The sequence below is a fragment of the Borostomias antarcticus genome, assembly GCF_949987555.1.
Source record: "Borostomias antarcticus genome assembly, chromosome: 18".
Classification (NCBI taxonomy): domain Eukaryota; kingdom Metazoa; phylum Chordata; class Actinopteri; order Stomiiformes; family Stomiidae; genus Borostomias; species Borostomias antarcticus.
The window spans coordinates 15,278,382-15,349,185 of record NC_140251.1 but is presented as its reverse complement, the minus strand read 5'-3'; the positions used below and the strand labels follow the sequence as shown (position 1 = coordinate 15,349,185).

At 44.9% G+C, this 70,804-nt stretch overlaps 6 protein-coding genes across 6 annotated transcripts in view; 2 read left to right on the top strand and 4 right to left on the bottom strand.

The window, feature by feature from the left end:
- The window catches only part of spire2 (spire-type actin nucleation factor 2), a gene marked incomplete at its 5' end in the record, with an annotated part of 16,077 nt that extends 9,021 nt beyond the window's left edge, over window positions 1–7,056 (bottom strand). The window contains 7 exons of the mRNA XM_084453186.1: window positions 1–40; window positions 668–754; window positions 1,111–1,275; window positions 2,209–2,292; window positions 3,105–3,485; window positions 3,896–3,936; window positions 6,756–7,056. The exon at window positions 1–40 is cut by the window's left edge and continues 81 nt beyond it. Of these exons, the coding sequence (XP_084309312.1) occupies window positions 1–40; window positions 668–754; window positions 1,111–1,275; window positions 2,209–2,292; window positions 3,105–3,485; window positions 3,896–3,936; window positions 6,756–7,056 (1,099 nt within the window). The remainder of the gene's footprint in view (window positions 41–667; window positions 755–1,110; window positions 1,276–2,208; window positions 2,293–3,104; window positions 3,486–3,895; window positions 3,937–6,755) is intronic.
- Window positions 7,057–11,133: 4,077 nt separating this feature from the next.
- Window positions 11,134–15,222, bottom strand: hprt1l (hypoxanthine phosphoribosyltransferase 1, like; the record flags this gene model as incomplete). The annotated part of the gene is made up of 9 exons (XM_084452414.1): window positions 11,134–11,271; window positions 12,160–12,236; window positions 13,239–13,285; window positions 13,701–13,783; window positions 13,904–13,921; window positions 14,023–14,088; window positions 14,218–14,401; window positions 14,763–14,869; window positions 15,205–15,222. The coding sequence occupies 9 exons, from the start codon at window positions 15,220–15,222 to the stop codon at window positions 11,224–11,226; spliced, it is 648 nt and encodes a 215-aa protein (XP_084308540.1). The 3' UTR covers window positions 11,134–11,223.
- Window positions 15,223–15,797: 575 nt separating this feature from the next.
- LOC311321027 (26S proteasome non-ATPase regulatory subunit 7-like) lies at window positions 15,798–20,899 on the bottom strand. Its single transcript, XM_084452895.1, has 8 exons — window positions 20,789–20,899; window positions 20,351–20,442; window positions 20,165–20,257; window positions 19,964–20,061; window positions 19,756–19,836; window positions 19,100–19,191; window positions 16,555–16,753; window positions 15,798–16,382 (listed from the first exon to the last, which is right to left on the bottom strand). Exons 1-8 carry the CDS (start codon window positions 20,860–20,862, stop codon window positions 16,122–16,124), a joined length of 990 nt encoding a protein of 329 aa, XP_084309021.1. The 5' UTR covers window positions 20,863–20,899; the 3' UTR covers window positions 15,798–16,121.
- A 1,732-nt stretch (window positions 20,900–22,631) lies between these two features.
- Window positions 22,632–24,594, top strand: LOC311320808 (dynein light chain roadblock-type 2). Its single transcript, XM_084452646.1, has 4 exons — window positions 22,632–22,694; window positions 23,504–23,579; window positions 23,952–24,119; window positions 24,255–24,594. Exons 1-4 carry the CDS (start codon window positions 22,692–22,694, stop codon window positions 24,296–24,298), a joined length of 291 nt encoding a protein of 96 aa, XP_084308772.1. The 5' UTR covers window positions 22,632–22,691; the 3' UTR covers window positions 24,299–24,594.
- A 7,996-nt stretch (window positions 24,595–32,590) lies between these two features.
- twf1a (twinfilin actin-binding protein 1a) lies at window positions 32,591–42,064 on the top strand. The gene is made up of 9 exons (XM_084452669.1): window positions 32,591–32,665; window positions 34,614–34,694; window positions 35,007–35,185; window positions 36,449–36,544; window positions 36,716–36,820; window positions 39,512–39,637; window positions 40,053–40,203; window positions 40,312–40,433; window positions 40,924–42,064. The coding sequence occupies exons 1-9, from the start codon at window positions 32,641–32,643 to the stop codon at window positions 41,089–41,091; spliced, it is 1,053 nt and encodes a 350-aa protein (XP_084308795.1). The 5' UTR covers window positions 32,591–32,640; the 3' UTR covers window positions 41,092–42,064.
- Window positions 42,065–42,282: 218 nt separating this feature from the next.
- irak4 (interleukin-1 receptor-associated kinase 4) lies at window positions 42,283–46,719 on the bottom strand. Its single transcript, XM_084452604.1, has 12 exons — window positions 46,635–46,719; window positions 46,373–46,540; window positions 46,052–46,197; window positions 45,690–45,863; window positions 45,200–45,360; window positions 45,036–45,100; window positions 44,464–44,578; window positions 44,261–44,370; window positions 43,846–44,029; window positions 43,257–43,319; window positions 42,882–43,040; window positions 42,283–42,491 (listed from the first exon to the last, which is right to left on the bottom strand). Exons 2-12 carry the CDS (start codon window positions 46,537–46,539, stop codon window positions 42,420–42,422), a joined length of 1,416 nt encoding a protein of 471 aa, XP_084308730.1. The 5' UTR covers window position 46,540; window positions 46,635–46,719; the 3' UTR covers window positions 42,283–42,419.
- Between the last annotated feature and the right edge of the window lie 24,085 nt (window positions 46,720–70,804).

Below are 70,804 nucleotides of genomic sequence, written 5' to 3'. Positions count from 1 at the left end.
TCGGCTGCTGAGGGGGAGGGGGCAGACAGCGCTCCGAGGCCTGGGGATGGGTGGGGCAGATAGGGGTGGGGTAGATACGGGTGGGGCAGATAGGGGTGGGGTAGATACGGGTGGGGCAGATAGGGGTGGGGTAGATACAGGTGGGGCAGATAGGCGTGGGGTAGATACGGGTGGGGCAGATAGGCGTGGGGTAGATACGGGTGGGGCAGATAGGGGTGGGGTAGATACGGGTGGGGAAGATAGGGGTGGGGTAGATAGGGGTGGGGTAGATACGGGTGGGGCAGATAGGCGTGGGGTAGATACGGGTGGGGCAGATAGGGGTGGGGTAGATACGGGTGGGGTAGATCGGGGTGGGGTAGATATGGGTGGGGTAGATACGGGTGGGGTAGATGGGGGTGGGGTAGATATGGGTGGGGTAGATGAGGGGCGGCAAAGAGAAGACGTTGAGAAAAATGCTGACATATTGCTCAGGACATTTTAGTCAAACTTTTTCCAAACAACAGAAGTTAATTGCCAACATCGATTGCTAACTGATTGCTGATTGACTGATACAGAACCAAGATAAGAGCTAAGAACAGAGCCTTGTTGACTGAGTGAGGAGGAGGAGGAGGAGGAGGAGGAGGAGGAGGAGGAGGAGGAGGAGGAGGAGGAGGAGGAGGATGCTCACCGGCTTGAGAGGCGGTCGGGACCTGATGAAGTCCAGAATCAGCTCGTGGGCGTTTCTCTTCACGCGTGTGGGAATGTCTCCGTCCACCTGGCCATGAGAGAGGGACGGCTCAGGACATACACCCAAACATGCTGCCTGGTCTTCAGGGGGAATAATCATGCTTTATCAAGTTTAAACATTGCAAATTGTTCTGCGCTTGCCAAGATTTAAAATTTCAGATTTGGAAATATGAGATTAATAATTATCTTATTTTAAAAGTTATTTACTCGTTTCTATTTCTAGACTCGAATGAGTTTATTTTAAGATTATTTATCAAGTAAAATGATCTTCCTGCAAGGACAGATAATTTCACTAGTATTAAGTAATATCTCCTCAAATTCAGTAATTATTTCTTGTGTTTTAACGGATGTTGTTTGCAGTGTTAGTCCGTCCAGTGACCTCACCATGACCTTGCGTAGCTGGAACTTGCGCGTGCGAATGTCCTGCATCAGCATCTCGAAGGGCGTGAGGCTGAACTCGGAGGGCAGGGGGTCGAACGGCTGCTCCTGAACCTTCTTCAGCTTCACGCCCGTTCTCAGCTCCTTCATCAGCTGCACCCACAGACGGGCCTGAGGGACGCACACACACACACACACACACACACACACACACACACACACACACACACACACACACACAGAAACACATTACACACACACACACACACACACACACACACACACACAGAGAAACACATTACACACACACACACAGACACACACACAGAGAAACACATTACACACACACTCACACATACACACACACATAACACATACACACACACACATAACACACACACAGAAACACATAACACACACACACACACACAGAAACACATAACACACACACATACACAAACACATTACACACACACATACACACACATAAACACATAACACACACACACACACAGACACATTACACACACACACAGAAACACATTACACACACACACACAAACACACAACACACACACACACAAACACATAACACACACACAGAAACACATAACACACACGAATCAGACACAGACAAGCATGCACACACACACATCCAGAAATATAAGCACACACCCATTCATGCATGCAAACACACATGCATGCACGAACACACACATGAGCATTCAAAGGCACTCACATACTGCACAATATAAACCCTTATCAAACATCACATTCATAAACATACATCGTCACCACCTTAAATAAATGATGAACACAAGCATACGCATCTCCTCCAAAACAGACACACACACAAGCATGCACACGTATGAACACACACACACACACACACACACACACACACACACAGGTGGCCAGTGGCACACACATACAGTACAAGCCCTTATCAAACATCATTTTCATAAACAAACATTGCCACCACCTTCCTCAAACACATGATGAACACAAACATAGGCTCCAACAGACACACACATGCACGCGCACACACACACACACACACACACACACACACACACACACACACACACACACACTGCATCTCACCCAGTCTGTGTGTTTGAGTGCGCCCAGTTCAGCCGTGGACCTGTCTTCTTCCTGAGGTTCCTCTGTTTTGATCTTCTTCAGCATCTGGAGGGAAAAAAACAGTCAGTCAGTCATTCAGGCATTCAGCTGGTCAGTCAGTCAGTCAGTCAGTCAGCTGGTCGGTCAGTCAGTCAGTCAGTCAGTCAGTCAGTCAGTCAGCTGGTCAGTCAGTCAGTCAGTCAGTCAGTCAGTCAGTCAGTCAGTCAGCTGGTCAGTCAGTCAGTCAGTCAGTCAGTCAGTCAGTCAGTCAGTCAGTCAGTCAGTCAGTTAGCCAGCTGGTCAGTCAGTCAGTCAGTCAGTCAGTCAGTCAGTCAGTCAGTCAGTCAGTCAGTCAGTCAGTCAGTCAGTCAGTCAGTCAGCTGGTCAGTCAGTCAGTCATTCAGTCAGTCAGCTGGTCAGTCAGTCAGTCAGTCAGTCAGTCAGTCAGCTGGTCAGTCATTCAGTCAGTCAGTCAGCTGGTCAGTCATTCAGTCAGCCAGTCAGCTGGTCAGTCAGTCAGTCAGTCAGTCAGTCAGTCAGTCAGTCAGTCAGTCAGCTGGTCAGTCATTCAGTCAGCCAGTCAGCTGGTCAGTCAGTCAGTCAGTCAGTCAGTCAGTCAGTCAGTCAGTCAGTCAGCTGGTCAGTCATTCAGTCAGCCAGTCAGCTGGTCAGTCAGTCAGTCAGTCAGTCAGTCAGTCAGCTGGTCAGTCAGTTAGTGAGCTGATCAGCCAGCCAGTCAGCCTGTAACAAGGAAGACCCTAACATCGAGTGAACACTCGCCCAACAACTTTGCCTCACATCACAGGTGGGCAGCATTCAGCCTCCCATCTGATCTATAAGCACACAGTACCAGGAGGGGAGGAGGGCAAGGCTGGTACCTCCTTGGCATCTCTGATCTTGGTGAGGAAGGTCTGCAGCTCCAGGGTCTCCAGGAAGAGCGCCCGGCACACCCCCTGGTAATGTTCTGGCGCCTGGGCCCGGCTGGACAGTCTAGACGTGCACAGCGCCATCACCTGGCGGAACGTACGCACGGGCCTGGTCACCACTCCCTCCGTCTCCTCATCCTCCTCTTCCTCCTGGTCGCTGTAACCCTCGTCCATGGCGGCGTTGGCAGCGGCGGCGCCGGCCGCGGCGCCCTGGTCTCCGGCCGCCATGCGCTCGATGAGGTGCTCGAGCTGGGAGCTCAGCTCGCGCTCCTCGCTCTCGTCCAGCCCCCAGTCCAGCGCCCGGTAGATGGCCACGCCCAGGGACTGGACCAGCTGAAGGAGGGAGAGAGGGAGGGAAGGAGAGAGAGAGAGAGGGGGGGGTGGAAGGAGGGAGGGAGAGGGATAGAAGGAGGGATAGAGGGAAGGCGGGAGAAAAGGATGGAGAGAGGGAAAGAGAGGGAGGGAAGGAGAGAGGGAGTGAGAGAGGGAAAGAATTAGAGAGGGAAGGAGGGAGGGCGAGGTGTGGAGGGAGGGAGGGTGAGGGGGAAAGAGGGAGCAACCCTGGGTTAGTTTTAGATATCGTTTTTCTTTTCTCTCGGGTACTTTAGGTATGTTTGATTATGCTTCCAAGCCTCAGCATGATTCTTGATTTGCATGTTGGCCAGCTGTTGGCAGCGGGCTGCATGGTGCAGGTTTGTTATTTGATATGCAGTTGAGATAAATCAAACGGTCTGTGAGCTCACCTGGCACTCTGCGATGGGAGGACGAGGTCCATTCCTATCATCTACACGAATGAGAAGGAGAAAGTCAGCAGGCATACATGAACAAACTATAACTACAAAACAGCTCAGTCTACAGTATGCATATCTACTGTTTGTCACGTCTAAATAAGATCGAGTGTGTGTGTGTGTCCATGTGTGGTCAAGAACCTAGAACATCATAACTAGAACCGCCAAATAGACATGGCAGCAACATACATTATGGAGGGTCCAAAATGTCTGATTCATTTTCTGTGGTGTTTTTGGTTGAATGTGGTGACGGGAGCTCTTGACCGGTGGTGCTATAGTGTCCAGTCTGTCCACCCCAGCTGGCTGCCTGTGTGCTGAGGCACAGACTTCCGTCTCCGTCCGTTCAATACGATAGCCCATGTCCCGTAGTCACAACTCAGCAAACCTATCATTCCTCAGTTTTGCGTGTGTGTGTGTTTGTGAGTGTGTGTCTGTTTGTGTGTGTGATGTGTGTATGTGCAGGTACAGAGAGAGCAGCGCAGGGCTCAGATGTCAGTAACGACACCCAGGGGGGCAGAAACTCCTCATTCAGCAGCTCAGGAACCGGAGACAGAGAGAGAGAGAGAGAGAGAGAGAGAGAGAGAGAGAGGGAGAGAGAGAGAGAGAGAGAGAGACGGGATGGGGGGGGTCACATCAGCTCTCCTGTCCACAACAAAGCCGTGAGAACAGGGCTGGGTCCATGTCTCTAGGTCAGGGACAAAGAGATGACTCAAGGGATTCTCTGTAGGTCTCTCTCTCTCTCTCTCTCTCTCTCTCTCTCTTTATCTGTTACTCTTTTGCTTTCACTCTCATTTTGCCGCTGCTTTTTATTAAATCAAATAATTGTTCATGCATACACTGCACTGTAACTTTTATTCCTGTATTTTTTTTTTTGTGCATTTCGTTTTATATGACGTTTTGTGTTGCACTTGCTCATTTGCTGAAATGTGCTATACAAATAAACTTGCCTTGCCTTTGCAGGGAGTGGGGGTGTCTATTCAAGCCTGCAGCTCCAGAACAGAGGCAGGATAATAATACAAGTCCTTGTGAACCAGTTGGACAGCTATATTTACCGCCCAGCAGGGTCAGGTGACCGGGTCACAGGTCTCCCACAGAACAGGCTCAACAGACACACTGCCCTCCATCTTTGATGGGATCTGAGTTATAGCTTCAAGGTGATGAATCCTATATTTCATTTGCCTCTCAGTATAGTTTCATCCATCCTGGAATGGCGACCCCCCCCCCCCCCACACACACACACACACACACACAACGCACTTCCACCCCCTCATACGATGGACCTTGTCCTCTGTTGCCACGGAAACAGGGGGGGGGGGCGAGAGGGGACACTCAACACTCACATATTCAAGGAGAGATTCAAGGAGGAAGAGTCCAGAAAACAAACTAAGACGAGAGAGAGAGAGAAGAGGAACATGAGGAATAGAGGGCATGAGAGAAAGAGAGAAGAAAGACAGAAGACGGAGGGATTTCTCCGGTCAGTTTGAGGGTGTCCTCTGTGCTGTCAGGGTCAGGAGTGACCTCACCGAATGTGAACTCACAGGGTGGAATCAGGCTGACGTGCATATGTGACCTTAGCCTACATATCTACAGGAAACCAGAAACGCCAGCCATACATGAGTCACACAGTCCTTTTCAATACCAGCAAACAATAAAGCAAACATACACATACTGTACCATATTCAGACACTCCTCTCTCTGGGTAAATAATAACTTTAAACTATTATAATAATAGTTTAAAAGTGTGAGTAGGCTAAGCAGGAAAGTGGAATACTTTGAGAGCCTATTTTATAACTTAGCAGCTACAGTGCAGTGACTTTTCAATGTGACCACACCATGAATATCAAATATGTATTCAGTAATTAGATGAGGTGGGTAGTCATGAGAGACTGAGGAGCAGGTAGACAGGCAGTAACAATGTAAACAGTGGTGTACTGTAAGTACAGTAGGCTACAGCCCAGGCCAGCCCTGTCACCATAAAAACATTAAACTCAGATTAGAACAGGACAAATGCCTGACTCCTAACAGACAGAGTAGGCTACTGCTCTGAGATTGAATTAAACCTGTCTAAAACCCTGTCTCTATAGCAAAGCCTCAGCCAAGCCCTGTGATTATGAACTGGGAGATGGCTCATGCAGACTGTCTTCAATATTGCGCCCTTAACTGTTGAAACACATCCATAATCATGACCCACAATGGTGTGATTAGTGTTAAAAATGCAGCACATACAGGCAGCGAAGACAACTGCAGTGCCCATTAAAGACGCTGTAGTTTGATGTTGGGCCACCGGGGTATAGTATAAACAACAAACAACCCCGTCACCTTTAGCCTAGTTTAGGCTACTGTTATCACAACATTGCCATAGCCTACATCTGCCCGTCCCTCTCCCCTCAATTGCATCTCATCGTGGTTCTCTATCACTCCGGGGCGCCGGCCAGTTAATCACTCTCACTCGCAGGAGCTCATCTCCTCTTCTGGCCCCTGGGCCCTATGCAGGTGTTTGGAGTGTGAAGAACACCATAGAGCTGTAGAAACTCTTACCTGCCTGTTCAGGGCTGTCAGAAATAGCGTCGAGGCCGTTACGACCTGGGAAACTGCGCTGTAGCCTATAAATAATTGATCGTTTACCGGCATATGGTGTCGGGAGAGTGCGACAAATAAGACTGCTCAGAACATCCTTAATGAATACCCACATCTAATAGTCCAGGCTATTTAAATGATTGATACCGGAAGATCCCTGTAAGTTAGAGCTGAATTGTGTTATTATGGTGCATGTGGAGCGCATCAGGAAGTTGCCATAATAAACAGAGGGAACTACCGTTTCTGCTGGTCTCCCGCTGGAGACAGACCGTCCCGTCCCTGAACAGCAGGATAGAGGACGGGTCCTTCAGCCGGTAAACCCCGGTCACCGTGGCCGGGCGCGGCGCCCTCAGCCCTCTGCAGCACTGGTAACACACCGCCCAAGCCTGCTCCTCGTTGATGGGCTGCTCGTAGGACTTCAGCACCTCCTCCAGAGATAGTTCCCGGGGGTCGGTAAGGTCCCGCGCCTCTGCCCGGTCCGTAGGAGCGGACACCCTTGAGTCTCCATCCTTAGCGCTTCTGTGCGTTGATCTGGCCATGGCTGCAGTACCGCTGAGCCCATACTTCACTCGGATGGCGCCGGAGCCATAACTGTGGATTGGACTCCGGTTCCGTTTCCCAGCAGCACGCCGAATAAACTGCCGCAGCTGCGAGTTTCCATAACAGCGAATGAATGCGATCTTTGATCTGCAGGAATGTCAATCAGCGACGAGGGAACGAAGAGGAGGCGGGAGGAGGAAACCTTAGCCTACCCGGAGTGGCGCATAATCCTGGCATCTACCAGCCAAGTCAAGTGCAAGAGAGAATAGGCTACGGACAGCTTGTTGAGAATGTTCAACCAGCACGGGCACGTTAAACAGTGATGAGAGGAGATTTAAAATCCAGAAGAATTGACTTGGAGCCAGATCAAGCGTCTGCCAGCCGCAGGTTGTCAACTCACTGCAGAGCATCTCTATGTCCCGCCCCTATCCACTACCCAGTTAGCATCATCACCACCCACACAGATACAGTGGCCCTTCAAATCAACAGGAGGCTAGCAGTGAGACCTCTACCAATTTAGGAGAAAGTCACACAGCCCTGTAGCCCTATGTCATGTCGTAGGCTAATACTAGGCTTTCATGTGCAATAATGATTCTATAGTCAGCAAGGTAGGCTACAGTAAGCTAGGGTTACCTCATAGGCTAACCAAGATCTTTCCCTTTTGCGAGGACATCTGAGTTCCAAGCTAGGGAGCAGGAGCAGGGGGCGAGCAGGGCGGAAAGGGCCAGGACCATAACCGGACCCCACCTCCAAGGGCCAAATCCCAGACGACGGCACAAAAAACCCCGACCAGGGAGGGAGGAGGGGCTCGGAGGAGGGAAACAGGGGTAGCACAGGGGGTCTTAGGTGGGCAGCCAGAGAACTGGCCAGGGACAGGGAGGAACCGCTCCGGCGGACGATCAGAGGGCTGGCCAGGGACAGCACAGGGGGTCTCAGGCAGATGGCCTGAGGGCAAAGCTGCAGGGAAGGGCAGGTCTGGAGGACGACCAGGAGGCAGGGCCGAAAGGCGGAGCCACTCGGGGAGTTGAGCGGGAGCAGGACCACCCAGGCGGCAGGCGACGCCGACGGAACCCAGGAGAGACGATGTGGGCGAAGCCACTCAGGAGGACAAACACGAGGCAGGAGGGCAGGAAGAGTGGTCCACTGAAGAACATAGCAGCAGGAGGACCGGCGTCCGGCCCTGGGACCAGCTGCTGGGCCATATGGTTCCAACCCGGGATACCAGCGGGTCCACGGCCGGGCTTGGAAGGAACACGTCATGGAAGATCAGAGGTCAGGTCAGTCATCGGATCCCCTACCGGAACAGGGTTAGCTAGACCTAACAGGGCTAATGGAGGCTAACTGGGCTAACGGAGTGGGGACTATCAGGGCTACTAGGACTGGGGCTAGCAGGGCTAACAGGACTAGGGCTAATGGGACCAGGGCTAACATGGCTGGAACTACTGGCAGGGCTAGAGCTAACAGGACTGGAGCCTACAGGACTGGGGTCAACAGGAGTAGCTACAAAGTAAGGGGTGACTATTAAGCTCCAGTGGGGGTGCTGCAGGGTCAGGGGACCCCAGAAGTTCAGGCAGAGGTCTGCTGGGGCACAGCCACAGGGGACTGCGGGGATGCAGCCACAAGTGGGTGACAGCATGAAAATCCAACCATTCTGATAGGCCTAATATGTAGGCTAGGCTACTGTGAAAATTGTAGATGTGGTGGCAATTATGTGTGGATATTTTAAAATCACCAACTGCTGCCACCACCCTTACAACTAAACATTATATCATTTACTTCAATGGAACTAAACTACGAATAAAACTTAGGCCTGCAGCCGCTTCTATACGTGACATGTGTGTCCATTCGTAGCATGAAATTTAGACCAACCAGGAGTAGCCAATACCGTTGCACACCAGCACTAGAGGGCGGCAGAGAGAGAGGTGGCTTCACCACCTTTGGTGTGATTATTATTATTCTCATTATTATTATTATCATTTTTATGTAGAAAAGGGGCATCCTGGAATGCAACAACCGACAGTTGTGCAGTGATACCTTTACAAGCAATTGATTAACCATTCTAAACCGTGCACACGGTTCAGATCTCATCCAATCACAACACGTGGTCGGAACTAGGCTACCTGACTGGATAGTCAAATTATATGTTAATCTGTACTTCCCCATTGGCTATTCAGGAGGAAGCAAAAGTACTTGAAATCCGCGTCAACGGTTCTGCTTGAAACTTGAAGAAAATATTTGAATAAGCGAAGAAATGATTTGTACTCGAATTTGATTTGTAGCTGTAAACTTGAGATTCAACCATAGACGGAAGTGTAGCTGAAAATTATAATTGTAATTGCAATCTGATGTTTGAAACTTTTTGTAGGGCATTGTAGGCCTAGGGTAGCCTAAGATTACTTGAAAAATGTATTTGTACGTGAAGATTCGTAGCTGTAAACTTGGAATTCAAACATAGACTCATGTGTAACTGAAAAGCTGATGTGTAACTGTAGGATTTCGTTGTCTTTCATTATTGTCCTTATTCAGCTCTGCGTTATTTTGATTTCAATAAAAGACGGCCCCCAATCTCACACAGTACCACACAGTCCAGTGTCCCTTTTCCAGGTGTATTCCAAATGAATCTCTCCAACACGGGATTTGAGCGACAATCAAAAGCTGTTTTATTACAGAAGGTTATAGCATACAAAAGACGATGGCATCTAGTCTAGTTTTCAGCACGGTTCTTATGGTTCGGGGGCGTTCCACCCCCCCTCCCTTCCCTGGTCAGACTGGTCTGGTCCCTCATGTGGCTTCTGGCCTTGTGGGGTCAAGATAACCTAGGCGCCCAGGCCTCTATCTCTAACCACAACAATTGCTGTTGTCCACAGAATGTACCAACCACGGAATGTCATCTTTATCTCATAAGTCTATGGAAGGGAGAGTTTCTTACAGAAAACTCGAGCAGACAGCCACACTCAGGGGTCAATCATCATAATTAGAAATAGCTAACAGGATCAGGTTAAACCACATTTCTCTGAAAATACAGCTATTTTCCTCAACTGTATAGATCTCTACTATTAGCCTACTTAATCAAACATTTTCCGCTATTACGTAATTATTATTTTTCCACATGTTGGGAGGGGCTTAGTCAAAATGGGGTCAAAAGTATTCACCATTCAAGATCTGTTTATGTATGAACCATACAGAATGCCTGAGCGGAAGCAGGAAAAGAAAAAATAATAATTCTTGATTCCGATTGAATTGTGCAATGACCAGCACAGCTGCTCTCAACATGGCCAGACAAATAGTGATTTTCACCACTTTTAATAATTTTAAACTCGTTCTGGAATAACTACTTTACAGTATTACGTCAAACTGCAACTTTCTTGACTTACAAATTATTTTAAATTGACAAACATCATATGTGTATGGTCATGGCACAATTCAAATGGGATCATGAAATTATTTGTTTATCGCCATTGACTACCGTACATATTTTTTCCAAAATATGGTCCCATGGGATGGCTCTTCCTGCTTCTTCTTAGGCAATATATACACATGGCTGATAAACAGATCATGAATACTTTTGACATAATTATGGCAAATTCAAATATAGAGATAAAAGTATAAATATAAAATGCTGAATATGTAACAATATATTTATTATTGCTGTAAATTACTCCTTGGAGACAGCATATCTGCCATGCTTCATTAAATAAGCAATACATCTTTTTACAGTACATTCCTGGTCAGTCATTGCATGACATATAAAGAATGGGGGGGGGGGGGGTAATTTTAACAATCAAACCAGTCCAAGACATTATGAGACATACAGCCCATCGTTCTCTGCCGCGTACGCAGGCCCCTGTGGGGGGTTAAGAGCAGCAACAGCAATGTAATGAAACCGATATTCTAGTTAAACATAAAACAATCACTTTCAGAGGCCTCCATTTACATAATCAGGTAAAACTAGGCTAAATTAAAATAAACTATAACATCTACATAACATTTCAGCTCATCCCATTTATTAACAGGGAACGGACAAATAAAGGGAGCGTCTTGCAAAGTGAATTCACATTCTGTAGGTTTTCCATATAGAAAAATAAATAACCCCCAAGCCCCCCAAAACGAAGGGGCATCACAGTGTTGCTAGTCTCGTCCGTCCCTCCCGGCTGGGCAGGTCTCTCTCACACGCGGTACTTCTCTTTGGCTCTCTCATTCAGGAGGCAGATGTGCTGCTCAGAGCAGGGAGACAATCAGGGAGACAGTCAGAGAGACAGAGTGAGACAGTGAGAGAGACACTATTCAGACCTTGTCCTTCTAAACAGGTCCTGTAAGACATGGGTTCCCAAACTCCATTAATGTGGGCCTCCCCTCTGAAAACAGTGACACACCCGCGGTCCCCCAACCCCTCAAATTTGTCTGTTTTGCAAGGCAGCGTTAGCTAGCCCATAACGTTACACAGTTTACACAAGTTAGCTGTGGCACCTGCTGCTATTCAACATTATAAAGTTTTTGTTTCATTCATGAAAAACCATTGTAAAAAAAAAAAAAAAAAAAAATCTCTAACCATCTCTCCGTGCCTCCCCTGAATTTCTTTGGGGTCCCCTAGGGGAGGCGCGCCTCAGTTTGGGAATGCCTGCTCTAAGATATCCTGTGCCTGGTTGCATAAACCACCAAACATAAATTAATCCTGTATGCCAAATATTTCCCTAAATTGAGGGCTTGATTTAGGAGAGTTGAATGAAGCATCTTTGGTTGTCACCTTGCCTAAGTGTTTAGACTAAGGCACTTGTAGGCCTACAGCCTATTGGCTGTTGTTGATCTCCGTTCTCAGAAGGTGTTGCTGGTTATCTCACACAACCAGACCTGTGCAGTCCTAAGATTGAGTCTGTAAATCCTCTCACACTACAAGATCATCTGTGGTCACTTGGTCTAGACCAAGCCTCCGACTGGGATTTTCCCTCCGATTTTGAAAATTTGTGGTGAATGGCAAATCAGATAAAAAAAATCTAGCTAAAAACCCTGTAGGATGTACCTGACATACCAGGTTCTGACTCCTGTTAGAGATCCTCTCATCAGGTTCTAAAACAGAAGTTTATGGATCATGGCCAGCCACTCACACTGAGGTCTCTGAAGTACTCGTTGTAATCCAGAGCATATCCAACCAGGAAGGCCTCAGGAACCTCAAAGCCGATGTCTGAGACACAAACACAGCAACACAAACATCAGCCACGCACACTGGATGCGTTTGGTTCATGAAATGCTAATAATTTAGCGGGAAAAAAGCATAATGCAGCATTTACCAGACAAATGAACTGATAGAGATTCATGGATTAGTAATTAACCTAAAAAATAGGAACAGACTGCAAGGCATCGTCAAGGTGTGCAGCAAAATAGCAGACATGACGATGACTGACATTCCATGACGATGACTGACATTCCTCATTTGTACAAGGTGAGGACCTTGAAGAAAGCCCAGTCAATCCTGGCTGCCCCTAGCCACCCACTGTCCAAGGAGTTCCAGTTGCTTCCATCTGGCCGCAGATACAATGTGTCGAGATGCAGGACCAATAGACTTAAGAACTCACTGATCCCTGCGACCATTAGCCTTTTAAATAACTCAATGTGATGTGGTGGTTGTTTATATTGTGTCTGTTGTGTAGTGTAAACTGATGTTTATGTGTTTTTTCTGCTGGCTGTGAGACAATTTGCCCCTAGGGGATAATAACGTTTCTTGAACTTGAACTTAGTACATTAGGGTTGTGTAATACAACTAAAGATACCGATTGGCCTTTTATCTGTGGTTTCCTGTCTGTGACTGGGCTTGGAGGAAGTCAGTACAAACAACAGCTGTCCTTGAAGGACCATCTTTAAGAGATTATCCAGAACCAACCTAAAAGCATTACGTACAGTAATCACAAGCAGTTTAAGTGTGTGTGTGTGTGTGTGTGTGTGTGTGTGTGTGTGTGTGTGTGTGTGTGAAAAGCATGTGCAGGTCAGTAAATGTGCCCTAGACAGGAGTACCATGTTCAACTACATAAAACAGATCTACAGATTACGTATCTTAATCTCATGCATAAAACACAAGTGTATGAGTACTGTCCTACTGTCACCCTTTCAAAGTCTGGTGTTCATCCAGTGGTGGATGTGGAATAAACACTTATAGTAAACACAGCAGTGTAATTTATGCTGTTCTCACAATCTGGTCTGTATCCACTGCTCCGTGGGGTTCTCTTCACCAGGAGGCTGAAACAACACAGCAAACAAACAAACAAATAAACAACGCTTTAACAAAACTGCAGCATGACATACAAGTGGGCACCGGTCACCTAGCCAACACTCAATGTCGAGGCTATGCCATTTTCAATCTGAGCTCAGAGAATCGCTAGCACAGATCATGGAGATGACCTAGCCCTCCACAGAGCAGCTAACAGTATGGCAGATTAAGAGCAGCTAACAGCAGATACAGCAGATTAACTCAAACTGCTCATTCACACATCTCATACAGCGTGAGTGCTTAGGCTGAGAGTGTACTGTACATTAGGGCAGCCCCATCTGGGTTCTGTGCTCCAAACAGACATTTTCAGAAGAGTTGAACAGCTCTCTACCATGTCCATTAGCAGAGTCCTGCACACTGTGTGAGGTATAGGAAGGTTCTTACCTGACTACTTTAACCATCTTTGGATTGCACTCATTCAGCAGGGACAGCAGAGTCTGCATTGTCCTCCCTGTCTCCACAATGTCCTACAACAGACAGGAAACCCACACAAGATGGCCACTGTAGACTCCCATGGACTAACCCTAACCCCAACAACAGATCATGGCATCTAGAGAATAAACAAAATGTTAGAAGGAAATACATACCTCAACTATCAAAACATTCTGCAAAAACAAAAAGAGAGACTCATGAGGACATGGAGCACTAGTGGCACAGTCACATGATAGGATGTTCAGAACCAGAGCAACGTCCCAGGGGAACTCACCTTGCCCCTCAGAGAGGACAGCTCGTCCCCCCCGATGACTCGGATGCTGTTGGTCGACTGATCATTCTGGGGAGGACAAACACCATGGCATCATGTCACCATGGCAACATGTCAGTGTGGTTACATGAACAGATCTACTCCTACGTTACAGCGTCACACGGGGACACGTCAGGGACACATTGAGGCTCGGCTCACACAGTAGCTCTTCAGCCGGATGAAGTCCACAGTGAGGGGGACGGACGTGCTGCTGTTCTGGTTCAGGGTCTTGATGTAGTCCAGCAGGTCGGCAAAAAACTTGTAGCCTCCTTTGAGAACGCACAGAGCCACTATGTGGTGACCCCCCATGTCCCTGACGATGTCACGGGCCAGGCGCTCAGTCCTGCGGGGGGCAGGGAGAGAGAGAGAGAGTTGGGGGGCGTGAGAGTGTGTGGAGAGTGTGTGTGTGTGTGTGTGTGTGGGGGGGGGCAAGACAGGACCAGGGATAGCAGGAGTTAACAGTAACATGCATTGTACTTAAGAGTAGTGGAACTGCTTAATGGACACATTCCGTGGTCTCAGTAGCCTCTGTTTTAAATGATCCTATAGGCTACTCCAATCTTCTTCATGAATGGATGGATGGATTGGTCTAACAAATGTTGCCATCCCAGCTTGACAACAACAAAATAACAGAGGACAATGGAGACATACAGTAGATGAGACTATTGTGACTGCGTGACGGAGATAGAGACTTTCAGACTTACCTGTCCATGATCAGTCCATGCGGGATGACAACCCTATCTAAATCGTCCTCATAATGTTTAGGAACACAAAAAAGGTCCAATTTATGACCCATGTCATCGTCGGCAATCTGAAACACAAAAAAATAGATGTCTTGCCTGTTTGCAGATTTTCTTGTCACAAAACCGTGGGGGCACTCATCAACGTCGCCAAAGCAAGCTTCTCAACCACCTGTTTCAGTTAACGGTGGTATTGCATCACTTTGTGGATTGGATGAATTTCTTAATTTGTTCTGATCGACTCGGGAGAGCACATTAGATGTGTAGGCCACCCATCCAAATATGCTGTGAAACCCCACCCTGCCAACCAGCCAGGTTTACCACAAGGGATGCATTCTCGAGACGGTTAAGAAACTAAAGTCGCTCCAGAAATGAGACAAGCAGATACAAGTAAACAGGCCCTTACCTGAATATAAGAGGCCATATTCCTGCGTGTCCGCTCGCTCCTCACGCCGGTATATGTGGAGTCATGCTCAAGTGTCTCAGTAAGGGAAGCGGCTCGTCGTGGGAGTGGACTAGCGATGCACGGTCTATGGGGGTTTAAACCCTTACGTCACAATCCATTTTACCCACGCAATAATCTCGTACACACGAGAACAGTCTGCTGCACGTTTTCTGTCAGCTATGATTCCTTCAGTAGTCTATCCGTCTTCTGCTTTAGTTGAGCAATCAACTAACTAACATCTTATCATATCCGATGTATCTGGTGTAGAGCAATCTTTAATAAAGTACCTGGCTCAAGACTTTTTACCAAACAATTCTAATATAATACTATAGGCTACTCTATCAGAAATGTATGCCTTTTCAACTGCATCGCTTCAAGGCTGGCTGACCGTCAGATGACCTCATACTGCGACCTGCTGACTAGCATAATAAACGTTTGGATAAATACAGGGAGGCCCAGCATGACGTCCGCTCCCCGTTTGACCAATCTCATACAATAAACACTTTGTTTTTACAAAAATTACAGATGTATCTAGACAAAAGACAACACAAAACTGGAAACATAAAAAAAATCTGTATTATGATCCTGTCTTAATGAGTAATACAGAAACATGCCACTCCACCGTGTAGAGAATAGCCCCAGCTAAGTAACCATTATGTCCAACCCCAGCAGGCACCACACATGAGAACAGCTCACACACTCCTTCAGCACTACAATAATAGTGCCAGTTAAGACCACCGGGCCACATCCCAAATGACAACATGTTCCCCATATAGAGTACTACTTTTAGCTAGACCCACATACTGTAGACATGTGGCTCTGGCCCAATATAGCACACCACACAGTATGATTTCAGTGGAGACCTTGAAGATGAACACTCATTTCTTCTTCTTCTCATCTTTCTTAGACAAGGCATCGCCTTTCTCCTTCTCCTCCTTCTTTTCCTTCTCCTCCTTCTTGTCTTCCTTTTTCTCCTTCTTGCTCTCCTCCTTCTCCTGTCCCTCCTTCCTCTCTGTGTCCCGGTTGGAGATCTTGTTATTGATGAGGTTGTGCAGAGCCACCACCGAGCGGATCAGAGACGCCAGGTAGACCACCAGCATCTGGTCGTTGGTCTTCAGGTAGAAGGCTTTAGTGAACTCCTGCAGGAACCAGAGAGATCAGCAGGATTGTGATCATGTGGAAATGGGATACTTCAATGATCTGGCAACAAAGTTCCTGATGACATCTTGTGTGACTGACTGCAAGCACACGCACACACATGCGCATGTGGATGCACACGCACGCGCACACACAGCTCCTCCCTCCCCCTACCAGAAGGTTGACATCTGGCAGCAGGTTGAAGACGTCCTGCAGCTGGTAGAGGATGTGGTGGTTGATGGGCATCTCGCCCGCTACCACCCTCTCCAGGTAGGCTCGGATGTCCAGCAGCCTGCAGTGGAGGCCCTGCAGACCGTGCACCTGGTTGGTGATACGCTGGGAAAGGGTCCCCACCGTCGTGTCCTTGATGTCTCTGAGAGCAGGATGACGACAGGATCGACATTTTACAGCGTGTTGTCTTTTTGATATTCTGCCACTAGATTACTATGCAAATCCTGACGTGTCCCAAAGCGTTCAGTAGGGAACCAGTGAACCATTTCACTACTGTGGCTGATAGTTTATGAAATATCGAAACAAGTGCAGGTTTTAAATAATCTTATAACCTTTCTGTCATTGTTCAATGAAATGCACTGCAACAGGGAAAGGAAAGGAAAAATGTAACTATATATGTGCAGGTTGTCCATTCGAACTGCGTTCAGACTATCCATTCAAAGTGTGTAAATGGTAAAAGGACTGCACTTATATAGCGCTTTTCCACCTTAGCGGCACTCAAAGCGCTTTACAATGGCCTCTCATTCACCCATTCACACACACACTCATGCAAGGTGCTAACCTGCTCATTGGGAGCAATTTTGGGGTTAGGTGTCTTGCTCAAGGACACTTCGACATGTGGACAGTTGGAGCTGGGATTCGAACCACTGACCCTTCGATCATTGAACGACCCGCTCTACCAACTGAGCTACAGCCGCCGCAGAGCTACAGCCGCCCCAGCCGCCTGTAGCCCAATCGCACAGTGCTGAGGCCTATATGTTCAACTTAAGTACATTTGTCTAGAGTAAGTGAACGGAGATCTCCAGATCCCAGCCCCATCAGCAAAGCCTTCTATAAGACACAGTAGTCGCAGCACTAGAACATGATGGAAGATTATTATTATTATTATTATTATTTTTACATGATATTGGGGAGTTGAACCTGGATTAGGGTAAGGGATGTGGTTTTCACACATACGCGCGCGCACGCATGCACGCACGCACACACACACACACACACACACAATTAAAGTGAGATAGGGTATCAGTGAGAAACCGTAGGGGATAGTTACACAGTAGAGGTCAGTGGAAGAGGACCCCAGGTGTTTAAGAGAACATGTATAGTCCTGCTAACTGTTTAAAGGAGTAGTAAAGGGAAAAATCATGTTTAGCCCTGTTTTAAGGTTACTTATTATCATATACAATGGTTCAGATCAAAAAGTTTACAAAACTAGTACTTTTGAGAAAGTCTGATAATTGCTCTACCACCGTTTAGGTTATACAATGGATGTGGGTGGGCACCGTGAAAAAAACATGTTAAACTCAATTTCAAAGACAAGAAACTCACCGAGGTGTTAGTTGGCGTTCTGACATATAATTCTCCATAAAGTAAGATTCTAGTTCATCTGGAAAGGCTTTTTTAAATATTTAGCATAGAACTATTAAGTAGCAGCACATACGTGTGTAAACTTCGTGTGAATGATTGTTCACGGTGCCCACCCACTTCCATTGTATGACTTAACGGTGGTAGAGCAATTATCAGACTTTCTCAAAAGTGCTAGTTTTGTCAACGTTTTGATCTGAACCATTGTATATGATCATAAGTAACCTTAAAACAGGGCTAAACATGCATTTTCCCTTTACTACTCATTTAAGAAAGAACATGTATTACATGACAGTCGTTTAGATGACGCTTTTGTCCAAAGCGATGGCCTGATGTATCCGTATCAGGCCTTCTTCCCATGTCCAGGTCCTCCCTGGTGTGTGTAGTGAAGGTTCAGGTCCTCCCTGGTGTGTGTAGTGAAGGTTCAGGTCATCCCTGGTGTGTGTAGTGAAGGTTCAGGTCATCTCTGGTGTGTGTAGTGAAGGTTCAGGTCATCTCTGGTGTGTGTAGTGAAGGTTCAGGTCCTCCCTGGTGTGTGTAGTGAAGGTTCAGGTCCTCCCTGGTGTGTGTAGTGAAGGTTCAGGTCCTCCCTGGTGTGTGTAGTGAAGGTTCAGGTCCTCCCTGGTGTGTGTAGTGAAGGTTCAGGTCATCTCTGGAGTGTGTAGTGAAGGTTCAGGTCATCTCTGGTGTGTGTAGTGAAGGTTCAGGTCCTCCCTGGTGTGTGTAGTGAAGGTTCAGGTCCTCCCTGGTGTGTGTAGTGAAGGTTCAGGTCATCTCTGGTGTGTGTAGTGAAGGTTCAGGTCATCTCTGGTGTGTGTAGTGAAGGTTCAGGTCCTCCCTGGTGTGTGTAGTGAAGGTTCAGGTCCTCCCTGGTGTGTGTAGTGAAGGTTCAGGTCCTCCCTGGTGTGTGTAGTGAAGGTTCAGGTCATCTCTGGTGTGTGTAGTGAAGGTTCAGGTCATCCCTGGTGTGTGTAGTGAAGGTTCAGGTCATCCCTGGTGTGTGAGGTGAAGGTTCAGGTCATCTCTGGTGTGTGTAGTGAAGGTTCAGGTCATCCCTAGTGTGTGTAGTGAAGGTTCAGGTCATCCCTGGTGTGTGTAGTGAAGGTTCAGGTCAGGGGATAAATACCTGAGCAGGTGCTCCACTCCCACTTCCTCTGCCTCCTCTGCCCCGATCTCACTGGTCACATGTTCAAATGTCTTAGAGGTGGGAGTGCCATCCTGAGGGAGGGGAACATCCAAGATCAACTATGAGAAAACTTCACAGCCATAGTCCATATCTACATTTACACCCACATGAAAATATACCGGGTTTCCTCCGCATGTGAGAAACCGGTACCATACTGAACCCTGTCGTATTGTGTTCAAGGTTTTATTTTATTTTATTGTGTGTCCCATTGTGTCTTCAGCTCTTAAAGATCATCTTTGTCATTGTCATTAAATGGTAAATGGACTGCACTTATATAGCGCCTCTCATTCACCCATTCACACACACATTCACACACCAATGGCGGTAGCTGCCATGCAAGGTGCTAACCTGCTCATTGGGAGCAATTTGGGGTTAGGTGTCTTGCTCAAGGACACTTCGACATGTGGACAGTTGGAGCTGGGATGCGAACCACAGACCCTTTGATCATTGAACAACCCGCTCTACCAACTGAGCTACAGCCGCCCCACATTAGCCTTACTTATGACTAGCGACTACAGACAGAGCTCCAGTCCCTAGACACTTCAGGGGCAGAGGGCTGCTGCTGAGAGTAGGGCGTGGGTCAGTGTTCCACCTACATCATGTATCTCCTCCACAGAGATGTATGCCTCTGTAGGCAAGCCCAGGTCCTTGGGCTTCACATCTATGATGACCAACACCTGCCAAGGAGAACAAAAACATCACTTGAGCTTCACAAAAAGCTTCACAGTACCATTTGGAGAACAGAAGATGATGAAACATACTAGTGCTACATGTCATGATCAGGTTAAGGTAGAAATCACTTACTGAGTTTGTGCAGTACTGCTTGACGAGTTCATTGATGGCAATGTCGTTCTTGTGTAGTTTTGGACCTGTGTGGTACCACCCAACTACTCTTTCTCTGGCTGGAGGAGTGGTAAGAGGGTTTGGTATCTTGTACTGTGACAGTGAAAAGGCTTGCAGCTGGAAACTCTGGTGCACGGTCTCCGGATGGAGACATCAACTCACCATTGACTTTCTTGAACATCCCATACATGTTCTCCAGGTAGTCATGGTCCAGGAACCACACAGAGCCGTCCTTGTCATCTTCATCGAAAGGCACTGGAAGGCAAAAAAAGAGACAAATACTGGATATCGTGAGCCCCACAGGTTCCATCATCTTTGCTCCATTTCTGAAAAAGGAGAAGAACTCACCTGCAAAGCTGTTGGAAACATCAAGAACTTTCTTGTGCCAAGAGCCGAGGAGGGCGCCGACTACTCGTTTCTGATTTCCAACTTTCCCTATTCTGTCAAACAATAGCATATCGTCAAAATATTTTGACAAACTTGTTAAAGTTGAGTAACTATCCGTAAGTATCTGTCATGTAGCTAGGCTTGCTGATGCTAGCCAGGTAGGACAAGCTAGTTAGCATAGCTGGGCAAAGTTTATAGCTAGCGCTAGCTAGCTAGCTAGCTAACAAGCTAACTAGAGAAAAGACTGGTTTCTGACTCAGCAGAGTGTTAGCAGCTAGCTAACGTTAGCCCCAGCTATGCATAACTAGCTGGCTAGGCTTGCAATAGAACATCATATTTCACACAAGAGGTGATATACAAGGGAGCAACGACTGGCTAACCATATCAGAAATGTCATACCTATTAAAATGATCCACCACGCTGAGCAACACCAATGGATGGACAACCACATTCTGTACGGCTAGCTCCGGCATGTTGATATGATGTGATGAACACACAGTCCGAACTAGCTCTGCTATATCCTGTCCAAGCTAGCTGTTAGGGTGCGTTCGTTTATAACTGGGAGGTGCAAATTGCGACTTGCTAGGAATGATTAAATAAAACACCTCATGAACTCGCACTTCCTCGTCGCAAATTCGGATGTTTCTCAGCCCCCAGTTGCTCGAATGCACTAGATATAACTAGGTAACTGTGATATAATGGTATATAGATATAACTAGGTAACTGTGATATAATGGTATATAGATATAACTAGTTAACTGTGATATAATGGTATATAGATATAACTAGGTAACTGTGATATAATGGTATATAGATATAACTAGGTAACTGTGATATAATGGTATATAGATATAACTAGGGAACTGTGATATAATGGTATATAGATATAACTAGGTAACTGTGATAGAATGGTATATAGATATAACTAGGTAACTGTGATATAATGGTATATAGATATAACTAGGTAACTGTGATATAATGGTATATAGATATAACTAGGTAACTGTGATATAATGGTATATAGATATAACTAGGTAACTGATATAATGGTATATAGATATAACTAGGTAACTGTGATATAATGGTATATAGATATAACTAGGTAACTGTGATATAATGGTATATAGATATAACTAGGTAACTGTGATATAATGGTATATAGATATAACTAGGTAACTGTGATATAATGGTATATAGATATAACTAGGTAACTGTGATATAATGGTATATAGATATAACTAGGTAACTGATATAATGGTATATAGATATAACTAGGTAACTGTGATATAATGGTATATAGATATAACTAGGTAACTGTGATATAATGGTATATAGATATAACTAGGTAACTGTGATATAATGGTATATAGATATAACTAGGTAACTGTGATATAATGGTATATAGATATAACTAGGTAACTGATATAATGGTATATAGATATAACTAGGTAACTGTGATATAATGGTATATAGATATAACTAGGTAACTGGGATATAATGGTATATAGATATAACTAGGTAACTGTGATATAATGGTATATAGATATAACTAGGTAACTGTGATATAATGGTATATAGATATAACTAGGTAACTGTGATATAATGGTATATAGATATAACTAGGTAACTGTGATATAATGGTATATAGATATAACTAGGTAACTGGGATATAATGGTATATAGCTCGAATGCACTAGATATAACTAGGTAACTGTGATATAATGGTATATAGATATAACTAGGTAACTGTGATATAATGGTATATAGATATAACTAGGTAACTGTGATATAATGGTATATAGATATAACTAGGTAACTGGGATATAATGGTATATAGATATAACTAGGTAACTGGGATATAATGGTATATAGATATAACTAGGTAACTGGGATATAATGGTATATAGCTCGAATGCACTAGATATAACTAGGTAACTGTGATATAATGGAATATAGATATAACTAGGTAACTGTGTGATATAATGGTATATAGATATAACTAGGTAACTGTGATATAATGGTATATAGATATAACTAGGTAACTGATATAATGGTATATAGATATAACTAGGTAACTGTGATATAATGGTATATAGATATAACTAGGTAACTGTGATATAATGGTATATAGATATAACTAGGTAACTGTGATATAATGGTATATATCTGAATGCACACAGGTGGGAGGAAGGTATTTTGCCAGCTCCGACAACAAACGAACGCACCATTACTTCCGTTTCCCCTAGCAACAGAAAACCCCGACAAGACAACAGCAACATTGACCTGGCTGTTTACTTGCAGAATGGTAAAATACTCACCCTTTATTTAATCACATGTAGCTATCTGCACATAGGACTAGCATTACTGTTAGCTAGCTAGGTCGTTTATTGGAATACAGTTGAACACGATCAGTATGAGGAATACAGGACATTTTCTAGCCTTGCTGTCAGAGAAGGGTGGCTAGTGCTAACCATTACCGTAAGGTGGTTTTAACGGTCGTAACGCCCAAACGCAGTGACAAGACTGATTCCTGGGCTTGTGCTAGAGACATTTTAAACTGCAACGGAAAAGTAACCAACTCTCCTACAATAACATATCATAGAGAGTATACCTTCATATTATCAGCTTGTTGTGCATATTTAGTTATATAAAAACGACCACATCATCACTATGAATTACTGTACACAGGAGTGGGTGGGATGGGCGTTAACGCAGCCCCCCTCCAGGATTACAAATTGCAGCACTATCGTCAAAATTAGCAACCCAGTTTAAAACCGACACAACGCAGCTAGATTTGAAAACCGGAACTGTTCAGAGGACACTTTGAGCGACAAAGTAAGCTTAATTATTATCACCAAACGTTGTCTGGTTTTATACATTTACAGTTTTTGTTACGTTGTCGTCTCAGAGTGGGTATTAACTTCCACTAACGTTAGCCAAACTGTAGTGGTACCATAGCAGCTACCATAACCTATCAAGCTGTAAACTGAAACGGGATAGTTATAAATCTAGCTGTGCTACAGGCCATCTATCTGATCTTCGTTTTAAAGACCAATAGCTGTTTTGCTGTTTTGCCATCCTCTTCTATACTTTGCATTCTCTATCCTGTTCCAGGCTGAAGTTGAAGAGACATTGAAGAGGATCCAAACACACAAGGGTGTAATTGGGACAATAGTTGTCAACGCAGAGGGTAAGAATACAAACCAAACTAACCCTTGCACATACACATTAGACTGCATACTCACTGTATATACAATGACTGCACTACCTTTTGTATATTGTTCTTTTTCTTAGCTCATCCTTTTTCGCTCTTTGCACTGTCCTGTCTTTTTCCCTGCACCCTGCCCAATGTGGTCTCCATGTTATACCGATTATAACGATTCAGAAATATTGCAACTCACTAGGTATACATTCTTGACACAAGCAAAAATGATATTGAGGCTAGTGCTAATTTTGTGGAATGCTTCTTTAAATACCCTACTGTTTAGTACACACCATTAGCCTGCAGGCTGCAGAGTATTTGTTGTTTAAATGATGTTGTGTTTATCTTGGTCGTTAACAGGCATCCCTATCAGAACTACTTTAGATAATTCCACCACAGTACAGTATGCAGGGCTGCTGCACCAGCTCACCATGAAAGCTAGGAGCACCGTACGAGACATCGACCCTCAGAACGACCTCACCTTCCTACGCATCCGCTCGAAGAAACATGAGATTATGGTGGCCCCTGGTGAGTAGGGTTCAAATACATGGATTTATCATAGTTTCTACCATATCCATTTATGTATTAGATTGATCTTAGATGACATTAGAATGATTTTTGTTCAGTGAAAGTAATGGTTATAATGGTCTCTCTCCTTTCCAGATAAGGAGTATCTGTTGATAGTCATCCAGAACCCGAGTGAATAGCCTCCAGCCTGCGGCCCTCCCTATGAGCCTTGGACCGTCACACTCGGGTCTCTGTCTGGGGATACAATGTCGGTTCTGTGTAACAGTACCACAGATACTGCTGCGTTCGTGTTTATCTTCTTTTTCTACTAATTTCTACTTATGTTACCTTGTACAGCACACTCCCTCTCCCCCTCCTCTCTCCTTACTCTCCCCTTTCTCCTTCCTCTCCTCTCTCTTCGCCTCAATGTTTGTTGGCCTTAAGAATTCAATTTAGACATTCCAAGTTTACCCATACATATTTAAACAGTATTTAATGTGCCTGGAAATTGATCAGTTTATGAAATTAAAGGAACAGATACTGTATGTCATAACTGTTTGTTGAGTTGTAGGTGTTTTTGTCCCTTGATTATAAGTGTGACGACATTTCTTTCACCACAAAAATGAGTGCTGAGACTAAATATTTTATGGGGGAGAAATCAGGAAACATTATATTAATATCTATTATACCTTTGATGCTAATGCACATATAAAAGTGCTGTCTCTGACCTTAACTACAGTATTATAAGTGAGTCCTGCTTAGATATATTTGAGAAGTATGTAGTAAGTAGTTTTATGTAGCTCCACCGCATCTTCACAGTATCTTCTCTAAAGACCCTAAACCAAGAGCTCCAAACCCAGGCCAGAGGGGCTGAGTGACTGGCTTGAAGCTGAAACTGTATCAGCCTCGTGAGACCATCCTGATTTTGTGAGTTCACATTCTGTTTCACAAATCAGTCTGGATACTCTCCCTAGAGACTCGTTGATGCCTGATCAGAAAATGATCTTGCCAATCAGCGTTGGTTCTGAGGAATTTGAAATACAAACAGCTACACTGGGCGGGTTTATGACAGCGAGGAACAGTTGAAGACAGTTCTCCAATATGGTGATAGACAGATGGTTCATCCAATCACCTGCAATGCAAAAAATGAAGTTTAAGGAAATTAAAAAGCCTTTAACTAGCTGTAAACTCACAGAACACCGTAGCCCTCTCATTTTCCTTCTATTTTTGTACTATAGTGTTAATGTTGAGTCCTGTTAGTGTGAAGTCTTAGCCAAACATTCAAATCTTCCCTCTCCACTGAAGGTCCCACCGGAGTGTAACAAGTTGACATTCTGATATCAGGCTAGTGAAGTCACAGTATAGGTAGCCTGATGTAGCCAGCAGTCTCTCAGTGGACATTACATATTGATAATTCATCATTCTTATATTCACCCTCTTCTTCATCATCCTTCGTCAAATGTCATCAATTTCCCCCTGGGGGAGGAGCTTCTTCATTCCTGGCCCCATGTCTTCTAATGGCAGGGTCCTGATAGAGAACAACATGTCATTGGCTGTGCTCTTACCCCCTCTGCTGGACAAACATGGTGCCTGACATCACCAGAACCAGGAAGTCACTGCTCAGCACAGAAGATTCCAGGAAAACAAAACTGATACTGACACAGCCTGGTGCTGTTCACGTCAAAAATAGGCTACAGCCATGGACTACATGAACCGTTCTATCTGTCTAGCTGTACTGAAGGAGCCAGTGACTGTTCCCTGTAGACACAGCTTTCTACGGGGCTGCATCAAGGCCTGCTGGGGCTAGGATGGCCAGAAAGGTGCCTGCCCTGTGCAGACAGACCTGGCTCTGAACAGAAACACTATGCTGGCAGAGAGAAACAGAAGACGACAGGACTTCAAGCTGCTCACACTGTCATTCTGGGCCTGGAGATGTGGAGTGACATCTGCACTGGGAGGAATCTCAAAGCCCTCAAGACCTGTCTGGTGTGTCTGGCCTCTTACTGACTCACCTCAAACTTGAGAAGAACCTCCACCGCTCTCTTAATACATCCATCCCTCCACCCAGGAAGCCTACACCGGGTAGTGGACGCTACTGGACAACTCCAGGAGGAAATCTGCTCTCATCATGACAAACTGTTAGAGGTTTACTGCCGTACTGGTCAACAGTGTAACTACAACAAGTGCACATGTAAACATGTTGTCCCCCACCTATTATGCATGTTCCCTTGTGGTAACAAGTCCTCTGACTCTGGGCTCAAGTTCAATGTCTCCATCTAGTGGGCAAACAAGTCCATGCACCTACATGCTCTAAACTCTAAAGTCCTACTGAATGTTGAAATACAAACATATCTAGCGCTACTAAATAGCTCAAGCTCTGCTCTCTGCGGATATAGAAACTACATGGTTTCCCGAGTAAACTTGTACTAGACTATTCTGAGACAGGCTGTGTTCCGAATCGCATACTTCCATACTATATAGTATGCCAAAATATGGCAAAAATGTATGTAGCATGTCCCAATACATAGCATGCCACATGCAGTATGGTACAAATACCAGGATGTCCTTCTACATCTGGTTGTATTTTGCAGTATGCAAGCCAGCACACTTTTCTGGCTATTCTGACCCACAATCCTGTGCTCAGCGGAAATTGTCACATGTGTGAGTCGCGCCGGAGGCATTTTGATGAATCCCAGCTGTGGATGAATGTCGCTTCATGGACAGCAATGGATGTGGTAAAATTTCAAGGCGCAATGTTATGACAAGGTAGTATGTCCCAATTGAATTCATACTGCGTACAAACTATATACATTCTGGGGGCAGCTGTAGTATGTCCTGGTAGTAGCTAAAAAGTATAAGTACTGTAGTTTGTTACGCACAACTACTGTGAAGTTCACAAAGAATGGAGGTTAAATTAACCAGGCTGGACCTGGCCTGGTTAATTTAACAATGGCCATACTACTAAATAATATATAGCCTATTGTTGTGGAGAGGTGGTGTGGAGTAGCCTGATATCAGTCAGAATGTCAGCTCATTACACTCCATTGAAATCTTCCAAGAATCAGTCAACTTCGGTGGAGAGGGTGTATTTGAATGTCTGGACCAAGGTTATTATAGTTAACAAAAACTAACAAAAAAAACTCAAACTTGGTGTGAAAAAACATTGTAGTTAACTGAAATAAAAATAAAAACTAGACTTTACAAAAAAACTACAACTAACTAAAACTGTATTGTGTGTTTACAAAACTAACTAAAATAAACTAAAATTATTAAGAACATGTCCTTAGTTTTAGTCTTATTCATTTCATACATAAGCCTAGTATTTTGGGTGGATATGAAATCTATCCTCCATTTTTTTTTTGCTGTGTCCCCGCGCAGAAGTAACCTGACGTGCACCAGATGGCTTGTTTCACACGGAGTGAAACAACGTGAGCTCACAAGATCAGGATGGTCTCACCAGGCTAGCGCAGAAGAAAACAAACTAAAACTAATACTGAAACTAATAAAAACTAAACTAAAACTAAGCATTTTCAAAAAAATTAAAACGAAACTAAACTAGCAAACCTGCTTTAAAACTAATCAAAACTAAACTGAAATTGAAAACAAAAAGTTAAAACGATATAAAAATAAAAACTAATGAAAAAATCTAAACTATTATAACCTTGGTCTGGACCCAGGCTAGGGGTGGGGGGTCCTTCTGGATTTCTCAAAATATGCCAGGGGTCCAGAGCTCAAACCAGGCCAGGTCCAGCCTGGCTTATGTGCGTGGCTTGTTTCTGTTCTGGTAGGACGGAAGCTAGTCATACCACTGAAATATTATGTGGAATGTTCTGGATGTGTTTTATGTCTGTCTTGTTGTGTCCTCCACGTGTATGTAACTCTTGAACAGAGGTGCCATGGATACAAAACAAATTTCAGCTTGCTGACAATAAAGTACTATCGTATCGTATCATAAATAGCTGTGAATTGAAATGACATGAAATAATGTCTGATAAATTAATATCACAGGTGATGACAGTACCCTACTCAACACGATATTCAATGTTCAACTCAATACTCTCGCTGTAGCAGCTGTAAGCTTACTCGACTCAGTATGCAGTATAACAGTACTGAACCTGGTACTTGATATTCAGCTCAATGCTCAGTACACAATATTCAATATCCAGACAGTACAACAATAATAGCAATAGGCCTATTCAACTAAACGTACAGCAACACCACCGCCCATGACAAGAATGCCATCCAGAAGGTGGTGAAGGCAGCGTAGAAGATCATCGGAGTGGAGCTCCCAGCCATCGAGGATCTCTACAACCAATGCTGCCATAGGAAGGCCATCTCTATCACACACAAACCAGGCCAGGTCCAACCTGGCTTATGTGCATGGCTGGCTTGTTTCTGTTCAGGACTGGTCGGACGGAAGCTAGTCACGCCACTGAAATAGCTGTGAATTGAAATGACATGAAATAATGTCTGATAAATTAAGATAGGTCTTGTCGCCTGGACACATCAGTTCCAATGCTTCCAATTCTAATCCAGCACAATAAGAGCGGGATAGCCAGTTAGCTCATGAGCTCACAACAACTAGCAGCAGCTTCCATAACATTAATGGTAGCGGTCAGTGGCTAAAGCAGTTACACTGATGATTCCTGTAATGTTAGCTATTTTGCTGCAATTGGTTCACCTTCTGTTTATGGACAAAGGTAAGAGCTAAAAAGATTGGAGTGAAAGGATGAACATGTGGAGGTTTGGGGTATAGTCCCATAAAGTCATGCCCACCGGGGCCTTGAACCCCCGTCTCCCGGGTGGGAGTCCTATGCTTTCACCACTACTCTGCTTGGGTTGGTTTTGGTGTCCTTCTTCCAGTCCCTAGTGTGGGTTGGGGTTAGAATAAGGGTTGGGGTTGGGACAGGATCTGACCTATAAGGCAAGGGGTAAAGGTTGGAGTGAAAGGATGAACATGTGGAGGTTTGGGGTATAGTCCCATAAAGTCATCCCCACTGGGGCCTTGAACCCCCGTCTCCCGAGTGGGTGTCCAATGCTTTCACCGCTACTCTACTTGTGCAGTCGAGATCGGCAGGTTGATTTTGGTGTCCTTTATTTTGGTGTGCTGGGACTACCACCTCTTGTGGTGCGAACAGAGAAATGCAGGTCAACATTAACCGGAGGGAGGGAGGGAGGGAGGGAGGGAATGATAACCGGACAAACTCTATTCTAGGTGAGCTGGCTTACAGCCATGCACAAAAAAACAGTGCCTCTTGTGGTAGCAAGATAGAACTGCAGGTCAACAACACGACGGAGGAAGGGAGGAAGAGAGGGAGGGAGGGAGTGGCAACCGGACATTTGCTATCTTTGGTGCGCTGGATTACAGCCACGCACAAAAATACAAACTTTACATTCCTTATAAATTAAGACATTAAGAAACAATGGTGTGTTTTTCCTTTGACGGCTGCCATACTGAAAAAGGAAGTTACGGCCATGTAGCGGTTACTGCAAGTGTGATTTCAGTTGGGAGTCAAGCTGAGCTGTGCACTCCAGGCCATGCCGTCTGTCATCACAGCGTAGGCCTACCCTCACCCTAACTTTGACGACATCTACCGCAATGTGTGAAAACGCCTTTTCAACATTTAGAAACGTTTTCTCCAGGCATCAGCATAATATGTTACAAACACAAGTTCAACCTACTATCAGTCTGAGGGAGAATGACAGAGCTCTGTATAATTAGTATGCGTCAGTGCTGCACAAATACAGTAGCATATCGTATTATCAATAATAGTTAAAGGTGCTCTGTTCGATTTACTGCACTTTTTGAAAAAAAAAAAAAAATCCAATATATGCAATAAATAGGTCCAGGGGAGTCATAACTATCTGTACAGAAAATATAGCCAACGGTGTCGTGCCTGTGGAGCAAATGCAGAATTAATTTTTATTATGAGTGAAGCGGCCCGGCGCTGTGCCCCACCCCGTGAACGGCACCGTATATAAGAAAGGGGCAGCGTCATCTTGATGGACGTTTGAGACATGGCCGTTGGGAATAGGCCTACAGTATATAGCTAACGTTAGCTGAACATGGCTGAGAGAAGTTAAAGTTCGGGAGCAAAGACACCACGGTCTTCGGCTAAAAAAGAGTCAGATACAAGAAGATCACGGACACGAATCAATATTGGGCTGGCGTTTACTATCTGGAGAGAGGTTGGAGCTACTTTGGGCATCAAAAGCGACTCAAAGCTCGCCTTTCTTTTCCTCGATGAGTAAGTAGCTAAATTCAGGTTCATAAGCAACGTTAGCCAGCCCTAGTCCCCCTAAAATGTTAGCTACCATGTATTTCTGTATTATATATATATATATTCATATATATATTCATATATATCCATATATGGAGTGAAAACGCCCACTTGTTTATATATGATACACTGCACCACTGCCCCATCTAGTGGCCGAAAAAAGAAGAGAAATCGAACTGAGCACCTTTAATAATAATAATGCCCCCTCATGCAGTTCACATGTTTAGTAGGCCTATGTAAGAAGCCACAGTCAGTCAAGTTTCTATTGTATTCATGATTAACATTAATGATCTTATCATACGCCAGTTTCAAGCTTTTTTCTTCACACTTTTTTTTCACACCACAAAAAGTAAAACTTGTACACATTTTATGGCTTCTATGACACTTAATTTGCCAACTGCTTGAATCATTTGTGAATTATTATGTTTCAAGAACGAGTTAGCTCCGCTAACATGAGAGTTGTGAATGTGTGCGAATACGCATAGCCTATTGGGTTCATTTTAAAATAGTGTTAATTTTTTAAATATGATGAGCTTATATAATATTATTTAAACATATTTTTGATACTTTTAACAAAAATATCATTTAAAAAATATATTATAAACACTTTCCCAAGGACCCCCAGTAATTATGCCAGGGACCCCTGGTTGAGAAACACTGGTTTAGACTACTGTCGCATTAGCAGATGTCTGATTCATACATATCTGATTCATTTCCACATATGATTGAGGCCTGAAACGGATCTGAGAATATCCGATTCCATGTGCTTTTTTCCTGCTTACACGTGCATATATCTGATATGAGCCACATGTGAGCAAAAACACGGAATTGGGTCACTTCAACCAGGCAGTGTAAATGCGGCCTAAAATACCATGAATGTCTGTCCAGCCTGATCTCGCGCTCACATTCGATTTCACTCTGCAGATCAGTCTGTTTATCCAACCATTCTATTGGAATCCACTCGAACAGAAATGTGTTAGTGCCAATCACAACCGTTTACGGGGCGGGTTTAAAGATGACGGAACAGAGGAGCACCATAGAGGCATTTTGGGGGCATTTTCGCCGATTAGTTGTATGTCTATCCAATTGCGTCCAGAGGCATTTTGATCTACGCCCGTTGGTAACGCCCCTTGGGAATCGCAAAGCAACTGTGAGTTTCCAGACCCTTGCATTTTTGCGAATTGGGTCTGGCGAAGCCAGGCTACTGTGAATGTCCAATATGAAACCAACTTTACTGCGGTCTGTTGGTGTTGGTTGGGTGGCTGGACAGCTGCATTTTAAAGTCGCACTGAAATGAAAAAAGCATTCTGTCCCATTTTGGTTCACATAATTGGTCATAGTGTTCACCTATTCACTGATGTATGCCATAAAAATTACAAAATTCTACTTTTGTTGTAATCTTATATCAAAGTAGCCTATATAATTTCTTACTTCCTGGAAAACGGTAGGTCACGTGCAATGACGACAACAGGTAGGCTACCTTAGATTTTAGGCCAATAATCTCACGACATCCACCCGTCAATCAACGCTATCCTTCTATCGAATCTGTCTGAAGTTCTTAAAACCCGTCCACTTGTCAATGTTCCAATCAAATAGGCTCTGTGCACCAGCCCCACTACTTCCTGAAAGTCACTTGGCAGCTTTATTTCCTGTCCTATATGATTGGATTAAGTGATTAATCAGACACAGCGCACACCTGATTAATCACTTAATCCAATCATATTGGACAGGAAATAAAGAAGCCAAGTGACTTTCAGGAAGTAGTGAAGCTGGTGCACAGAGCCTATTCCTCTAAACGCATGTCCCACCCTCATAGCTTGTTTACTCAAACTCCAGAAGTTAGATGATCTCAAACGTCCTTGCGACTTTAAACTCATTCTAGGAAAAATATACCCTTGATTGCAATAGCTCAAACTTGTAACTAAATCACCTGTTTGATATGCTCTTTAATGGTGGTGATATGCGTTTTCGGGCATGTTAGTGTGTGTGAAAAGAGACTTGAACAGATATTTACATGTATGCAATTTCGCGTGTAATCGCGGATCGTTTTCCCCCATTCGAAAACGCAGCCATGAAAACGCAGCCATGAAAACGCAGCCATGAAAACGCAGTAGGGTAATCAGGCCCAGGCGGTTGGTTGACGTGTTGATGACGACATGTGCAGTGTGGATCAGACTGTAGTCCATTTCCTACTTCCTCACTCTGCTTCGCTTCAATCATCACCCTCCTCATCCCTTCTCTCGATAAAAACTGAAGGCACAATGTCACATCAAACGGGCATACAAGGTAGTTAATGTTTTATCGTCGTTTTCTTGGCATGTTTCAGCTGTCTTGTTATGATTCTCTTTTTGTTCGGTGTTCAGCTCATTGCACCAGACCCAGAGCTAGCTAGCGTTAGCCTGCTGGGTAGCTAGCCTAGCTAAAGCTAGCTTCCACTGCTGCAGAAGTCTAGCTAGCTTAGCTAGCAAGCCACATTGCTTTTGACAGTATGACGACTATGCTGGATAGGTGCTATTGGTTTGCTTGTGAGTCGATGTTTCTGTCTGGGGTTCACACATACGTAGCTATGCCATAGCCTGGGGGCTTTTTCTCTATTTTTAGTGCAAGCAAAATGTATATTCGGCATGAATGAGTGGGCAACGCCTTCATTAAACATGCTGCTGGCTCAGTAAAACCAAATGTTCTACATGAACCATACCTATTACTAGACTCATACCTATTACTAGACTCATACCTATTACTAGACTCATACCTGTTACTAGACTCATACCTATTACTAGACTCAGGGATAATGAGCCATACCTACTAGACTCAGGGATAATGAGCCATACCTATTACTAGACTCAGGGATAATGAGCCATACCTACTAGACTCAGGGATAATGAGCCATACCTGTTACTAGACTCAGGGATAATGAGCCATACCTATTACTAGACTCAGGGATAATGAGCCATACCTATTACTAGACTCAGGGATAATGAGCCATACCTACTAGACTCAGGGATAATGAGCCATACCTATTACTAGACTCAGGGATAATGAGCCATACCTATTACTAGACTCAGGGATAATGAGCCATACCTATTACTAGACTCAGGGATAATGAGCCATACCTGTTACTAGACTCAGGGATAATGAGCCATACCTACTAGACTCAGGGATAATGAGCCATACCTATTACTAGACTCAGGGATAATGAGCCATACCTGTTACTAGACTCAGGGATAATGAGCCATACCTGTTACTAGACTCAGGGATAATGAGCCATACCTATTACTAGACTCAGGGATAATGAGCCATACCTATTACTAGACTCATACCTATTACTAGACTCAGGGATAATGAACCATACCTATTACTAGACTCAGGGATAAGCTACCTACCTCAAGGTTACCGTGCTATGACACACTGTGAAATGACCTCAACCGATATTTTGTTATCAAAGTAAAGGACATTGTTAATGCCTTTTGAAACACTTAGGCTAGTTATAGTAGGCAAGCAATAGCTCATGTAAGGTGGTCATTTTTTGACAGCTTGTGTGCTGCGTGAGGAGATTGCTTCTTAAGACTGTTGAATAAGACTTTAGCTATGGCCATATGGTGACCTTGACAATGTTACAGTAAATAGTGTGCTACTTTACCCAACTTTTGGAGATGTTACTGTATAGTTATCCCCTTTGGGAAGTTGAGCTCCTTATGTTGGTCTACGCTTATGGGATTCATTGCTGACTCGAAAGATAGGCCTTCTGTTTAGTGCCAGAGTCGAGCTGTGTAGGCTTGAGTACTTGGCCAGTCTTCAGTCACTGTACTAGCCTGTAGACCACCATTACATTAGATTAAAGACAGCTGTGAGTGACAGAGGTTTTTTGTAGGCCATCTGAAGGAGAACATAATTGCATGGCTGTTGATGTTAAACATCTGATGACTTTAAACGAAGTCCCCACTACATACAAAACATGAAGCTGTATTTTGAATTATGAAGCTTAACTGTGAAGCACTCTTTAGGACATAAGGAGAGTTTCTCAGAGAGAGGTTTGCTTGCAACTAGCCTAATCCTAGACTAGAATATTAGGCTACTCTCAATAGAAAATTGTTGATGTTTTATTTGAAAATTTTTTGTGTCTAAGATTAGGTTAATCTGTGTCTGGGAAACATTACATTACAGTCATTCGAAACCAGTATGTTATGTGCTGCTGATATTTCTACATACTAACCCATTCAAATCTGTTCTCTAGCTGGTGAGGAGGTGAAGGACATCTTTGCTGAAGCGAGGAAGGGAGATCAATATCGAGTCTTGAAGATTGTCATTGAGGATGGTAGCTTTGATTTTATTTCCTTATTCAATAGGTTACTAATGTATTAAGTGTTTGTGCGGTATATAGCCAAGGACCTCAGATTTATTATAAAACCATATCTAGCTATATATTGCATTGTTTCTTTTTATCTTGTTTACCTCTCTACATTATTTAGTGTGTGTGCCCAATCTAGGAACTTACGAAAAAGCATTGCACTGCTCGTACTTGTATGTTGTAACATGTGACAAATAAACCTGACTTTGACAAGCATTTAAATTGAGCCTTAGAATCCTGGAATACCTTTTGAATAAAGATCCATATTTTGTGTTTCAGAGGAGTTAGTGCTGGGAGATACAAGGCAAGCATCAAAGTCATGGGACCAGGAGTATGACTCCATAGTCATACCTCTGCTGGAGGATGACCTGCCGTGCTATATCCTCTACCGACTGGACTCCTCCAACTCCCAGGGCTATGAGTGGATCTTCCTGGCCTGGTCACCTGACCAGTCTCCTGTAAGGAACCTCCCCAACTTCCCTAAGCAAATGTGGTGGCACAGTTGTGTCAACTCATTTGAGCTACAGTAGGTCTAGTTCTGCTTGCTCAAAACACAGCCTCTTGCTAGATTCGAGCTGCTTGTTGTCATTAGCGGTGCAACAACAAGCTTTGCTTTTGACCATTTTGCTTTTCTCAAGACTGTGTAGGCATGGCAGATCACGTTTTCATTGACATCTTCCTGATGATGGTAGCATTACACTCATGTCAGTTAGCTGGTAACGTCAGCTACAATTCACTGTGCCTAATGTTGTGACTATGTAGATTTCTTAAGAAACAGCCTAGATGAGGTTAACAAGCAACATATAACGTACAGCTAAACTTTATCTGTGCTTTACATGATCGATCTCCAGGTTCATGGCATGATGAAGAGGCTGATGTCGAGGGGTTACAGCTCCAGCTGCAAGACGTAGCCGTTTTGCAAAACCCATAGCTAGCGAGAGCAGAGAGGTTTTGTTACAGTTGCACCTGTTGGGCTGGGACAACTGACGTGGAAAGTACGAGCATAACCACACCTGATTCAACCCCGCTATCAGGAATGTTACAAAAACTGAAATGACAATGGCCGGGTTTCCCGATAAAGAACCTTCTTAAGGAACCCTTCTTAAGCAACCCTTTGTATGGGAGTTAAGAAGTACTTTGGAGTTAAGTACTTCTTAACTCGTTCGGGAAACCCGGCCAATATTTGGATTTAAACTAATTTCTTAATACTTTTAGATGCTTACTATTATGTACATAATACCCTACATTGCATATTTAGAAGGCTACAGTATTGTGGATTTGGGTTTCCAGGGGCTTTAAATTCACTGAAAGAGTGAATGGAATGTGTTTGATGAGCTAGTGCCTATAAAGATGGGTGCAAGAATGAGAATATTGTCAGGCTTACATTGTCCAAACTACATTGTCTAAACTCTGAAGAACATGTGGCAGAGAGAGTGTAGCTTTAAGGCTATTCTACCAGACAGGGCAGGGATCCACATTCTTCTTAGAATGCAATGCAGAATTCCACAAGTTCAGGCTTGTCTGGAACTGCAGCGCTTTCAAAACAGTTGCACATGTTCTAGCACTTGAATATCCAGTATAATGTATGATGTTTCATTGGTGCTTAACCAGGTTGATATGGTTTTAACTAATATATTCTCTGCATTTCTATGATTATAGTAGATATAATGACGCAAAGACCAGATGTGATTTATACACCTACTAACTTATTTTTCAAACAGGTCCGGCATAAAATGTTATACGCTGCTACCAGAGCTACACTGAAGAAAGAGTTTGGTGGTGGGCACATCAAGGATGAGATCTTTGGCACATCAAAGGTTGGTTGTATGACAGAATGTGTGTTGAAATGTTCTCACATGTCTTAAGAAATGAAGGACTTACTCTGTTTTGCCATCTGCTGCTCAATTAGTTTAATTCCTGAGATTTCTTTTGAATGATATCAGCTGTGATGCTGGTCTATCTGACCCTCTTTCCCTCCTCTCTCCAAGGACGAGGTGACTCTGAGTGGATACAGGAAGCACCTGACCATCCAGGCCGCTCCTCTGCCCCTCACAGCTGCAGAAGAGGTGCTGAGGCAGATTAAACTCAATGAGGTACAGTACACACACACACACACACACACACACACACACACACACACACACACACACACACACACACACACACACACACACACACACACACACACACACACACACACACAAGGCAAGGCAAGGCAAGGCAAGTTTATTTATATAGCACATTTCAGCCACAGGGCAATTCAAGGTGCTTTACATGAGACATTAAAAGCATTAAAACAAAAAGCAAGACATTATAGACATTTCAAACAAAAGGCAGGACAAATTAAAAGCATTAAAACAAAAAGCAAGTCATTATAGACATTTAAACAAAAAGCAGGACAAATAGAATACAGGAATAAAAGTTACAGTGCAGTATACTGATAAACATAGCTCCTCTTAGAAAGCAGTGGCAAAAAGAAAAGTCTTCAGGCTTGTTTTAAAAGAACCAAGAGTTGCAGCAGACCTGCAGTTTTCTGGAAGTTTGTTCCAGATATGTGGAGCATAAAAACTGAATGCTGCTTCTCCATGTTTTGTTTTAACTCTGGGGACAGAAAGCAGACCTGTGCCAGACGACCTGAGGGGTCTGGATGGTTCATAGCATATGAGCAGATCAGAAATATATTTTGGCCCTAGACCATTCAGTGCTTTATAAACCAACAGCAGTATTTTAAAGTCAATTCTTTGACAGACAGGAAGCCAGTGTAAAGACCTTAGTACTGGTGTGATATGCTCCACTTTCTTAGTGTTAGTGACTCGAGCAGCAGCGTTCTGAATCAGCTGCAGCTGTCTGATCGATTTTTTAGAGAGACCTGTATACACACCGTTACAGTAGTCGAGTCTACTGAAGATAAACGCATGGACAAGTTTTTCCAAATCCTTCTGGGACATAAATCCTTTGATCCTTGATATATTCTTCAGGTGATAGTAGGCTGACTTTCTAATTGACACACACACTCACATTGACACACACACACACACACACACACACACACACACGCACATTGTTAGTACTGTACCATCTACTTCCTGTGCTCTGCTCTTAAATCAGTTTCCTTTTGATCCTTATCCTGCATGTTCTTAGCAAATTTGTTTACAATGGATTTCTGGGCATGTGTCTTTCGGGTATTTTAAGGACAATTATGTGTTTATAATGTTGTAGAGCAGGTGTGGATTTAGACCTCAATTCTGTTTTTAAAAGTAGAGACATAAAGGCGAAGGAGCGTGTGAGTCATGTGCGGTGTCCTTCGGGAGTGGAGTGAGGAGGTTGAAGTGGTCTATTTCAGCACCAGAGCGATATGTCCTCCTCTCATACATCACAAGGTTAACAGCAACATGACTGGGTGCAAGTGCTTGCCTGTCATCAACGGAAAGTGTAAAGATGCTGATTTGCTTGAATGGCAGGATGTTAGCTGGGGTGAATCTACAGTATTAGGCCTACTGTATATGGGTAAGACTCGTGGCATAATAAATGTGGGCTGTTTTCCCCATAAAGCTACAGTGATGCCCTGTAAGCAAAGGGACAGTGTTCTTAGGGGCTTTTACTGGTCGTGCACTAAAAGTTGTCTGTCAGCCTATATGTCAATGCAATTTTATTTATATAGCACCGTTCATACTTAGTGCTTTCCATAAAAGAGATGGATAAAAATGTCATAAACACAGCGAGAACAGATTTTTTTTTACAAAATATTGAAGGCCCCTTGAAACGAAATTGATGATGATGTCGGAGCATTCAGTGCTTTGCATTGATTCTGCATGAGTGCACTCAGACAAGGTGACACCACCGGTCTGGGCTTGACTCCAGGGATAAGATTTAGGAAGTCTGAGAAGTAATATTGTAGCTACTGCTAAACTCTGGCTTCTGTCAAGACTTTTTTTGTGCTTGTATTTGTATTTTTTACTCTATAAACCACACAAAGGAGAAGGAACGTTGTCCTCTCTCTCTTAAAAACAAAGCCTCAAGCCAAAGTGACTTGTTCATGAGGGAACAACAACTTTGTCCAGAGCCCAGTCTGTCACATAAACAGGATCTGAGCAGCAGGTTGCACACCATAAAAGGAAATCATTTGAGAGGCAGTCATGCCCCAAAATACAGCCAGTCAAAAGCAGAAGGGAAAATGGGGAGTTTGTCCTCCCAGTTGACCAACTGTTGTAGGAAGATAATACCACATTAAGCTGTGTGTAGGAGCAAGAAAGGCTTTGAAATACTGTATCATTCATCCATGCAGCCTGGAGAGACCGCTGCTTCTTCCTAAGTAGATGGATTTCAACCAAAAAAACAACAACACAATCCTTTCATGACATGATGTGGGGACATCAGAGGCTCAATCAGACATTGCCTGCTGGTTTATTATGTGGGATTGAGGCTCCAAAAATAGGTGCACACATCCTCATCAGGCCCAATAGAGGAACCCCGCTCTCTTCCCCAGTGCCCCAGAGCTGGGTGTCGTCACTCAGGAATAATTGATCTGCTGTAATGTGAATATAACCAGTAGGATTTCACTGGGGTGAATCCCATTTCAGGAGGTGAATTGAAATGCTAATCTGAAGTGAATTGCGTTTAAATTTAAATTTTTGAATGGGCATTTGTACTTGAACGTCACTTGAAGTGACTAAATTGGAAATTGACTGAATTGTACATTGGGCGTACCTAAAATGTGTTGAATGATTTTGTCATTTTCAGTGCTTACAGTATGTTGCTATGTGTGTGTGTGTGTGTGTGTTCAGGTGCAGACAGACATAGGCGTGGACACCAAGCAGCAGACCCTTCAGGGAGTAGCCTTCCCTATGCATGGAGACGCTGTCCAGGCACTGGAACGCTTCAGGGACAAGGAAATCAACTACGTACAACTTGTGAGCTGGAAGCGTTTGTCCTTCTCTCCTTCTTTTCTCCTTTATTTAGTGAGGTGAATCAGCTGGGCTCCGGCTCGTTCCTCTTTTTCACCAGCCTCTGTTCTGAGTGAAAAAGGGATTTTTGCTCAGGAGTTGCTCAGGGGACAAAACAATGTGTTTAGTCTTTTTGACCAGTGTCACATTTTGTCATTTCTCCTCATTGAAATTCAAGAGATTGTGTCACAGGATCAGATTTTGGTGACAAAGGGGTAATTGTGACTGAGTTGATTGCCTCATCTCAACAGCCTCATGATTATCCATCAAAAGCCCTATTCAATGAAATATGCAAAGATGAAATGACATTTGATTGAGGTATAACACTGTGTGCAACTATTGTGCCTGGTTGTTCATACAGTATTGTTTATTTTGTGAACAGGAATTAGATTTTGAAAAGGAGCTCATTAGGTTGACGAGCACTGACCCTACAGAGGTGAAAGACCTTCCCAAGAGGATTCCTAAAGACGCTGCGCGCTACCACTTCTTCCTCTACAAGCATTCCCACGAGGGGGACTACCTGGAGTCCACAGGTGGAGCTCTACATTCCTGCTGAAAAGCACTCGGCAAAATCATATATTCCAGAGAAGATCCTATAATAGTTTGAGATGATTCATCTGATTGTCCTCTCGTCTGTTCAGTGTTCATCTATTCCATGCCTGGGTACAAGTGCAGTATCAAAGAGAGGATGCTTTACTCCAGCTGCAAAAATCCTCTGGTCGACATGGCGGAAAACAATCTTCAGATTGAAATAGAGAAGAAGGTAAGAGACAAAATGTTGCTTTACATGTGATATGTTCATAATAATGAAATTACATCCATGAGAACAAAGAGGAGATTGAGAGTTAAGGTTGCCTATTGCCTGTTGCCCCTCTGTTGCTATCAGGGCAACTTCAGTTGCTGACAATATTGCCCCAAAGGTTGCCAGTATACAGTGTCATGGCCTTATTAGTTGCATAGAATGTGCGAAATGTAATGATCCAATTCATTCATAGATTGTAGGGAGAAATACACCGAACTAAGCTTGCTAAATCTGCTCAAAGACTCCTCCTGGCAGTGTATGCATCAATGAAATGAAATACCGCAGGGGGGCTCAGCGCGTGAAACACCTGAGGCAGGTTAAACGTAAAGGGGAGCCCTCTAGGTGCCCGTCACTGTCTTCCTCAGGGTGTTATAAAGGTTTAATAAGTAGCTTTAGGCTATAGGCTAATCACTGCCTGTGTTTGTGCGTGTGTGTTCCTGTGGATTCTCAGCTGGAGATTGAAAATGGGGATGAGCTGACTGGTGACTTCCTGTACGATGAGGTCCATCCCAAGCAGCACGCGCACAAACAGGCCTTTGCCAAGCCCAAGGGCCCAGCAGGGAAGAGGGGTGGACGCCGGATCACCAGACAGCCTGGAGATGGAGAGGAAGACAACTAAACAGACCTCAACCCCCCCAGCCCCCCCACACACACCCACACACTTCACAATGGAACATTCCAAGTGATGGAGGGAAATCGTATTTGACACAACCTTCAGAAATCTCCTTCAGAGCTCACAAAAAGCCCACCCAGACTGAACTATGCACACCAATAACAACTGAGCAAAGACACACACACACACACACACACACACGCTTGAGAACTTCCATTTGAATGCCTTGCCAAATGGAAGGTGTATGGGTATATATATGTAACTTCATTGACAAAGTATTTTACAAAGTAGTTGAGAGGGTAGAATAAGTTTGAGAGAGGTTTTACACTGTAGGTGCAGAGACAAAAAAAAACGTGTATGTTAGTGCAAATAATGTGAATTTGTGCCAATGTGACAAACCCCTCCATGAGTTCACATGCTTGCAATCTTTCCCTGCATTCCTTAGGTCAATGTTTATTTAAGTGTTACATGTCCCAAGAGTTGAGACAAATTGTCTCCCGATCGCTACCTGCACAGCTTTGAAGAGGTCCAAAAAGATGTAATATTCCTCGTGTCATTCTTCATTTTAATACAGTGGGTTTTTTATATTGGAAAAAGTGACTTCTTTTTTGATATAACTGTGGTTTACATAAAACACCTCTGCTGAGAAACAGCTTATTTTTCTATGCAAGTGCTGTATATGTACATACTGTAGGTATGTGTGATGCTCCAGTGATTAAAGGTCTTGTCCTTACTGATCTCGTCTACGCTGTCAATGAGGGTCACATGACTTTGAGAGAACAGGGACTTCCAGCGGTGCACCGCATTGATAGGAAGTAATTAGAGGAAGTAATGTACTGATCCATCCGGCTTCTATGATGTAGAAGTCCCAGAGGACAGAGGATTCCTGGGTTGAGTCTTTTGTCGCAGAAGTCACTTGCCTACTGACGAATTTTAGACAAACCACTTGTTAAACACTCACCTCATTGATAAGGGAATACCCTTCGCATTCATCACGCTGTCATGGTTATAACAGTGAAACTCTTTTTTTCAGTTTCTTAATTAAAATTGTTGCTTTTTAAAAAGGAAAATAAAATATTTAAATCACACCTGTTTGATGGTATTCTTATGCTTGTGATACAGTATCAACCAATAATAGGTTTTCAGATGTAGATATTTAGACTCAGATGTATATTCTGTTTATTGTCTTCATCCACTGTATACTTGTTGGGCCACAGTTCATACTAAGTAATTCTCCTTTGTTGAATGCATAAGAGCCATGATGTGGAGATCTTGCCCGTTTTTTACTGCAGGTGTGGCTACTACTATACCAGAGAGCCAGTCCACCCGCTCTGCTAAGCATGGCTCTCCTGGCTTTGCCTCTCCAGAGAAATGGTTTTGACGACATCTTCAAGCTCCGTCAGGACCTGTCCAAAGAGAGAGTAAACATTGTGTTCATGCAGAACCCTGTCAGTCAGGCCAAGACCTGCTACGTTATTACACTGACCAGGCAAATCCTGAGAATGCTGCAGAGAGACAGGAAATATGGGTCACATCCTGGATATCAGATCCAGGCTATCTCTATTCAGACGGTGAGCCCAATACTCGTGTCTCCAGCTCTGTGTATTCATAGTTAGTGGACATAAAAGGTTTTAGCTGCTTGACTATTCTTAGCATAGCCGGTAAGGATTGAGGAGTTGCACTGTTGGGATAACCGAGTATAACACATGAATACATCCTCAATATAATTCCGTTGTCATAGTATCGGATCATACTGTATTGCATTGTATTTCAGTATGACGAATGACATCTCCCACCTCTTTCATCACAGGTCGTTTGTTCTTCTTGTCGGAGAGACAGCGGAAGGCGACAGAGCAGGTCCTCTCCACCTGTAGCATCTCCACGTCTCCCATCTTCTGATCCAGGAGGTCCTTCAGAGTCAGCTCCTCCTCCTCTACCTCAGCCTTCAGCTCCATCTAGGGTAGGAGAAGCAACACGTCACGTGACACACGTGAGTCAACATCAGCGGAAGACACACTGACAGCCAGGCAGGGGGGAATACAGCGCTGATACAAGGTTTTAAGGAATACATTTTACGTAAGGCTGCTTTTGCACACACTAATTTTTGCAAGTATCATACTAGAATGATGGATGGATGGATATACATGTAGAAAGCTTATTGTGCCTCTTACCAGGAGCTGAGGGTCACGGTTTTCATCGAATGGTGGTAATCCAGACAATATTTCTAACAGCACCTGGAGATGATAGAAAGACCTGGGGTTAACCACCTGGCTTCAGCCAACACAAGGCCTCCGTTAGTCCAGTTCTATTGTGTGCATACCAGATAGTACTCACAGAGATGACATCATACAAGTCTACTTGAGTGATGTCATACGGGATACTCTCAGCCAACATTCGTGAATAGCGTGCTCTATAGAATAGAGTGCTCTACACATTTACACACAGAGAATATGATGCAGATGGCTGTTCAACTTGAATTTTGTAGACCGGCAGAGGTGTACATGATTTACACAAATCTGAGAGTCCACAACAATAATATTTTGTGTCAGTAGTTTTGGAATAGTCTTGCACTAACTAAATTGCCAGGTGTCAACATTAGCATTTTTGCCACAGTATCTTTTCTTCTCTTTGCTGTCTTTTTTTGTTGTTACCATAACAAACTAATGAAATGGAGTTGATCTCAATTCCACATTGCTGTACTATCTGTTCAGTGTCAGGTCTCTGGATGATTACAGAGCAGAGGTAAGGACAACCACGCACCACTCCAAAGCTGAAGACGTCTGATTTGGATGTGATTTCACCCCTGAGTGCCTCTGATGCCATGTAGGCTGTTGTACCCACAATCCTCTGTGTCATCATCGTTGATGATGATGTAGCCAAGGCTCGCGTTAGACCAAAGTCGGAGATCTTCGGCACAAGTTCATCATCCAACAAAATATTTCCACTGGCAAACATACGTGATTAATAACAGTCATTAATATTAATAAACTACTGTTAGATCAATAATGACTTATTTAGATAGATGCTTTAATTATAATTATTGTTAAATCATTTACAACATAAAATGATAATGAAATTGGCTCTTAAGGCTCCTGAAACAAGCAAACGGGAGCCTTCAGACGACTCAAAGAGCTTCTTAGAGCTAAGAAGGTTTCAGGAAACCCGGCCATTATACCTTTTGACATCCCTGTGAATATGGTCCTTTCTGTGCAGGTATTCCAAGCCTCTTGCTGTTCCCACATTTATCAAACATCTTCTGTGCCACGAAAGTGGAGGGGTCCCGTCCTACAAGCACATGAACATACAGGACTATGCATTATGCCACAGAGAAATACCAGTTCCTGTGAAAATTAAACTATGTGCACTGTGTGTGCTTACCAAGCAAGCCAGTCGGTCCAGCAACGAACCGTTGGACATATAAACATACACCAAACATGGGGAAAGGTCATCACTGGAAAAGCCAATCATGTTCACCAAGTTCTCATGCTTCAACCTGTGGGACAACAATGGTCTCTTAAACCAGTATGCTTAAACAATCACAAGGCTCTGAGACACATCACACATAGGAATAACAATATTAAACAATATTGCCCGCGTTTCCCGAAACCTTCTTAGCGCTAAGAAGCTCTTTGAGTCTTCTTAAGGCTCCTGTTTGCTTGTTTCGGGAGTCTTAAGAAGACTCAAAGAGCTTCTTAGCGCTAAGAGGGTTTCAGGAAACCCGGCCATTATTGATTCTGTCTTTAAACAAGAGCCGCCATAACTGCAGCAAGCTCTCTGAGCCAGTCCCCGTCCTCGACCAAGACATTTCATATTAAATTGAGATTGATGCTCTGCTGCTCGCGCTAATGAAATGAAACCGGGGTGGCTGTGAAGTCATCTCGCTGGGACTGCTTACGAGATGACACGGCGCTGACAGCGCAGCTACACAGAGGCCGAGAATAGAAACTCACGTCATAAGAGTTTGGATCTCTTGATTGAACTGAACTCTCAGCTCCTCCACTGAAACGTCTTCCATCTGAAACAGAGGCCATCCCAATGTTTTATAAGTGCTGGGTGATGAGCAGGTCAGGCAGTGAACGTCGGCAGGCGATGATAAAGAGAAATATGAGCTTACAGAATTGAGTTTCTTGACTGCGACAGGTTTCTCATGGATTACTCCTTTGTATACTGTTCCAAAGCCTCCCTCACCAAGCCTGCTACCACCGGCTGAGATTGGACGCTCATCAAACTTTCCTGTTACTCTCTCCAGCTCATTGAATGAGAACCTGAAAAAACCTATGGATGGACAAATATAATAGGTGTTTGTACTGCATTTTGAATACACTGGTTTTTAAATCCCTGCATAGATGCTGCCATCTACTGGCTGTTGTGTGCTTATTTCTTGGCTGACCAGTACAGTATCATCCATTTAGTCATTAAACCTCATTAAACACCATTTCTAATAGTTTCCTGCAGTTGTGGTATATGTCACTAAACTACATATTGCTCTCTGTTCCATACTAGCTCACACGTTGTAACATGCATGAAGAGCGAACTACATTACATTAGTCATTTAGCAGACGCTTTTATCCAAAGCGACTAACAATAATTGCATGCATGCTCACCATCCTGGACGTCCACAGACGGTGTGTTGCTGACAGGAGAGAGCTGTCCCTCGGTCTCTCCCAGGGGTCTGGTCTCTCCCAGGGGTCTCGTTGGTGTGTGGTTGTTTACTGTCTCTTTATCAAGGGCCGGAGCATCTGGCAGAGTGGCTGCTGCTGAACATTGCTCTACTTTATCTGGGCCAAATCACACAAGAAGGAAAATAATACAATGAATTGATCATATCCGAGACCGGAATTGCATTTCAGCACTTGTTAATAGTCCCTATCTTACCTACATGTAACAGGCATTTCCTTATGCTATTTCAGGGCTCTGGGGTTTGTTTTCATAGTTCATTTACGCTTCATTATTTACAGTTGCCTACCTGGTAGTAAAATGCTGGCTGGGGCCAGTAACTTGAGACTTAGTAAAATGTCAACAAGCTCCCCAACAGTGCAATTGGATGTACCCCAGTCATTCAGTAACTCCATTGTAGGACTTTTCCCCTGCGTAACAAGTGATTCAAATCTCCTGTGAGCAAAAAGATGCGCATCCGAGAGACACCGAGAAAGAAAGAGAGAGACAGAGAGAGAGAGAGAGAGACAGAGAGAAAGAGAGGTGGTTTAGTTTAGTAGACCTCAACAGGTATTTGGTTTTAGTGTAATGTTTAGTGTAATGTTTCAATGTAACCAATAGCCTAGCCTACCTTACATGAAGCTGAGAGTACCTCGGCTCGCCTGTGGGTTTGCGTATGGATACCAGAACATCTTTCCAACTGTCCTGAGGGTCCAAGAAGTCGGAAAGAGTGCGGCGGATACTGTAGTTGAGGTTTCGGACGAATGAGGACGATGCTATTGTGTTAGATCTATTCATCCTGTAAACGTGACATATTTACAATTAAGAGTTATGAATCCGCTTCCCACTCTGAAACCCCCCCAAAAGCGTCAACGGCGAGTCATTTGGCTTACCTGAAAAAGAATCGAGCAAAAAATTATTTGAAGTAAGCAGACTAGTTTGATAGCCTAGTCTATGCTCTGAAAATGTGCTTCCCCTTATTGCGCAACTTCCTTAAACGTAAAATTGCACTGGTTGTCGGCTCAAATGTTTGTTGTCTGGCGTCCCCTTTAATTCTGTAAAACTCTACAACGCGGAAAAGGGTGCTTAGTCAGGTGCGTTCTAATCTATTAATACATCCATGCTCAGGTGTTTACCTTTGGCGCCTGTTTGTTAAATGCAGTTTTCGCTGTGTATAATAACAATACAATGTATATACAATACAATTGTAACAATACAACAGCCTTGATAGATTGCATGCGTAGGCCTACAATCCGCGCGCGCGTGTGAGAAATTGGGGGGGAGAGGGAGAGAGAGAGAGAGAGGGAGAAAGAGAGAGAGAGAGAGAGGGAGAGAGAGAGAGAGAGGGAGAAAGAGAGAGAGGGAGAGAGAGGGAGAAAGAGAGAGAGAGGGAGAGAGAGAGAGGGAGAGAGAGAGAGAGAGAGAGGGAGAGAGAAAGAGAGAGAGAGAGAGAGAGAGAGAGAGAGAGAACACAGCGCAGACTACACAGCGCAGAGAATGCAGTTTTATTAACAACAACAAAAAAAGTTCGAGTGAGGGTTATAGTATTTTTTTGCTCCAAATCTGACCAATTTTCCAGTAAATTTGGACCCGATATGTTAATGATTAGCCACTGATTTGTGTCTATTTGGTGGCTCTCAGCAGTGCCCTCTTGTGGACAGTCTAGGGATATACTACTGGAGAGCTCCTGTAGACAACTTGTGAGCTTCTCTTGCTCCTTCCTCATCACCATCTGATGACATTTTTTCCATCTCAATATATATATATATATATATATAAATTGCTCCTGGCACAGTAAAAGCATAAGCTATTCGTTCTGGCATGGCCAAGATATGATGAAATAATCAGTACAGATGTAGCTCATGTAGCCTATATGCAGCCAGGAAATCAGCGAGACCCATTAATCATTCTTTCTGTATTAATTAGCACAATTTGCTCTGTTTATTGCCTGCTTGTTGCTATTTGTACTGTATCTGCTGGGGACCCGTGATCAGTTCCATGTGCTTGGTTCCAGTGGCCGGGCTGAATGGGGGTTGCTGGAGGACCCAGGGTCCTCTCTGTAGCCAGAGGTAAGTAACTTAAGAGATAAGTAACTGTGTGTGCATGCAAGTGTGTGTGTGTTTGTGTGTGTATTGTGTGTGTGTGTGTGCGTGTGTGTGTTTTTCTGTGTGTGTGTGGCCCCTAGCCCTGGAAACATAGGAATTATATGGAAGTGGAAGTAAGAAAGTAAGTACAATCAGAAGGAATGCACATTCGACTAGAGGGCCACACACAAGTCAAAGTCAGTTTGTCACATACTCCATTCATACAAGTGTGATCTTCAGTGAAATGTTATTGCCAGCTCCTAAGTGTGCTCTACTTATTAAGCACACTTAAGCTAGCAATAACATTTCACCACCCAGCAAAGGCCTAGTTGTATGAATGGAGTATGTGACTAATAAAACTGACATTGACTTTGACTTTGACAATGGGTGGCTGCCCTAAGTCATTGTAATGCATCATGACAAGAGTTTATCCTGTTTACCAAGTCTGTATGACACTAAACATGTCAGACTTTGTTATGAACACTGTTTTTCTCAGGGACAACTTTATATCTTAATGGACTATTTACAACTTCGAAGATTACATGCATGAGGATTGAATTAAAAGTGTAGAAACGATATGTATAAATAAGCTAGAGAAAAAAAGTTTTTTTGTATGAAACAAAATAATTAGAACCTTTAACTATGAGGTGACAAAAATGTGCCCCTCTCTGAGATTCGTACATTCCTGAGATTATCATTGAAGCTTTATTCACTCTGGTAAAAAATCAGCATGTGCATGTGTTGCATTTGTGTATGTACTTATTTGTGTGCATGCCGTTTTGTGAGTGTGTGTGCATGTTTGCACGTGCCCGTCCTTGTGCGTGCGTAGACAAAAGCCTGAGGTTGCGAGCCGGGAGGTGTGATGTTTGTAATGTAAAGATATTGCCATTGTGCCTGAGAACCTTCAAAGGAGCTGCACGTTTGACAGGGGCGTGCGACTGACAAGCAGCCCTCAGATTAGAGCTGTGTGTCAGACCGCCCTCACACCTGCACAAGGGGGCCCTTTGAAGTTCCTAATTGTCTCCTGCGTGCCTCCCCAAACCTCACGACGAGGATCCCCCTGCACTGCTCACACGGTTCACACGCACAGACAGGGAGCAAGGCCAGCTCCACTCTCCTCCTTTGTTCTTAGCACTGGAGCTGAGTATGGAGAGAGAATATATATATTGAGATATATATATATATATATAAAGAGAGAGTGAGAGAGAGAGAGATAAAGAGAGAGAGAGAGGGATAGAGAAACATCAAGGAAGAGAGAGACGACTGGTCTTTGAAGGGCAGTATTTCTAATATTCAGAAACGGGGAAGAGCTGTGTCTCAGCCCTGGGGATAGAGGAACCCCCTGCTGCTCAGGAATAAGGCCAGGGAGAGAGAGGTGCCAGAGTAGTTTAAATCACCAGGGACGGGCCCAGTGGGTGGAGGAAGTGGTCATAATAGGTCATGTGATGACGGCAGGACATCTGTGAACAACAAGAGGCGGGGCCTAGGGGTTGCTAGGTTACCATCGGAGATCACACATCACATATGATAGCCAGTCTTTCCTGTTGATGCCTCACCCCTATTCTAACTGAAAACATAGGCTGGAACGCATACGCTGAGGAGACCTAGATGTTGCCTGCTCTGTTTGTGTACATTGGAAATGCGCGCTTGTTGTGCTTTCAGAATCATGCGCTGGCCGCACACCTTGATGCTTGAACAGGTGCATTTAACTCTCTTGGCCTGCATCTCGGTAGCTGCGCTGTTGTATTTTAGGGCGTGCATCAACAAGGGCAGCATGCAAATCAGCATTCTTGTCAGGCAGTGCAATAGGCCGATCATCAGAGGTCCTCTATGGTAGAATTCCAATGAGGCTAGTGAATGGGACGGCTCACTCGGACAGAGAGGGGAGCACCAGGAGATAGATGGAGCATGGCCTCCGAACCATAGGACCTTTAGTGTATGCCTGTATGCCCTCTGTGTTTGTGTACCAGGCCCTTGGCAGCACTGCACTAGAGGGCATTGAGAGCTCTCCGTAGGGGGTCCTCAGCCCCAGCATCACGCTCTCATTTCCTCTCTTTCTCCCGTCTGTGTTCCTGGTCTTGCAGGCTACTACACTGCTAAACCTGTGCTGGATTCCAGACCTAACCATCAATAGTCTTGTATCGTTCTCCCGTAATTCCAACCAAACACCGTTTTTTAATCCGATTTAAGTACTGTAATGTGGAGACCTAATGTTGAACACTGATGTTTAGGACATGTTTGTGTTTTAAATATGTGTTTTATTGGTGTAGTTTTCAATTTTATTGGTGTAGTTTATTGTCATCCTTAAGAAAGCTAACACACTCACACACACACACACACACACACACACACACACACACACACACACACACACACACACACTCACTCACTCACTCACTCACTCACTCACTCACTCACTCACTCACTCACTCACTCACTCACTCACTCACTCACTTCTACACACACAAAACACACACACACACACACACACACACACACACACACACACACACACACACTGCAATACATGCTTTTCAACATCACATCCTGTTTGTATGAATTGAGACTGGCCAACTGTAGGGACCAGAGGAAGGCCTAGAGGGCAGTAGTGGCCTGCATGAATTTGTCCCAGAACACTGAGAGACCAAACGTCTCAAAATCATCCCCAGACTTCAACATAAAGTAAAGAAATACTGTTACCATAAAAAACTGCTTAGATTTCATGTTGAGCAATATTGGTTGCAGCCACACCATAGCAGTTCAAGCAAAGCAAACTACTTTGTGTTGTGGCAACAGAGTTAGTGAGCTAATTTGAGGACTAGCAAACGTGTGTGTGCAGCCTAACACTACCTGGGTAGGTATCAGGGGTAGCTAACTTGACAGCTAGTGCTGGCCCATTCCTCTTCCATGGATTGAGGCATGTCCAGGGGAAACATCTGGAGCAGCTGTTTTGGTGAATATGCCTCCCCCTGTGCCCCACACACACTAGTACACACACGCACGCACGCACACACACACACACACACACACACACACACACACACACACACACACACACACACACACACATACACCTCATCAGAGCAGACGTCCCAGGAATGGTATGGCTGCAGCTGGAGTGACAGTCTGTTTGGGCGTTGATATGGCAACATCTTGAGTGACAGCCCGTTGAGGCGTTGCACAACTGCAGGAAGTTGGCCTCTCATATTTCCCCAGAAACCTCTGGTCAGGATCCCAAATTATCTGCCCAATGAAGCGGAGTCATGAAAAAAAACACACTCCCTGGCTACACTACTGCTCTGAGGACTGTCTATAAGATAGTAGACTTTGTACAAAAAAAAAATCCATGAATACTTCACGGGACTTTGAATTTAATGTCATCCAGAAAACAAGCCAGAAACTCACACAATATTCCAACCAAGTCGAAAGAGCAATAGTTTCTCTAATACTCAAGGAATATGTGCATTTAAATGAGAGTTTCTTTCCATTGTTAAGGCAACAAGTTCCCGAGGACTCGACTCCAGAGTCCATTGTGGTCAGAAGGTTCGGTTTATAACTGGCATTGTGAAGGACACACGTCTTCAGAGGTCCTTTTGTGGAGCTGCTCCTGGTTAAGGACCTGGCAGGACACAGACCACAGCCTAATCCATAGGCATAGAGGGGTATGCGAGTCAAGAGAGACCCAGATCATTCAAAAGACCTACTGATCTTCTTAAGCAAATCATGGAAGCCAGGTAACCCCTGCGTTTGATGCTTTTTTCCACAGACGCCGGAGGTGAAAGGAGCCAGCGTGGCCCTTTGACATCGCAACAGGAGGCCTGTAATCCAGCGCTCGTCAATACTAATGCTGATCTCCACAGCCACAAAGGATAGCCACAGAGGAAAGTGCCAACTCAAAGTTGTCATGCTGTTGTTAGAGAAGAACACCTTTCTTCAATGAAGAAAGGTGGATGGTCCCCTGTTGACAGTGACTCACTCTGGTTGGCTGTCTGTGACCCGTGCGGGGGTCAGTTTTGTTTGTTTGTTGTTGTTTGTTTGTTGTGTTTTTTCTGGGTTGGTTTCTCCATATCTGTGTTGCACAATGTGTGTTCAGATGGAGTTCATGATAAGATGTGGTGCAAAAAACGTGTTATGATACTGATAATAGGTTTGAGCTTTCCTTGTTCAAGGTGACTTGTGGACCACACGCGGACCTGACTGGTCTGGTGGGGCTCATATGGTTGAACTTGGTGGTTAACTCACGCATCAAGGACTCAAGTCCCATTGAGAACCTTTTAAATGTATGCATCATTATACAGTGAATACACTAGGATAAAAGTGTTCAATAGTAGACCTATTTAACTATTCATAATATCTGGAAACATTTGGTGAAGAAAGCAAGATATTTTCTTCAGTCTGGTTGAAGTTCTCTTTTCCAGGTGGACATAGGAACCCCCCTGAAAGACCCCCCCCCCCCCCCCTTGTTGCAATAATGTTAATTTGTCCCTTGTAGCTTAAGTCATATTGTACAAGGTCTATATTCTGATCTTTTCTTCTGATCTTTTGCTAGTATTTCTCTTTTGGTAATTGTTTTACCAAGCAATTACTTGCCACCACAGTTGTAGTTCATTGAAAGGAGGCGGATAGTAATTTTGCTTGAATAAATATCCCGAGGAGAACTGGTTACACGATACCTACTGTACCTGAGACTTCAAAGCAAATTCAAGCTTCTTACTCGTGAGAATATCAGGGGCTCAACAATGACAAAGAAGAGGCACAGGTGGTAAACTCCTCAAACTATAATACAATGCAACGTCTAAACCCCACTTCCCCTGGAAACCAGTATGAACATGTACTGTGCATGGATTTAGTTAATGGCTTTTATGCCTGAGGAAGGTATAGTAAACAATAGAATAGGTTTGACATTGTCATATAATATATCCATCCCTGAGGTTGGCCCATATTCTTTACCTACAAGATCTCAGTGGGATAGTAAAAGGGTATATAGGGCAAATATCAAACTCCTATCTTGTAAATCCCATGATTGGGTTTATTTAGTACTGATAAGCTGCCACTGCCCTGCAGAGCATACGCCTGAAACACATCCTACTCTGAACCATGAACCTTTGCTTTCTATTCACTTGATGACGCTCCACAGTACTTCCTCCCTGATCCCAAACGCCAAAGCCTTCTCTTGCGTATCGTTAATGTTTATCATTAATACCTTGCAAGCTCATGTAAGCGTCCAAATGCTGAGTCATCCTAATCCCGACACTTATCCTTAGGATACACTGTCTTAATGGCTGTGTGGCCGAGTGGAAAGATCTAGAAGAACAGTGGTCCTTGAATGATATGGAGGATTGAACATATCCCCAACCAGACAAACTATGACCAGCTCATTAAATAGTTTTTAAAGAAATCTAAAACTGTATCTCTTCACTTTTAACTAGCTCCTTTTGCACTTGCAAGCTACTGCACTTTTCTTTCCTTTTTATTGTATATCTCTCCAGTACAATACTTTATTAAATTGTTATTTTACACTGTATTTAACTTGAATTCTTATCTTTATCTTTTATTGTGTTTATATTCCATCTTACTTCCCTACTTTTTGTTTATTTTATGTCTATTTAAGGTGAGCTAAGTAAAGCACTCCGTGCATGTGCATTCTCTGTTGTAAAGCACTCTGAGCTGCAGCTATTTGGATGAAAGGTGCTATACAAATAAAGTGCATTATTCTTATTCGTATTTTTGTATTCATATTCATATTCTTATTTTTATTCTTATTCTTATAGATTAATCAACACAATGGTGGACATAGTGGTATAGTCCATACCATGGGTGAGTGGAAAGTTGATATGGTGTTGCAATGCCTCCAATTTGCCCATAACTCCTCTTTGCAGTTTGCCCATTGGATCAAAGCATCCCAACCTGTCAGGATACAGTATGTGCTATTGGAACACCTGTGTGTGTGGGCCAGATGCGGACTGGGATAACCTTTGAAAATGTACATGTTTGATCAGTCTTATGCAGCGTTACAGAACCACTGAGACGTTTCACCATTCCAATCTCAAAACATATTTATCCTTTCACAACTGATGTTAAACTCATTTCGTGGTTCTCTCCAGAGAAGGCCAATGTCTTTCAATTGGCCTCCAGTCAATCAGAATGTCACCTTTGCACCTTTTGGAAAACCTGCCGCATAAAGCAAGGCTTGTAGAGGGCCTCATTTTCCACCATTTTCCACAGACTAGCTGTCACCTAAACCCAGGGGTGTTCTAAGGCAACACTCGGGTGTTGGATTGTAACATACTTCATAAATCCACCTCTGTTTATAGAACATGGTGCTAGGGACTGCTAAGTTGTTTCTCTGTCCAATTGGATAACTGCCAGTTGGCACGGTTTTGAAAACCTCCATCCCAGGTTTATGAAAGCTATTGAGGTACTGTTGTGCTGAACCAAAAAAAGCCATTTAGACGAGTTACAAGACGTTTAAAATAGCCATGCACGCTGCTAGATTACCAGTGTGAATGCTTTTAACTTGAATCAGCATCTTTGGGATGGAGTGATGATTGCTACATGGTGTAATTAAAGAGTAGCTCACAAGAGAGCTAGCAGTTAGTCCCATCAGCGGTGTCAGTCCAGTACCCCGACACAGAACTGCAAACAGGAGTGGAGCTCTGCTGGGAAATGTACCTCAGTTCAGCAGATTACAAGCCTAAGATTGTCATCATTCCTACAGTCTTTGGTCTTTGGATGAGGAGCCAAAGTTGGCCCTTTAACAATAGCCTTTTAACACGATAATGCATATTGATGGCAGAAGCGACTATTCTAAACATCTGTGTGTCTGTGTTCCATTTGTCCACAGCTCTGCGTAGAGGCGAACCAAACTCCCCGAGGTTAACTGAGTTTACTGGAAACCATTTACCCTCCAGAGGCCTACACCCAGACAGCTCACCTTGAGTGTCTCTTCAACCCCCCCCCCACCCCCCAAACCCTACAGCTCTCTTCCCTGTCTCTGGCTACACCCTGTCTGTCCCTGTTCCTGTCGAGAGTGTCTAGATAGTATCAGTGATGCCGCCAGACTAGGCCAGGCCAGGCCAGGACTGTGTTTGCTGTCTGCTGTCAGAGAAGAAGACGCATCTCCTGGTCTTTCCAGACAGGGAGCCAAGACATGGGAGGGAGAGGAGCCAGATTAGGGCCCCAGATAGCAGAGGACCTTCCAACCAGACCTCCAGGACCACCAGCAGAATACAAGGAAATGTCTTTGATGTGTCATCAAGAGTCATCCTCGGAGATATGAACACACCCCGCAACAAGTAACATCTGTGCTTGATTCCTCAATACAAGATGGGAATGAGATAGTCATAGATGTCAAAGATCGTCACTTGTCATGTCGTAAAGCCATAGTCCCTCCATTAAGACATCTCCTCAGGGCTGAGGAAGACAATGTGAGGTGAGGGGATATATGACACATCACCAACTGGGAGAGAGAGATACTCACCAGAGAGGCATTTATGGGTCATATATCTTGAGTTTGATGGAGAGGGGGCTCACTATATTTGCTCAAGTGTGTATTCTTGTGGGCCGGTCTGTTGGTAAAGACTTAAGGGTCACCCAGCATGTGAAAGGTAATGTCTGCAGGTAACAGAGCGATCTCTTGTGATGTCTGACCGAGGAAGGTGTCATCAGCCCATTACCTCTGATGTCCTCTCAGAAGGCAGAGAAAGGTCAGAGGTGAAATAGTAGTACACTTTGTTCTGTCTAATCTCTCCGCCAGACTGCAAATACAGACAGATGTGCCGCTCATCCCAGAACAGAGCAGCAGAGGAGAGATAGCAGAAAGAGAGACCAGAACAAGGCAAGCATAGTCCTGACAGTACAGAAGTGATAGAACGCAGAGAGAGGGAGAGGAAGGGAGAGAGAGAGAGAGAGAGAGGAGAGAGAGAGAGGAGAGAGAGAGAGAGAGAGAGAGAGAGGGAGAGGGAGAACAAGGGTATCACGAGAGAGACAGAGAGAAGGGGAGTGGGGTAGAGTAGAGAGAGAGGGGAGATATGAGTAGAGACTACTAAAACATATTCTTGAGGAATAACGTCCTTTCATGAGTCATTCAACAAACAAGCTTTTCTGGGCTTGAAGCAGAGCAGCAGGGTACTTCCTGCCCCATCTTCCTGTCTGAGAAGACTATCGCCTACTGGAAAGGGAGCTGAATATCAATGTCTGGAAGGATAAATGTCCTCTATGGTCGCTTACGGGGAATTAATGTCAATTGACAGATGAGAAGAGACATCAAAATCAGCTTTTTACAAACTAGTATGTTTCGAGTTATTCATACTATATCACTTGTAAAAGGTTGATTAAATCATGTGGAGAGTGCTGGAATACTAACATCTTATTTACAACATTGCCAACTTTCCCCATCACTGGGTTTGTGTTTGATATTTGCCTCCACCTGCATAAGAGAAAACTAGACCCAGGCATAGCATGATTACATGTTGCTGTTTTATATTTTCAATCCAAGATTCCTAATTAGAGAACAGCCAGAGGAGGATATGGAACAAGATGATATGGAACCAGATGAGTCAGAAGCGACTTGGCCCTGCAGGAGAGGATCCAGCAGATCAACTCTCTGGTTCAGTCCGTCTCAGAAGAGCACAAGACATCCCGGCCTGGCCTTAGAAAATACTTTTTTAAAGGTCATTGAGGGCCAGGGATGTCTTGTGCATGCAATGTTCCTTTGTTTTGTGTGATAATCACACAGTGTCACGCTGTCATAAGGTGAAACCTGTCAGTGGAAGGATGTTTTGGCTCTTTGGATCTTTTGGGCTTTTTTTTATTTGTTTTATCGTATTGACTGGAATTCCCCCTTATTTAAATCCAATAATTACTTAAACCCGGATTGTCAAAACACTTTCCATTATTCTCAACAGCTCCTGTCTTTGATGCTATGCTGAAGTCTAGGATATAGTCCCAAGGCCTTTGTTATTATCTCCCTTGTCAGGATTCATAACCGCAACAAATCCGTCCCAGGGGGAACACCGATCTCTGATCTGGGGATGTATGGCTGACTTGGCAGTATTAGGGTAACAAAAGATGGAAGTGTGATTCATAATCAAGTTTTACAGAGACAGTGTTTGTTTTCAGAAAACAAACCAGAGACGCTTGCCGTGTTGCCTTCTTCATGCCAAGAAATCAGCTACGTATGATTTACTGAGAGAATTACGAGTGCGATTATTTTCTTTTTCCATAGCGATGCTTACTGTAAATACTGTAATGCAGAAATCCGGTTGTAGGAAAGAAACAAATCAAATATAAATTTATCTGTCCAATATTTGACGGTGAATTATTCTGTTGTTGTGCCATTTGAAAGAGAACATTGTTTTAGCGCTATACTGCACCTCATGGTTTGGTTTATGTAACTGTCATTGTGAGTAGTGGAAAATCCCTGGAGGCTTTACGGAGCTAATTTAAAGTTTGAGGTTACTGTCTTGTGCCTCGTAAATGCAGTCACTGATTCACATGGCTGAAACGCTTACAATGTGGCACTTGGAAATTCTAAGGGAAGCTACTTAGTGTGTGCAAGGCAACAAGGATTCCCACCAGTAAATGGATTGCCATCAAATTCGATGGTCGTTAGTACTTAGCAAGCATAATCCCTCTCCTTTCACCAGTGTGAAGATGTATTGTATTGTTGAGGTCTTGGGTGTTTGGTCTGAGACGCTGCTGATGGACTCTTTCTCTGGCAGATCTCACTGTGGCACATTCGTCGTGTTACCTCGCTTTTGTGGCTGTGCATTCTTTTGTCCCCTCCGTGTCTTGTTGATGGAGTGGGTCAGTGTTTGGGAGTAATTAAAAGCCTGTTTAGGGTCGGGGCTAAAAGCACCAACTAAGACTCAAAGCGAATGGTTAAAGGGCATTGGTGGGTCCACTCAAAAAGGCGTTGCATATTCTAGAGTAGGCTGACAGAAAGGTAAGTCAGCATGTGAAATTATAGACTATTTTTAAGGGTGAAAATCTATAGATGATCAATGAAACCTTTTGGCTGTAAAAGGTAAACAATGGTGATTGCCATTGTAACAGAAGCTCATGCAATGTGAAATATTGTATGTCTCCAAAATGAATTCCTCTGAATCTTGCATTGCCTATGTAGGCATATCATAGAAGGATATGGTCGTTTTAAGAAAAATAATAAATGCACTCTCTCTCCCTCGTGAGAGGTTTTACAGTACAGCCCAGAGTTCCACAGCTCAGCTGAAGCCCAAGTGTTCCTCTGGGGCAATACCGTCTCCTGCCCCCTCTGGGGCAATACCGTCTCCTGCCCCCTCGGCTGTAAATAGCTGCCCCCAAAGTCACTACTCCACACTAATTGGACCAATTCAGCATGTTTTCCCAGAGCCTGGAGTAGTTTACAATTTAAAGGCACAAACATGGAACGCCCGTCATCTTCCTCCTCCCTGAGGGCCGGGGCCGTCTGAGACGCCATGTTTACTGTGATCCATATGCAGGAGAGGCTGATGGGCTGTCCGTGATCACAGCCGTCCACTTGGGTTAAACTAAAGGCCTGTCCAGATTGATTGGATAATAGAGAGACCCCACTCAGCTGGAGCCCCTCTATGGCCCCAGTTGGATTGCTAGGAAATTAATTGTGATTATAATTAGTAAGTACACACCGAGCCCCACCGCGTGCATTCACAATCACCACTAAATGCATCACAGACTTCTCTTTGACCGTGTGATTGAAGATATAGTATTAGAAGAAATTAGATTGAAAGAAGCTCATATTGGTTCAACTGTTGACAGTTAACAGTGCTCCGGTCACATTAAGCATGATATTAGAGCAAGGCTTTACTGATATTTTTAATAGATGCTGTGGTGAAATGCGGGAAGCTCAACAGAGTAGTTGGAGTTAATCTAGACTGTTCTCTAGAGTGAATAGTGTAGGAGAGGCCCTGTTAGGAGGTCCCCTCCTCTCGTTTACCGGAACAAGGAATTCCATGTAAATAGAGTGAGAAGCATTCACTCATACGAAGGCAATGGAAGCCATTTTTGCATTGACAGTGATAAATTGATCGCTGTAAGGGACTTAATCAAGACATGAAAGCAAAAAGTGCACGGTTTCAGACTGCTTCTGGCTCAGTGTAAAACAAAGACCTATGAGTAATAGAAAAAAAAACATTGACATCAAGTCTGGACTTTATCCCCTCCCTGACCCTGACCGGTATTATTTCTATTGATGAATGAACAGGGAATAACGCTTCATTATTCCATAGTCGAAAACCAAATCAGATATATGTACAAATGAGGCACCTTATCCTCCTTTTAGAAGCTGAGGCTCCAGGCTCATTTGAGTCATAATAGCCCATGTCCCCCTTGGCCATGGGGTGGAGGAGCCTGCAACCCCTCCTCTCCTCCACCCCGACCCTGGGCCCGGGTCTGCGCGGAGAGGTGGAATGTGTAAACGTGCGACGGCGCAGGACCCCTCTGCTACCGCGCCCCCGCCATCAGGAGCCCTGGCGCAGAGGGGCCGGCACCCTCTGACATCACTGGGGCCCCGCAACCCTGGGAAGTTGAGCATGTGAGTTTCCCCAGGTCATTAGGGAAAGGCTTGAAAAGACTGTCACCAGGAAGGAGATAAGCCGCGAGGGGTGCAGTAATAAGGCCCCGAATAATGGCCCTTCTGTGGAGAGCCACTATGGACACAGGCGCAGGGATTAAAGTGAGCCTGAAAAGGAGAAAGTCAATGGATCTCCACAAAAATATGAACCGGCCCACAGGGTGAATGGTGGGGACTTATCAGCATTCTGGGGCACCTTCCCCGGGCCTGTCAAGTCCAAGGAGAGGGAGGCTCTGTGTTGGGGGTCTCTCCTGTAGTGTGACCGCTTTTCTTGAAGGAATTCATTTCTGTTGAGTCGGCAAATGGTGTCTCTCTGCGTGGCTTAAGGACGCCACACAGGCCTGGATTCTCTGGGCCCACCTCAGGTTTATCGGGCTCAAATCCTCTGGACGCCACATGTACAGTATCAGCGCCAGGGTGTTTGTCTTTTGTAGATATGTTGGCTCTCCAACTGAAAAGGAGTCTGTCAACGATATCTGTGTGAGTGCATGTGTATTTAGTGTGTGTGTGTGTGTGTGTGTGTGTGGGTATGTGTGTCTGTAAGCATGTGCATTTGTGTGTCTGTTTATTCAATCTGATGGTAGATGTTAATACTGTAGACAGGGCTTTGTTCCTTCCTGTGGGTTATTCCAGATTAGATAGCGGTCACCCCTTTCACCCTTGGTCTGTCTACATCCAGTGAAAGGAGAGACGTTTCTTCCTTAAAACTCTTTCCCCAGATCAGCTTATCCTTCACCACCTTGATTAAAAGTGTTACTTGAAAATAATAGGCTTCCGTTACAATAGCCATAAATACAATGACATGGATCTGTAATCTGCTCACCATTGACAGATCTTTCAAGTCTTTCAAGATATTTGGAGGAGGAGGAATTCAGCAGTTAACTCTATAAAACTTAAGCCATGTTGACATAGTTCCGAGCCATGGATACTGAACGCTTCCAAGTTTTCTCCTCCAACCTCAACAGAACTGTCATTGTTGCGTAGAAAAACAGTCTCAATCTATACTAACTAATGCCATGTCTGAAAATTGCTGTCACAACTCAATGTCTTTTCCTGCTGGAATATTGATCATTCAGTACGAGTGAGCTAGGACGAACTGATGGCTTGGAACAGGCTCACTTTGACTTGGACTGTAACATGAACCTAGAGGATCCTCTGGCTAGATGGCAGCTATTCTAGGAAACATCACCAAGACATTGACTTTCTATCTCGCTGCAGCGCAGCTTCCCCTAATGTGAGCCACACTGGGAGGACTGGGAGGGCTGGGAGGACTGGGAGGGCTGGGAGGACTGGGAGGGAGGGCTGGGAGGGAGGGCTGGGAGGACTGGGAGGACTGAGAGGGCTGGGAGGGCTGGGAGGACTGGGAGGGCTGGGAGGACTGGGAGGGCTGGGAGGACTGGGAGAAGGACTGTGAACCAGACACGTGAAGCTCCACTCAGGTGGGCCAGATCCCGTCTGCTGAGATGGTGAGGACTGGGCTGGGCTGACCACTCTGACGCAGTCAATCACACTCCCACCCGTAGTTGATATCACACACACACACACACACACACACACACACACACACACACACACATGCACGCACGCACGCACACACACAGACACATGTACACACACACACACACACACACACACACACACACGCACACGCACACACACACACACACGTACACACACGCACGCACACACACACTTACAGTGGGTAATTCGCTCATGATCGATGCTACACACCCACTACAGAGGATAGGATAGTACCCTCATTGTATAGTCATTAGAGTATCTTATTGTTGATGAATAATAGACTCACTCCAGAGTCATTCACACACTCATCCCACACACAAACACAGCGTGGTTCTACATATCTCAGTCCCCACTGTCCCACCCTCACTCAAACATGCTGCCACCTAACAAATATAGCATGGTCTCTTCACACGCACACACGCACACACACACACACACACACACACACACACACACACACACACACACACACACACACACACACACACACACACACACACCACACTCAACCCATTCACAGCCGCACAAATAAAGCCTGGTCCCTCTCACTCAAACCACATTCTCCCCTCAGAACTTCCCATGAGCGGCAGACCCCCAAAACCAGTCACCCCACTCGCCCTCACTCACTTCCCACCCAGCTGCCTGCTGCCACATTGTCTCCCCATCACTGTCAATGTCACCGTTGCCACCATGCGCCACACATGCCTGCCCCATCAGCAGCCCTTCCTCCCGCTGCGTCCGGTTCCCGGGGTTCATCCCAGGATTGTTCTGCTACACGGCCGGGAGTTGAGCGGCGTGCCAGAGTGCTGCCCTCGCTCTGCAGGACACCCCCTTGACTCTAGCCGGGTCTGGCCCGAGAACAGGCTGCCTGCGGTGTACCGAGCTCAATCCTCGGACCCCCGCCTCGCCAAGCTCCCCACCGCGCCTAGCGCCGGGCGGAGAGACAGGCAGGTCTGTGAATAGGCGTGAAGCCTGAATGGGCGTCAGAAAGGAATAATGGGTGGTCCCTGGATGTCAGGGAAAGGGCTGCATGAAAGTAGCCCAGCCAAAGGAGCTCTCATGCAATTTCACCCCGAACAATAATGCAGGAAAAAAACTTTCCAGAGTATAGAATTCCCGGAAAGACATGTAGTCTCTCTCTTTGTTGCCTGTATGTAGAAATATCTCTCTGGAAAGAAGCCACTCCGTGTTACTCCGTGTTGTTCGGGATACTCTTTATCTGTTTGCTCTAGCGCTGTAAAAAAAAAAAGTGTTTGTTTGAATCTGCAATGATACAGCAGTCCACAATACCTTAAAAGCAACCTGTATCTGTCACTCATATATGCCACTCCTCCAATTACTGCCACTGAAGGGATGAAGCCTTTGTCCATATAGATCTTTTTGCTAAGTTTCCTTTAAACGTTAGCCTCTCAGCCTCTATGGCCTCTAACATGGTGGTCCCCTGACTGACAACTCCACCAGACTGGATCCTACTAGGTGTGCTGTGTGGTTCCCTGTCTCCATGCTTGTGTGCCTGCTCTGTGTTGTGTAAACACTGGGGTGTGGACTCAGCAGGCCCCTAGACCCCGAGAGATCCCTGTCTATCATCTTATTGTAGAGCACCCACACACATGGTCTAAGGCAGGCATGTACACAAACTCATGCACACACACAAGCTAATATGGTCACACACACACACACACACACACACACACACACACACACACACACACACACACACACACACACACACACACACACACACACACACACAAGCAAAGGCCTTTGATCAGACCCTCCCTCAGATCTTGTCCAGCTCCTCTGCTATGTAGCGATGTTTACACAACTGCATCCCCTAACTGGTAGAATGTCAATACCTGGAATGCCCAAACCCATGCAAACAGGGAGGGCTTGGTTGGAGTTGGTGGCAATTGTTGTACCTTATATTATAGTTCAGGGTCACTAGTGCAGTGCCCGACCAACAACCACCACCAGAGCTGTGTATGCCTGCAAGAACACATGCACCATCCCAAGGTGCCTGAAACCACATTGGAGAAAAGGCTTTCATAATTCAAAAAGGGGGAGGTAAAAAAATAAAAAAGTTTAAGTACGAGATCGATACGGTAAGAATAGTAGTACCGTTAAAATCTTAACGATACCATCCCTAAAATGTAGGCCATTTTCCATTAGTAGAGTAAGAGGTTAAGTCTTAAGAGGTGGTCATTATTTGCCACCAAACTTGCATGGTGCCAACTGGTTTGCATTGTCACACCCCCTATGTGGCCAACCCACTGCAAAGCAAACACTTTCATTGTGCACCACGAAATTGCCAAACTTGGTGGAGGCAGGAAATATTCAGTTTGTGACAGACGAGACTGGCATAATGCCGCTTAGTGCCGGCACAAAAATAGGACCCATAGACTAATAACTCTGGCTACATTAATTAACCTATGTAGCTAGCTATTACCAAGCTAACTCTCTGCTATACAGTCAGGGAAAAGGTACCACACACATGGCAAGCACAGAGAGCCGGGCTTATTTCTATCTATATTTAGAGCTGTATGTAATCCGCCATACTGGTGGTATCTTTATCTTGATATTGTATAGATTTGTAGTGTTTGTGTAATCTGTAATTTATGTATTTGTAATTATTAAGCCAGCAACAACATTTCACTGTATATTGGACTCATGTACCTTTACATGACAAATAAACTTGATTAACTGCAGTTTTCTCAAGAACCGCTCACTCAAACAACTTCAACACTCGAACACTGCATCCTTGGGTCCGGAACAATACACCTGCCAAATGTAAGCGTCATACAGTGCGTGGTTCTCGAGATAACCGTGATACTGTACAGACAGACATACAGACAGACATTGATTCCTGCCTTTATAGTTAAATTGCCACCATTTTCATAGTCCCCCTCATCATCATCATCACAACATAGGCTGATAATAATCTCTTCACGCCAGTATCAGTCCCTTATATACTACAGATTAATGGGGCGGCTGTAGCTCTGTTGGTAGAGCGGGTCGGCGAAGGGTCAGCGGTTCGAATCCCAGCTCCGACTGTCCACATGTCAAAGTGTCCTTGAGCAAGACACCTAACCCCAAATTGCTCCCAATGAGCAGGTTAGCACCTTGCATGGCAGCTACCGTGTGTGTGAATGGGTGAATGAGAGGCCATTGTAAAGCGCTTTGAGTGCCGCTAAGGTGGAAAAGCGCTATATAAGTGCAGTCATTTACCATTTATTTACTACAGATTAATACATCTGAAGATTCTATGAAACTCCGCAACACTACAGATGATGAATTACATGAATAACCTCAGAGATGATCTAGTGTATGTGGTTTGCAGCTCGTAGAGTAGTCTCTGAGGGGGGCGCAGCTCGTAGAGTAGTCTGGTGAGGGGGGCGCAGCTCGTAGAGTAGTCTCGTGAGGGGGGCGCAGCTCGTAGAGTAGTCTGGTGAGGGGGGCGCAGCTCGTAGAGTAGTCTCGTGAGGGGGGCGCAGCTCGTAGAGTAGTCTGGTGAGGGGGGCGCAGCTCGTAGAGTAGTCTCGTGAGGGGGGCGCAGCTCGTAGAGTAGTCTCGTGAGGGGGGAGCAGCTCGTAGAGTAGTCTCGTGAGGGGGGAGCAGCTCGTAGAGTAGTCTCGTGAGGGGGGAGCAGCTCGTAGAGTAGTCTGGTGAGGGGGGCGCAGCTCGTAGAGTAGTCTCTGAGGGGGGAGCAGCTCGTAGAGTAGTCTCGTGAGGGGGGCGCAGCTCGTAGAGTAGTCTGGTGAGGGGGGCGCAGCTCGTAGAGTAGTCTGGTGAGGGGGGCGCAGCTCGTAGAGTAGTCTCGTGAGGGGGGCGCAGCTCGTAGAGTAGTCTCTGAGGGGGGCGCAGCTCGTAGAGTAGTCTCGTGAGGGGGGCGCAGCTCGTAGAGTAGTCTCGTGAGGGGGGCGCAGCTCGTAGAGTAGTCTGGTGAGGGGGGCGCAGCTCGTAGAGTAGTCTCGTGAGGGGGGCGCAGCTCGTAGAGTAGTCTGGTGAGGGGGGCGCAGCTCGTAGAGTAGTCTCGTGAGGGGGGCGCAGCTCGTAGAGTTGTCTGGTGAGGGCGCAGCTCGTAGAGTAGTCTCTGAGGGGGGAGCAGCTCGTAGAGTAGTCTCTGAGGGGGGCGCAGCTCGTAGAGTAGTCTGGTGAGGGGGGCGCAGCTCGTAGAGTAGTCTCGTGAGGGGGGCGCAGCTCGTAGAGTAGTCTGGTGAGGGGGGCGCAGCTCGTAGAGTAGTCTGGTGAGGGGGGCGCAGCTCGTAGAGTAGTCTGGTGAGGGGGGCGCAGCTCGTAGAGTAGTCTGGTGAGGGGGGCGCAGCTCGTAGAGTAGTCTCGTGAGGGGGGCGCAGCTCGTAGAGTAGTCTCGTGAGGGGGGAGCCATCCCTCATGGCACTGTATCAAACGTAATAGAGATTCAACAGGGGTTGAATCATAAGATGCACACTCAGGTGGAGAGTAAAGTAATGCTCCTTGAGGGGAATGATGCTAAGGTCGCTGGGACTGGGACTGGGACTGGGACTGGGACTGGGACTGGGACTGGGTCTGGGACTGGGACTAGGACTAGGACTAGGACTAGGACTAGGACTAGGACTAGGACTAGGACTAGGACTAGGACTAGGACTAGGTTAAGGTCTGGGACTGGGACTGGGACTGGGACTGGGTCTGGTTGTCTGGGTATGTGGTTGTCTGGGTGTATGGTTGTCTGGTTGTCTGGGTTTCTGGTTGTCTGGTATGTGGTTGTCTGGGTGTCTGGTTGTCTGGGTGTGTGGTTGTCTGGGTGTGTGGTTGTCTGGGTGTGTGGTTGTCTGGGTGTGTGGTTGTCTGGGTGTGTGGTTGTCTGGGTGTGTGGTTGTCTGGGTGTGTGGTTGTCTGGGTGTGTGGTTGTCTGGGTGTGTGGTTGTCTGGGTGTGTGGTTGTCTGGGTGTGTGGTTGTCTGGGTGTCTGGTTGTCTGGGTGTCTGGTTGTCTGGGTGTGTGGTTGTCTGGGTGTGTGGTTGTCTGGGTGTGTGGTTGTCTGGGTGTGCGCTGTGCTGCAGATGGGGGGAGCTGTGACGCTGCTGCCGGAGCATGTAGCTGCAGCAACTTCCAAAAGGGGTCTAAATTAAGAGCACATGGACTGGGGCTTATCCCCCCAACACCATCCCCTAAAACGTCTCATGGACTCATGACATTCGATTTACACAGTTTGGTATTTGAAATAGGCCAGGCAGTTGATTTGGCTGGAGGGTATGGGGTGGTGGTTGATTTGGCTGGAGGGTATGGGGTGGTGGTTGATTTGGCTGGAGGGTATGGGGTGGTGGTTGATTTGTCTGGAGGGTATGGGGTGGTGGTTGATTTGGCTGGAGGGTATGGGGTGGTGGTTGATTTGGCTGGAGGGTATGGGGTGGTGGTTGATTTGGCTGGAGGGTATGGGGTGGTGGTTGATTTGTCTGGAGGGTATGGGGTGGTGGTTGATTTGGCTGGAGGGTATGGGGTGGTGGTTGTTGTGGTTACAAGAGGGGGAGCAGTGATGTCATGAACCAGGGGTAGGCCATGGTTCATGACATCACTGCTGTCAGTGATGTCATGTAGACACCATATGTGGTTATATATGGTGTTATAAAGTGTCTACTGTCTACCATACAGAAGACACCATATAAACATACATGGACTAATTACCCACAGGGGGGGATTAATTAATCATCGTATTATTTGTATTGTTTTATCGTTTTAATATACAGAGCTTGTATTGGTTATGAAGAGTGAAACTCTTAATCTGAGGTAGTAGCTGTGCATGTTTTGCTTTAATAAAATAAATGGGTTGTCATTTTGACATACAGGATTTCATTCACTCATATTTACACCAGTGTCATATTACCGGTGTCTAGGATCACGAGACTACTACGCGATACTGTTTACTGTATGTCTGTAGACGCCTGTTTTGTGGTATTTGTATTTAATGCAGATTAGATTAGCTGATATCACATCTTTTGAAGCTCAGGTGTTTGAGATAGTCAGTGTGACCAGAACAATGATGATCAATTTCAGATTTTCCTTTGATTTTGCCGTCTGCCGTCAAATACGTCTGCCACACACACACGCGCACACACACGCACACATGCACATGCATACACCCCCCCACTCACACACACATACAGTACACACACACACACACACACACACACATACACACACACGTGATCAAATAGTCCATGGAGACTGGTTGTCTACACATGTGTCGATATATATATCGGTATAAACTGGGCTGCATATTAACAGGTGTGGGACCAATTTCCCCTGGCTGCAGGCAGTCTAGGTACTGAAGCAAAAACAAAACACCTCCCCAACGTCCTGGGAGGGATCTTGATTCAAGGAGTGTGGAGAATCAATTCTATTCGCTATAGTCTTGGGACTGTTGAATGAAAAGCTTGGATGTTGTCCAATAATGTAACAAAGGTAATGTCATCTGTCAACACATTGCCCCAGGAAGCCTAAAAAAGAAAATAGAGCGAGATAGTGGGTAGGATTGAACACAGTGTCTTCCACTGTGAAGCGTGAAATCTCCACCAGCCTTATCTCGGAGTGTTCCGATGACTAATTTTAGGCGCTGTTTATGTCTGCGGAGTCGGGTTATCTCTCTGCCCAGGGCTCTGGAGCGCTGGGAACTGCCATGTTCCCTGAGGGGCACAGGGTCTTCATCAAGGGACACCCCCGGCAGACTGAAGCCCCTGTGACAGGGCCTGCTGCTGGGGTAGAGACAGGCCGGTGTGATGGGGGGAAGGAATGCCCGACACCTCTCAGTGGGTTTAAATCCCTAATCCTGCCATCAGGGGAAGGGATGAGCCTCGAAGCTAAAGGCTCCTTTGTGGTTGGTGGTGGTGGGGGGAGGGAGGGGGGGGGGGTAGGCTTGGGGAAGTGGGTGGGGGGGCGGGGTGGGGGTTAGGCTTGGGGAAGTGGGTGTGTGTGTGGGGGGGGGGGGATAGGCTTGGAGCTAGCCAGGGGCTCAGTGTGTGTGTAAGGAATGAGCTGTGGATAATATGGGTTGATGCTGTTAATGCCTTGAAGGGATTCTGTTGACCATTGAATGGTGGTCTTGTCCAGGACAAAGTAGTCAAACGACCTGTTAGACATATGCTGGATAAGTGATCTATAAGCCTAACAACACAGTTCATTTAAACGAGTTAGTCTGAGTAAATTTAAACTACCCCGTTGACTCAGTTCAAATTAAATGATTCAAAGACACTTCTCTCATTCCTCATAATTGCATAATGAAACACCCATAAAAGTGAATCACACCCCACAAAACACCCATAAAAGGGAATCATGCTCCACAAATCACAATTAGTCTTACTTTGAACAAGCTGTTTAGCTTTTAACATTGCCTTGCTGCAACTTAGTCCAGACACAATGGTCTAATCTAGTGAGTCATTCCTCTCTAAAGCTTAATGTGAATAATAGCCTGGGGACGACTCCATCTCCCCACGTCTGGACAATGCTAAGCAGACATAATCAACAGAGACAGACTAGTCCCGGCGTGGTTTGCATTAGATGCTCTGCTATAGACCCCAGGATGAGTTAGACTGATAGAGGATCAGCTCCATGCTATGGGCGCAGCGTGTTTCATGTCAGTCTAATTCAATGTGTCAGTGTGTTTTTATTGAGACGTCTCTTTACCTCTTTATTGAGAGGTCACAGCCGCATCCCACAGTCTCACCTGAAGCATTTCATTCTTTTTTTACACTCAAACATGGAAAAAAATGAAAACAATAATAATACAAAAAAAAGTATTCTTCATATTGATCAAGTGTACATGTGAAATTCAATATCATTGGCCCAATGCAGCAATAACCAAAACTGATTTTAAATCTTGACACAACTGTAGGTGTGCACTGGTACAATACTTTTTAATGGTAGTGAGAAGTTTCGATGCTGAGTGAACCCCCCCCCCTACATTTAATAGACTGTTTACAATAACTGCTCTGGCCCAGCCTCCATGTTCCATCTCCTCATTGACTGTTATGACAGGATGAGTTTCCCTAAGCCAGCCTTTCCCCGTAGCTAATTAACAGCTGATCTCAGTGCACTCAGACAGGCGGCCCAGGGGGCACTCTACCATCTACGCTCTCCATACCTACAGCAGCCTTATGGACAGAGGACCCTGACTTCAAACCCCTATTGGCTACTGTGCTCCATTCCCACCCAATGCGCTCGCCCTGTTATTTTGGTTTCAGTTCACAAATAGTGCAGCAGTTGTCTCGCCAGTGGGCTTCAGGGCTTTAACTGGCATTCCTCTGCTTTCTCGTCCTCCATTTCAAACTGGTGAACTATATGAGCATATACTGTAGAACCCTTTAAGCTCTGCAAATCTTTTATTTGCTATTAGGTCCCTTCTGGGAGGAAGTTTACTTGGAATAGTTTATATAAGCATTATTGTATTTTCAAAAGTTAACTGCGGACTGTAGTGACCTTCATTGCTGTGTGGACGTGAGATTTGACCCTTTTTTGGTTGGCTGCCCACTGTCATGGGAGAACAGTTGGGAAGGGGCTGAGGAGATGAAAGGATAGAGGTGTGTGTGTGTGTGTGTGAGAAGTGGACGTCATCTGTGTGCGTCAGGCCGATGTGTAGTAAGCTCATTTCCCCTTCAGATCTTAGATAACTAAACACCTGTGAGAGAAAGAGAGAGAGAGAGAGAGAGAGAGAGAGAGAGAGAGAGAGAGGTGGCTTAGTTTAGTAGACCTCAACAGGTATTTGGTTTTAGTGTAATGTTTAGTGTAATGTTTCAATGTAACCCACAATAGCCTAGCCTACCTTACATGAAGCTGAGAGTACCTCGGCTCGCCTGTGGGTTTGCGTATGGATACCAGAACATCTTTCCAACTGTCCTGAGGGTCCAAGAAGTCGGAAAGAGTGCGGCGGATACTGTAGTTGAGGTTTCGGACGAATGAGGATGATGCTATTGTGTTAGGTCTATTAGAGAGAGAGTATGGAACAAGATGGAGGATGATGGTGAAAAGAGAACAGGGCAAAGGAGGGTAAAAATGAGAAATGGGGAACGGAAACATTGAGAAATAGGAAGAAACAAGAGATAGCAAATGGCAAGTCAGAAAGTGAGAGGGAGAGAGAGAGAGAGAGAGAGAGAGAGAGAGAATGAGAGAGAATGGGAGAGAGAGAGAGAGAGAGAATGGGAGAGAGAGAGAATGGGAGAGAGAGAGAGAGAGAGAGAGAGAGAGAGAGAATGAGAGAGAATGGGAGAGAGAGAGAGAGAGAGAGAATGGGAGAGAGAAAGAGGGGGATACTGGACCTGGTTATTCCTTCATCCCCAGATGGAGCCATGACTACTAAGACATATTCATCACCTTCTGCTACCTCACAGAGAGAACAGAGGAACAGCGCTCCAAACCAGGGCTATCTTTAACCATGAGCTCATGATATTGGGTAAAGCGGGGGGAATAAAAAAGAAGGACCCCCTATTGGGCTGTCATCAAATCTCATGAGTCAGCGCAGCTAAAAGTTCACAGCTGTTAATAACCCAGATACTGGGCAGCTGCCTGTGGTATGGCCCATGGCACTTATCAGCGCTCAATCCAGTCCACGATGTGACACCCGAAAATGCAGAGCCCGCTAGGGGAAATGATCAGCATTGTGTCATGTTTTGCTTCTTCATTAAGTGAAAAACGATGTGTTTCCATGATTTCAGGGACATTATCCCAATAATTATGGCCAGATAAGTAAAAAAAAAAGAGATCCTAATTTGATGTAACCCCATACTCTTTAAATATATCTTGGTCAAGTATGTGTTATTATGGGTAAGAGTACAGTAGCATGCAAGTGTTCCCTCTTGAATATGCAGCCAGGGGGGCCTACTCTGTCTCTGAGGGGGGCGCTA

Bases quoted from the DNA above. Each gene is read 5' to 3' on its own strand.
- irak4 (XM_084452604.1), bottom strand. From the start codon at position 46,539: ATGAATAGATCTAACACAATAGCATCGTCCTCATTCGTCCGAAACCTC. The intron at 46,198-46,372 runs GTAGGCTAGGCT...TTTTGCTCACAG, and splicing joins TACTCTCAGCTTCATGTAAG to GAGATTTGAATCACTTGTTA. The intron at 44,030-44,260 runs GTATAATGGCCG...TATGTTTGCCAG, and splicing joins ATTCACAGGGATGTCAAAAG to TGGAAATATTTTGTTGGATG.
- twf1a (XM_084452669.1), top strand. From the start codon at position 32,641: ATGTCACATCAAACGGGCATACAAG. The intron at 36,545-36,715 runs GTTGGTTGTATG...CCTCTCTCCAAG, and splicing joins AGATCTTTGGCACATCAAAG to GACGAGGTGACTCTGAGTGG. The intron at 40,204-40,311 runs GTGGAGCTCTAC...TCGTCTGTTCAG, and splicing joins GGACTACCTGGAGTCCACAG to TGTTCATCTATTCCATGCCT.
- LOC311321027 (XM_084452895.1), bottom strand. From the start codon at position 20,862: ATGCCGGAGCTAGCCGTACAGAATGTGGTTGTCCATCCATTGGTGTTG. The intron at 20,062-20,164 runs GTGAGTTGATGT...CCACTCCTCCAG, and splicing joins GATGTTCAAGAAAGTCAATG to CCAGAGAAAGAGTAGTTGGG. The intron at 19,192-19,755 runs GTAGGTGGAACA...CCCCTCCCTCAG, and splicing joins CTGTGGAGGAGATACATGAT to GATGGCACTCCCACCTCTAA.
- LOC311320808 (XM_084452646.1), top strand. The intron at 23,580-23,951 runs GTAAGAATACAA...GGTCGTTAACAG, and splicing joins AATAGTTGTCAACGCAGAGG to GCATCCCTATCAGAACTACT. The intron at 24,120-24,254 runs GTGAGTAGGGTT...TCTCCTTTCCAG, and splicing joins TGAGATTATGGTGGCCCCTG to ATAAGGAGTATCTGTTGATA.